Source organism: Protomyctophum parallelum, assembly GCF_964188405.1.
Source record: "Protomyctophum parallelum genome assembly, chromosome: 5".
Lineage (NCBI taxonomy): Eukaryota > Metazoa > Chordata > Actinopteri > Myctophiformes > Myctophidae > Protomyctophum > Protomyctophum parallelum.
In genome coordinates this window covers 27792637-27864725 of record NC_139702.1, presented here as the reverse complement: position 1 = coordinate 27864725, position 72089 = coordinate 27792637, and the positions used below count along the sequence as shown (strand labels likewise).

The window sequence follows — 72089 nt, the reverse complement described above, 5'->3', positions numbered from 1 at the left end:
TCTCACACACCCCCATGAAACACATCAGGTCTATAGTTCTTCCAATACACTAGTCATTTTGGTTCGTGACCCGGTTTGAATCAATGATCAATGATGATGGATATTTTAAAATAGGATCCATCTTTTATAATGAAAGCAAGGACTGTATAATTTGTAAAGACATACTGTAAATTCTATAACTTCAAATAACCCAGCAGGGAGCAATTAAATACCGTGCTGTATTTACCTTGAAAATGAGTGAATAGCCCTTTAAATGACCATCACTGTACCAAAAATTAGAAACATACCTTAAAAAATGATTTGGAGGCAGGATGAAATAAAGTTCGGAAAGAGCTTAAGGTTTAACAATTATTTTAGTCGGTATAAAGTCAATTTACATAGAGAATGTGCTACAGGTTCAGAATAATAGTATTTACAATCATAATTTAGAATAATCAATTGTTGATTCCAAATGAATCACCGAAGCTGAACTCCGGAACTGAACTGAACTGAACTTCACAGTATTGTTCCAGGCTAAATACTGCAGATCACGTCAGATTTGTTGATATCAAGTTCATTGGCTGGAGATGTTTCATGTCCGCAATGTCAGATGACAAAACCAGTGTTGGCAATCTCTCATTAGTCCAACGCCTAGATGAGGATGGCGCTCATGTCCTCTGTCCCGCACAGCGATGCCCATTGAAGCCTGGAGAGCGGCAGCGCCTAGGCAAGCGTTGCGAGGCAACCTGTAGATAACTTCTTTCCCTGCACCAAGTTACTAGGCCAAGGTCAAACTAGACTGATAACACAGCAGCTGCATATCAAATTAAAAACAGCGCCTACAGTATTGAAAGTTTGTGGCTGAAGGCAGACCCCATGGAGACTGAATAAGGAGTCAACACAATCTTAAATGGGACAGATGAAAACGTATTTTGACCATAAACATATGAATGACATGACATTATAGATGATAAGTAGAACAACAGGCAGTAGGTTAAGAGTAAAATGATGATCTGGAGCATAAGGTGACAATTATGAATCCGGCCTGGGTCAAAGTTCAGGAGAATATGAGACCTTGACCACTGGACATTAGTTTGTAAACAGACAAGACCCTTTTTATCTATCAAATGACTCATCAACTCTCTTTGTCTTCGGCCCCGCAGCTGAAGACAATAATGATGACGACTAGTACGTTTTTGCTGCGGTGAGGCTAACATGTTAATGATGGATTGAGCAGCTGAATGGTGAACATATATACAGACGGTGCTGTAACAACAGCACACGTGTGCGTCTGTAATTGTACAGCAATGGATTAATGTGTCGTTCAAGGCTCTCTCTGCAATGTTGACACTGACCTATAGCTTGTCCGTGGCTGATTTAATACCCTGAGACAACTATAGAGGACTTATACTGTATAGTTGGCAGGGTTCGATTTGCTTGGAGGCATAAGGGGGGAAATGCTTCTGATTTTGATATCACCCCCTCTGGTCGTTCATTCTTGTGTTTTATCGTTCTATACGGCTCTGCCACCAAAATATGGAATGCCCTGACAACGTCCATGAATAAATATGTGCAACAGTGGTTTCTTTTCAAATTGGTCTGAAAAAATAAATATATATATAATTGTTCATGTACATTGCACTTTGTGATGTGTTGTGACTGTGAGCTTGTAGATCTGCTATTTTTGGTAAATAGGGATGATGGGGTTCAAGTGAATGTCAATTATGAAGTTAATATTCAAAGATTTGTGCCGCATTTTCACAATTTTTCAGAAATAGCAGACCTACAAGCTCGTAGCGCGCCACTCGGTGGCACGCTATATGAGCTTGTACATCTGCTATTTTTCGATAGCTAAATTATAACATAATGCTTTGTTAAAACACCAAAACGGGTTCCCGTCCAGAATGGGTTAATTTCAATTTGTCGTAATGGCTATACTACAAGTTTTCCTCGTGACAAATACTGCATCTTCAGGGGAAAAGATGTACATATTTACGTACCGTAATATGACATAAATGTATACGGTTCTATAATGTAACGATGTAATTCAGGGCTGCCTTGTATTATGGAAACGTTATTGACAGGGGTGACCTGAGACAAAACATTTTGAAAACCACTGTTCTATAGAGTATAAAATCCAGTGTTTCCCCACGCAGCCTGTCAGACTAATTGACAGCTATATTGTCTGACACGCCTGGCTGGTTGTGTTGTCTCAGTTCAACTACCCTATACCACCTACAAAAAAACCTAATAATAGAGGAAGTCAGAGGCCTTACTAAACCCTCAATATCCCGTTAAAGCTCCTCGCCACTTCCCCTTTTCGTCCTTGTGTGTAACTGCAGTGTGTAGCAAGAAATACATCCTGAGCTGTGTCGTTTCGCCATGGACGTCACTGCGTTGTCTGCATGAAGGGATGTGATGAAAACTTGGCCCGTGTGGCTGTTGAACACCTTTGTCAAGGCTCAGATATAGATGTCAAGAAGGCAAGAATATGAGATACAGGCAACGGCGATCCATCTTCCCGTATTTGGTAGCCTACCTGTCAATTGTACCAAGTCCCAACACACACACACACACACACCCTCTCTCTTTCTCTCTCTATTCCAACCTCATTGACCTCTCTCTCTCTTTCTCTCTCTATTCCAACCTCTATCAGACCACAGGGGCAGGTGGGGGGGGCAGGGGGCCCCACTGCCCCTGTGGTCTGATAGAGACAGATTAAGTCGGTCATATATTCAGGGCCGGATCTACCATATGGGCACTTTGGGCACGTGCCCAGGGGCCCTTGGGCACCAGGGGCCCCTCAAAAAAAGCTCCACAGAATTTTTTCCCTGCTAATCCGAATGAAATAAATGGTGTCTAAAAAGATTAGTGTTTTATTGTTGGTGAGAAGGGCAGCTGAAAAGTGCAATTGTGTGTAAAGCAGCGACAATGCGCTAGATTGGCTGTCACTCTGGGGGGGGGGGGGTAGGCGACCGGAAATAGGCCAATATAACGGCATAAAACCGGCCCTGGTCATATTGCTCATTAGGCTTTGACCTACTGTCAGTCAGCATGGTCCTGGCCTGGCCAGCACATCACAGAATGCAGAAAGGGACATTATGAGTGGTTATAAAACTGTGTGTCCACCACAAACAACTTAACAGCTTCTGCTCTTTATTTTTCAACTGAAGAGAAAACCTAATTTCTGTGAGCTTTATACCATATTTTATGCTAAAGTCCAGTCCACACCAATGATTTGCAACCCAACTTGTTGCAACTGCAACCACTTGCAAGTTGCAACAGAATAGCAAAACTGACCTATAGATGCAACTCGATACATTGCGAATCTTTAGTGTGAACTGGAAGAGCTATACAGTAGCCCCGGGCTAAAGATTGTGGCATCGGTCAGTCAGTCGGTTGGACAGTCATCCGTCTGAGGATGAGGACGCAAATTGTGATTGGCCGGAATGAGATGAAGTATGATGATAAGAGCGGCCCTCACTTCACACGGGTGTGATATATTTTGTGTGGATGGCAAATGCCAGTTGGTTGAAACTATAGTAAAATATGCACGTGACTTCGTGGAGGTGCTGGGTTATACATGTGCGCGTTCCCTTCCTTTTTTCAAATGCCAGTTTATTCCGGTTGGGTCTCATTAGGATAAAGGGTGTATCCAGAAGCAAGGATTTAATACTGTAGCAAATAGCATACAACACACATGGGAAACCAAACATATGCTGGCCAAGGGAGATATTCTGTGGTAATAGAAGGAGTATTGGTTGATGTCTGGCAACAAAAAATGTCGTTTATAAGTCCTGTGCTCACAGGATTTGCAGGGGGGGGGGAAAGGATTTCATACTAAACATGTGGAAAATACAGTATGGCTTTACTGAGCTGCTGAAAACTGTAGTATATCATACAGTATATTAACTCAACTGTTTGAATGTGGTTTTGTTGTGTATGTGTATCCTTCTGTCTACTGTAGATACATCAATATTTTTTTCTGAGCATTATGCATGGTTAAGTGATTCTTTGAAATGGTGCGTGTGTGCGTGCGTGCCGTACCGTGCATGTCCTTTACGTCTAAGCTCAATAGAGGCCATTTCATCAACTTGATTAATTATATCACTGTAATTGTGCCATGCATCTTTCCATACATTTTTGCTCTCCAAGCATGTAAGAAGTAATCAATATCTCCATAACAGCATGTACTGGCTTCCGCCCATGGGCAGTATACTAACCCAGCCTGGTTCATTGTACTTTCATACAGCCACATACAGCCAGTATAGGTCAATATCTGACACTCTAGTCTAGTTGCATACAGTACTGTACGACTACCTACAGTATAGCCTGAGGGAGTACAATATGCAGTAAATGGATTTGATGTGGCCCACAGACACAACGTGGCACGTTGCACAAGCTGTTGTGTGCAAAACATTCAAATGAGCCACATTAACCCTGCTGGGGCGCCTGCACTGTGATGAGCTTGTGATTGGCTATTTACGCTATATTCATCGTGTGGTGAAATATATAGGGAATAAGTATAGGCTAGTTAAATCACTCCTCAAAGGAGAAAAGGCTCATTGACGAGGCGAGGCCAATGACAGAAGTGGATGACATAAACAGAAATATCACATTATCTTCTTTATGGTTTGCAATTTTTACCTTTCGCTGGTCTTGAAACTTTCTCCTTGCTTCGCAGTCACGTTTCAATTCACACTCTTTGATTTATTTATTCCCTCTCTCTACCCAGACACACCCAGAGATGTTATAGGAAGGACAGTGTTCTTTGCTTTTAGCTAGTCTCATTTCACCCCATATCTCCATTTCTCTGCCTGTATTTGTCTCTCTTTTCTTTGTCTGCCCCCCCCCTCTCTCTCAGAACCATCTGTCTAACAGTAGAATATCTGTACAATGAAGCTATAAGTATACTGTATACACTATAGAATGTCTACATAATATCAAAATTACATAATTTTAGCCTTGTATACAGGGACAAATTAGCCATTGGGGCCGTGGCCCAGGGGCCCTTGGCTCTCAGGGGCCCTTCATGGAAATTGGACTGCACGGTACTGGGTTTGACGCCCTGAAAAGGGCTCCTGGGGCCCTTCATTGGCCATTGATTTTGTTAAATTTAGTTCAAAAAGATGATAAAAACACGGAAAAACACAAAAATGACGCGCGCACATGCCCTATGGGTGCCCTGAAAAGATTACCGGCCCAGGGGCCCTCGTGGGGGTTAATCCGTCCCTGCTTGTATACGCCTGCTATAAGGTCATTGAGGCTAAGGCAAGTTCTATGGCAAGTGCTACGGGCTACGGTGGAGTGTGGGTTTTCAGACTACGGCGGAAGATTGGGAGCGAGTCTGCAGTTCTGATCACAATGGGAAGTTCATTCCATAGTATTGGAAGCCAGGGAAAAGAGTCTGGGACGTGTGGAGCGTTGTCCCGGCTCTTTTAGTGAAGGTTCTGACAGCCTCCTCCACCTCACAAGGGCTGTATGCCGGCACTGATGGTACATGCATTGACATTAAATAATACACAATACACAAAAGAACAAGGAATGTTGCTCACAAGTGTAGGGGGGTCGAGGACCGACCGGGGCATTGTATTACATTGTATTATTTACTGCAAAGGTCAATACATAGCAGTAAGCAAATAATGGCAATCCCCATGACAAACTCCACATTTCCATTGTTCTGTAAGTGAACCAGAAATAACCAGAAACAATTAGACCAGACAAATTGCATGAATGTGTCTTTGAAAACTACTGCGTACAAGTATCTGAATCATGTGACCCAACATTAACATTACACATACAGCAATTCAATTTAACTCTGAGAGTGTACAAATATACACTCACTTGTACCCTAGCATCCTTGTTCTGGACATGTCGAAAATTCGAAATAGGCAAACATGTAATGAAAACAGGAGATTGCAAGCTCACAGTGCTGTGCTGAACATGGTCATTATCATTATGCACATTCAATCCTAAAGTTGATCAATTAAATGAAGTTACACGATCAGTTTATAGGCTTGGCAGCTCTAATATGAATTAAAGCTTAAAGCACACATCTTCTGGCTCCACAGATGCCAGTGTAAAAGTGTGTCAACGAAGTACAGAATAACAAATGTCCATGGTGGTTTAGGTTGAGAAGTGTCAGCCACACATGTGCTCGTACACACACTGTTTCTAAGAGAATATTCTTGTGATCAAGAATGGCATCCCTATAGGCTGCCTCATACATACGAAACCTTTTGGTTTTGCTACTCCATCACTTTCACTATATACTTTATCTCTCTGCGTAAATGAACTTCACAGGAATCAAATAATAAAATAGGTGAAAGTCACAGCTCAGTGATCTGATCAATGTGTGCAATCATCTTGACTAGATCAGTCAGTGACTTTACCCATGGCTCTGACTGGTAAACAGCAATTAAAGCACATTGGACATTGAAGTCTTGAAAGCATGCACTTGCAATACTGTTGCTCTTATCTTCACTGCAATGCACTGGTTCAAGAATGTTTTTGAAGTATAAGGCACAGTAAAATAATTGACTGTATAAGTGTGTACATGAATTTGTGTGAATTGTGCATGCATTTGTGTCTCACACTCTTTATTACTTATTACAGTACCTTCATCTAACAGTTCCAAATAGTTTTTTCCTGAACATCTCTGAGCCCATATGAACTACAGTATATCCCTGCTTTATATGTTTCTTGTAAGCTTCTGCTCTCCTTTCCGTCTCTCCCTCTCTATTCTACACACCTCCACCACACACCTCCACCCCCACACACTTTCTCATTTATCTTTGCTGTGTGTATACTGTATGTTTCCTGCATCCATTGCTGTTCCTCTGTCACCAATGACCCGAGACTGACAGTGTTTCAAAACGAAAACTGGTTCTCCCTTTGAAGCACGGCTAAAATAAAGACTACTTTAGGAACACACATGTACGCACACGTACTACACGCTCTAAAACCTGCTCTCAGTGCATTTATTGACATTGATTCACCTACCTGAGCGTACTCGTTGATATCGCACCTGTGGGGAAAGAGATCCTAAAGCTATAAGGGTCTAATCTAAACCTGTACCTACCGTATATACTCACCTCTGGAATCCATTGCAGGAGAACCTACCCGAACACACTCATGCTTTCTAAGGTGTGATTTGAGGACCTAAGGATGAATACAAAATGAATATCAACATCCTAATACTGTCCAATATTATTTAGATAGGGAGGGGGGTGAAATTATGACAGGCAGTTGCTGCTGTCAAAATATGACCCCCCAGTCAAAAAACACTTTGTGTTTGAAATAGACACTCATGCTTTCTAAGGTGTGATTTGGGGCACTAAGCATGAATACAAAGTATGACCTCCCAGTCAAAAGACCTCTGTGTTTTAAATAGACGCACTAGTGCTTTCTAGGGTATAATTTGGGGCCCAAAAGATGAATACAAAATCAATATCAACATCTTTACTGTCCAATACTTAGATAGGGAGGGGATGAAATTATGACAGGCAGTTGCTGCTGTCAAAATATGACCCACCAGTCAAAAAACACTTTGTGTTTGAAATAGACACTCATAGACTGTGATTTGGGGCCCTAAGGATGAATACAAAATGAATGTCAACATCTTAATACTGTCCAATACTTAGCGGGGGGGGGGGGGGGGGGTCAAAATATGCCCCCTCCAGTCTTTGCTTTCTAAGGTGTGATTTGGGGAGCTAATAAGGATGACTACAGTTAAATAGAAACTCGTGCTTATGCATCCCAAATTAGCTTCTTCTTACTTTAAAGGTAAGATTTGCTCCGTATTATTTTGACTATACAAAGACTGTTCCAGAGGTTTGAAATCCCTAAAATTCTGTAATTTGTACTGTAACTGGGTTAACCTTTAAAAAGAGCCAATAAAAGGCTCTTTAAAAAGAGCCAATAAAAGGCCTCTAATAAAGCAACTCTTCACTCACCAACCGTATTGCATTCTTGTCCACCCCTAGACCACCTTGGAATGTAATATATTGGGGGCTCGTAAATTGGTTGAGTGTTATTTACTGTTTTTTTTAATTAAGGTTTGTATTTTTGTCTGATTTGGCTTGGTTAGCAGATTGTTAAGGAATTTTGACCATTGGCCAATTTCTAAAGTGTAAAATGTTCATGTTTGCTGGTGCCAGGAGAGGTAAATATTGGCTGCTGTGTTGATGAATCATGGAGAGGGGTATCCTGGAACTGTCACTTGGAGTAGTAGCGGTGAGTGCATCTGAGGGTTTGAATAAGGAGGGGGAGGCGGAGGCTGATGCTTCCTTGTCTGGCCTTCAGGGCCGTGGGGTACATGGGTATTCCCCATGGCTTATAAGTACCGAACCACCTACAGCAACCGGATAATGTGACTGGGGGGGGGGGGGGGAGGGGGGGGATGCCCTCCATCTCTGAGGGGTGGAATGCTATAGAGCCCTATACCAGGGCCCAGGAAATGACTCTCCGTTCATTTTCCTCATAGACATTTCAAAAAGTATTTATTTAAAGACGTTTACGCCACGGACAAAGCCAACTCTTGTCGTGACAAATCATGACAACGAACACAATTTTTTGGGCCGAACAAATAATTAGAAAGAAGAAAAGAACGGCAGGTTACAACACTTTTTGTTGTTGTTATTCTTCTTTGTAATTATTTGTTTGGTCCAAAATATTGTGTGTGTTGTCATGAGTTGTCACAACTCGAGTTGGCTTTGTCCGCGGCGTAACTGTCTTTAAATAAATACGGTACCTTTTGAAATGTCTATTGGAAAAATGCATTGGGAATCATTTCCTGGGCCTGGCGTCGTCATGAAAGGGGGTGGGACTGCGACGCTCTATAAATGTATATATAAATGTAAATTCCAACAAGTTAACCTGAAGATGCGTCAGTAAGGTCTACTACCCCTGGGCATGTCACTGGTATACTCCTGTGCCGGTCATTTGTTGAGAGATCTGGCATGGAACCTGGACTGGGTGTTTCCCACTCTCCGTCTGTATATCGTCATCACTAGTGAAGCCATCAGATTTTATCGAGTGTCATCGTCAGGAGAGACCCGGCCGATCATCATGTCTACGTGGGCTTGGAGATCCTCGTTTGATTTGGACGCGTTTGTGGCAGATCCCTCTATAGGCTCACTTGATATTTTGCAGAAAGGAAGATTTGATTCTAATTGCAAACCATTATGAAATCACGGTAAAGACTGGTGACGTCAAAAGAGTGATTAAGGATATTGTGTTCACACGACTGGTGAGTATATGGGTGTTCTGGTGGTGCCTGCAGATATTGTTCCAGCAGTCAGCCGTGTCGGCCGCAGATGGGCCTACAGCAGGGTTTGGAGGTGGGACTGCCGGGGCCTTAGATGTTGGTGAGATGGATGGGTCCGGAAAGGGAGCTGTCGAGGCTAAACCTCCGGGTGCGGGGCCTCCGGTGGCGAGAGCCAAGACTTCTCCCGACCCCTCACTGCCGCGCCTGGGTGTGGGATCTTCCTCAGATTCAGCTGGGTCCGCCAAATGAAATCCACGTTGTCTCAGCCCAAAGTCAAAGTGCGTATAGCACGCATGAAAAGGGAGGAGAGGGAAAAATGGACATGAAATGGAACTAAAGAAAATGGAGGCAGAGCAAGAGTGCAGAAAATGGGCTGCAGACAGGGATCTGAGACAAATTGATGTTGACAAAGGGGTTTGCATACGCAAAATGGAGTTGGAGATGGAGAGAGAGAGAGACCTTCTGTGGTCTCCAGTCAGCAGGCACCCTTGCGCAACCTCAGTCCCGCGAACACCGGTACGTCCACCTTTGATATCACAAAACACATTGGCTTGGTCCCCACTTTCCGTGAGGCTGAAGTAGATTCCTACTTTTGCGCATTTGAGCGAGTGGCTACTGCCCTCGCTTGGCCTACGTTTGGTCTATTTTGCTGCCCTGTAAACTGCTTGGTAAAGCACAAGAGGTGGTTGCCACACTCTCGGTTCAAGAAAGCATGAATTATGATGTAAAGGCTACCATCTTAAGAGGATTCGAATGGCAACTCTGGTAAAGGGTTTTGGTTGTGAAGTGCTTAATGTATCGTAACTCATCGTAAATCTGGGAAGTCCTTAAATCCTCGTGAATCCTCGTAAATCATGGTGAATCTCACAAGTTCTTAAAGCATCGTAAAGCCACGTAAATCATCGTAAATCTTGTAAAGTCCTTAATTCTTGTGTAACCCCAGCAATTTGTGTTTGGAATGTGTGAGCCCAGGACGTAGATGCTCAAACTTTGTTTGATTTTGGGGGTGGGGGTGTTACATAAGTGTATGTTAAGAGAAGTATAATATAGTATGAATATAACCATATTTTGTATTATGTGTATTGTGTATATATATGTATCTATAATATATGTATGTATATATAATATATAATATATATATATATATATATAAAATACTTGGCCTATGCATGTCCATGATTGGAGAGTGGAATACTGACTTTATTTCAGTCTAGGTCCTGTTGCCATGGGAGGAGACCTACCTGTTCCTCAGTTGGTGTGTCTGAACGAAACACATGTGATGCTTAAGCTGTAAAAGTAAAGTAACAAGAGTCAGCACTGTTAGGTAAAGTACGAGAGCCTGCTTATTGTAACCGACCCCTGTTTGGATAGGTGAGTCAGTGCAGCCAGAGTGGGCTAGCCATGGTATTTGTAACCCTTTTATTTTCTGAAGTTGCTAGGCATTTGGCAAGCCGGATTTTTCTTACTTTAAAGGTGAGGTCAAGATTATTTTTGATTCGTTTTTTTTATTTGCTCCGTATTATTTTGACTATACAAAGACTGTTCCAGAGGTTTGAAATCCCTAAAATTCTGTAATTTGTACTGAGTTAACTTTTAAAAAGAGCCAATAAAAGGCCTCTAATAAAGCAACTCTTCACTCGCCAACAGTATTGCATTCTTGTCCACCCCTAGACCACCTTGGAATGTAATATAAGGGTATAATATAATGTGTTATGATTAAGGTTATGATTATTTATGAGTGCTTATAAATATAATTATACATGGTTATAAAAAGATTATAATGTCTTAGTGTGTTCATAATGCGTTATAAACATGGGATGCATCGCAAGTGTTACCGAAGGCTCTTGTCTTAGGAATGCAACAAAAAGAAAAACAAATATCCATGACTTCAATGGGGTGGGTAATCGATAGGGGGAAAAAAAACATTTTGGGAATGAACTATTCCTTTTAATGCTGTCTAAAAGCCTGTTGAGAAAACTGTAGCCCTGGGCCCATATAACTCTGTGTTGCTGCTTGAATGAGGCAGGTAGACATGAATAGAATTGCAAATGCCTTCTTTGAAAAAGGAGGGGGAGAGGGCCAGCCCTCTAACAAATTACACATAAACAAATTGCCACGGGCCATTGGTTGACCCACTGCCAGTGTCTTTGAGAAGCGAGTGTGTGTTTGTGTGTGTGTGTGCGCGCGCGCGTGCGCACGCACGTACATGCACGTGCATGTGTGCACGCATGTGAGAGCGCGAGATGGGGAAATAAGACTAGGAGCGGTGCATTCCTTTCTACATAATTAGTTTTCATTTGGGTCCCTTAGCAAGCAAGGATCACTTATGTAGACCCCCTCACTCCCGTTCTCTTCCTATTTCCTCGTCATTCCTTCTCCCTCATTTCTTCCTTGTTCCTTCTGATGCACAGCCACTAACGCATCAAATGTCAATTCTTTATGAGTCCATCACATAACCTAGGAAAGACTGAATATGCATGGTCCCAGGAGAGAAAATCACGAAGTTGTCAATAGAAAAAGAAGAAAAAGCTCTCTGCATGGGTACCAATGAACGTGGGAAGATGGAGAGAGAACACAACAACATAACATAAGCTCGGGGGCAAAAGAAAAACGAGAAAGCCACTGACATTTCGCTGTAATTTTAGGAGGATTAGGTTGGACCGTTGGCGTGATGATAAACCTGAGGGAAATGGATTAGCCAGCTCGTATTGTGGCAGAAACATCTAGAAATGTTATTATTGTGTGAAATGGAATGACTTTAGTTACTACTATTTGTAAAGGCCTGTTCATAGTCCAGTTGTCGGTGAAGACGTGACCACCAAAACGGTGGTTAGTAAAAACAGAGATGTGCTGTGTGAGCGGTGAGCACCGTGGTGTGATGTCATGTTGTAGTTTTCGGTGGTCACCTCTTCACCGAAAACTGCACTATGAATAGACCTTTAGTGGCATGTCACCTACTGCAGTGGTTCTCAAACCAGGAGGGTCCTCGCATGATATTGGTGGGGTCCCCAGGTGACAGTGAAGTGACTATTTTAAACCTAAATAAAATCACACCCGAGTGAAGTGAGGGGTGCTCTTCATCATCATGACGTAACATGTCGATTTGCACACACATATGACGTAAATTCTCCATTCATTGTCAATGGGAAGTTAATCTTTGTGTAGGCCAACAATACCGATCTGCTTGTCCACATAAATTATCAATTAATTGTCAATGGGAATTGTGTGAGACGAAAATCTACACTAGCCTGTAGATAACTCTACTATTAACTTTGGGGCGATATATGGTGGCGTGACGTGTCACGAGGTGTGATGTCACGTGGCGTGACCATATATGGAGGCGTGACACGAGACATGACATAACGCGTGACACGACTGACTGACGGGATATGCAGGTTTTCATAGTGAACCGCAAACTATTGTCGTAATAAAACCTGTCAAACATTGGCTAAATTGTCAAATAATAATTAGAAACAGGCCAACATTGTGAAAATAGCAGATCTACAAGCCTCGCGCCTTGTGAGCTTGTAGATCTGCTATTTTCACAATGTTTATCTGTGGAACTGAAAATAATGCCTCAACTCAGACAATCCAAGTGCTTGTCAGGGTGGGGGGGGGGTCCACAGGTTCAAATATGATTATTTTGGGAGGGTCACTGCCTGAAAAGGTTGAGAACCATTGACTATACTGTACCTAAAGTTGGCTAGGATGACTGTGGTAGACGCACAAGGAGGGGCAGCTAAAGAATGACAGAATGGAGAAAGATATAGATGGAAACATATACATGGAAAGCAAGGAAACTTCTATTCAGTCTTTATTTCCAACGGCCTCATGGCTATTGAGTGTGCTGGCAGCAGTGCTGCGTGCAGTGTTTCTATAGGGAGTCAAATCCTATAGTATAGAGTTTAGTAGGTCAGCAGCAATATAAATCTATCTGTGGCAAAGTCGATAGTGACAGCATATCCAAGCCATTGATAAAACCACTCGGAGCCATGCAGGAAAATTACTATTTCCATTTAGAAGCTGCCTTCAATCACACCCCCTAGAGAAGGTATGGTTGAGATTAGACTGCCCTTTAAATGTCCATAGCAATATCGGAGCAGGAGAGAAGTTGAATTGACTTAGTTTCTACTTCAAGAATTTGATGGCAACTTGCAAGACATAAAACACAGTACACATGCTATACAGTTAGATCACCTATAATGGTGCATTTATATGGCGCCTTTATTCAAGGCACTTTACATAGATCATGCATTACAATCACCCTTCACACACACACACTCATACACTGGCGGAGGAAACCATGAAGGCACCAAATTGCTCATCGGGAGCAATTAGGGGTTCAGCATCTTGCGCAAGGACACTTCGACACTAACTCTAGAGAAGCCCAGGATTGAACTGGGAACCAGAAGGTTCCCAAGCGGCCACTCTACCACATGAGCCACTGCCACCTACTGTAGTAGAAAGGTGGCAGAAGCTCTCCAGGATTGGTGTGAACAAGGTTATAGGTCTGGACAACACTAACCAATTAAGGTGTTCAAGGCTGGACTGCTAGCAGCTGGAAGCACCGAGGAAAGTGTGCCAACTCTGGAAGACATTGCATTGTCCCGGTACCCAAGAAAGGTCACCCAGCCCAGTGCATGCTCTCAGTGACTACGGACCAGTTATTCTGACATCGCACTGCACGAACATTGAGAGACTGACTCTCTTGACTCCCTGCATGTTTGCGTATCAGCCAAAAATGATACGTATCATCCACCTGCTCCACAGAGTGAACACTCACCTGGAGAGGCCACACAACACTGTGAGAGTCTTGTTCTTTGAATTTCTCAGCGCCTTCATCAGCATCCAACAACGCCGGCTAGCTGAGAAGCTCTCAGTCGATGCAGGCTATACTCTTGTGCCCTCAGTACGTCACCACAGGGCTACCTGTCAGATGTGCTGGTGAGCAATACTCTTCCTGTTCACCCTGCCTCTAATACCTCTAACTTATATGCTTTAACTCTGGAATGTGGTAGCGGTAAGAAGTTCTCTATAGTGGTTTTTTAGCTCAAGAGTAGACCCAAAACAGACATTTTGCCCGGGACCTAAACTAGTGAAAATAGCAGATCTAAAGTTTCCAACGCATCACTTAATTTGCGCCACATTGTTGCGTCATTTTGTCACTCAACCTGGGATGTTTCTGGTAATTTATACATGGCCCCATTTGCCATTTGAACTGCCATGCTTTGCATGTCGCCATTACACAGAAAGTATATCTCTGTTGACTGAATTTTACTGAAATGTCCTAATAACATCTGACCCAGGGCGCCTCGAGACGTCTCCAATGTGATAAGATGACCAGTGGGACAATCGGACACGTGTGTGATAACAAATGGTTTGTATAATAATTCTGTCTTTGTTTATGATTCATGGCGTCTGTACAATATCATCTAACTACAGTATATGATAAACATTTCCCAATTTTCCCCATAAAACAGCCTGCTCAGAGAACACTTCATAGTACTCAGAGAGTATCTTGTTGGAATAAACCATCCTTAACCTGAAAGACCAATCCTGGTCAACGTCGTCTCCATTTTTGGCTGTGCGGTAACTTCAGTTCTTATTCGTAATATTTAAAATGTGATCTTGTATTATTTCACACCTTACATAGATTCTGTGGCCTATATTGTTCATTATATTCACTGCACGTTGACTGCACATCTGTCCATATTCTCACTGTGGAGACGGCAGACATTGTACAGCAATACATCCAGTGTTAATAGTACCATATGTACATATCCATTTATGGATGCTAGATGTACAATTTGCCCAGGTTAAATATACAAAAAACCTTAGCCTACCTATTCCATTTCTCCCCCTCTATTTCGAATTCAAAGTGCACCCCCTCCGGTATTATAAACTAGTTTCAGCAATGTTATGGTACAGTATAGGCCTAATCGGTGGGTAGATCTTGTTGAGCTGGTGATTTTGAAAGTAGCTCTCAAGTCTAAAAAGTGTGGGTGTATATTAATAGTTATTATGCTAAACTGTTACCTGGTCAATGCAAATGCTACTTATTAGGTCTTATATATATTTATTTTTTTCTTTCTTACTATTTCATCTTTTTATTCTCTTTTTAGCCTGTCTATCCCATCTCCTGCCTACAGACAGACAGACAGACAGACAGACAGACAGACAGACAGACAGACAGACAGACAGACAGACAGACAGACAGACAGACAGGTAGGCAGGGCCTTCAACATGCAAATGTGGCCTGAGTGGGCGGCGGCCAAGCATAGCGGCCAAGGGGAAGAGTCTGCAGCCCCCGAAAACCCGCCCCTTGAAGCCAGTTGCTAAGCAACCACCCAAGAGGGAGGAGGGAAGGGGGGGAGAAGGAGGGGCGATGAATTCAACAACTGTTGCCTCTGTGATCACTCAGTGCATGCATAGACTGTAGTGTGCGAGCACTGTGTGTGAATGTGAGTCAACCGGCGAACCAGGGAGAGAGAGAGAGAGAGAGAGAGGGAGGGAGCGAGTGAGTGAGTGAGTAAGTAAGCAAGCGTGTGTGAGTGCGTGCGTGCCAGAGCTTGTTCTAGTGTACGTGTGTGTGAGTGTGTGTGTGTTTGTGTGTGTGCCGCCAGGCGGCTGCAGTCTCTCCCCGGTTGCAGTTGGGAAAACCCATCCCAGCCAGTGCAGCTGGTTACAGCGATACAAGCGGCTCTCCTCCGGCTACTGGCTAGGCATTCTGTGTTGTTTGTGGTTCGGGACTACAATACCAAGCCTCGGGAGTCAGGACTTTACCCTTTGGACTATCTATCCCTGACAGACACCACCTCCTCCTCCTCCAGTGAACTGAACACCTGTATGTGGTGTAGTGCGAGCAGCGTGTGTTGTTCGCAGTGGACTTAGCCCTGGCGGACGGGGCAAGTGGATGACTTCAGCGAATGAGGGCTTGTCTGGCGGAGAGTGGAGGCAGGGGCACCATGGACCCCCCTCACTAGCACACAGGGTAAGAGAGACCACTGGCCGCCTGCTGCAGCCCGGGCCGGCTAAAAGGGGTCGGGGGAAGGGGGCGTCGGTGTCACATTGGGGGATTATAACGTGGAAAGAGATGGATAAGTGAAAGAAGTAAAGAGAGAGAGAGAGAGAGAGGGGGGGGGGGGGGGGGAGGATTGTGTGTGTGTGTGTGTGTGTGTGTGTGTGTGTGTGTGTGTGTGTGTGTGTGTGTGTGTGAGACCACCAGAAACACCACACCGTGGTGGGCTGATGTTTTCTACTTTTTAGTGTTTCTGTTGCTGTAATATTGTCCCTTTTCAATGTCTGTCTGTTGTCTCCTCTTCCTCGTCTCCTTGTCTAGCTGCGATTCTATCTTATGTAGATATAGTTGTGTGTTTCTCTGTGTGGCTGTGCTGCTGCTGCTGCTGGTGATGGTGGCTAGTGGCTACAGAGGGTTTCCATCTGACTTTGGCTTTCCATCTCTATTAGTGGGATTAATTGAGAGCTACCCCCTTGCATGAGGCCCGGGAGCGGATGGGATAGACTAGACTAGAGTATAGTAGTGGGGAGAGAACAGGAGACCGAAGGAGAAACAGATGGAGGAGGTATATAGGGATAAAACCCCAGGAAAGTGAGAAAGACAGACATGTAAGCCATGGCAAATCTCTGCTTCTTGGACCATGTGATGTCTGTAACTTTGGTTCTGTGTCCAATGGCATTCTGCCTGGATGTTATGATCACAGCTAAACACTGGTAGGTTTCACATGCAAGGAATACTGTTGGCGTGTTTGTAAAAGCAGTAAAGCACTGTGATAAAACCCTGAGAATAAACATGTTTCAGGAAGACCTTAACCCAAAAACAGCGTGACCATTATATACCCAGTAAGATGCCCTAAGTAAGGGCGAGAAGACCTAAAGGGCGAGGTCGCGTGCAACACATCCGCCTGGGTGACGGCATACTGCTGGAAGAGCGCTGGAACTTTGGCATGGGGGGCTCAGATCAACATAATGGTCAGGTCAGCTCCATACAGTATATGGAGATGATCCAGACTTCTTCATGTGTCCAGAGTTTGATGAGGTCAGTGTCGTGATGGAGACGGCCATATACCCATACGGTGGCGTGACGTGTCACCAGGCGTGACCAACTGACCAAATATGGACTGGTGTAATGTCACGAGGCGTGACCATATTATGGAGATGATGGGAGATGCAGGTTTTCATAGTACAAATGATATTGGCATTTTAAATGTTTTTAGCATAGCAATGCATTAATGCCATTGGCATAAATATTGAAGGAGTGATGTTTTTAGTTTATTGACAGTATTTTGCACCATATTTTAAAGAACAACAATATGCACTTAAAATGATTTGGTTATTTCGTGTCTGCTGTGCTGTCTAAGAAGTGACGTTTTGAGTCGTGTCCATCAGTATCACAGTCCAGACTCTGAGTTAACCGAGGACAGTGGCCTCTGACCAGATCATGATACTTAATCCATTTTACTCATTGGCTTGTTATTGGGTCATTAATACTACTTGTGGTAAGCCCTCTGGGTTATTTACTTACTGTAGTACAGATTTCAATGTATCCAAAACAGCATTTCATTCATCTAAAACAGTGAAAACTGTGTGCTGAAATGCTGCCCTTTTGTCTACCAGACAGCATACTGTATTTGTACCAGGACTAGAATAACTAGATTATCAGCGCTGAGCCCTGGATAAATGGCAGCTAATCTGCATCAGTCAGAGATGGGAACCTCTCTTGTATACTGTGTGGGTTGGTTCTTTGACAGAGAGAGAAACCGGAAGACAGAGGGAGTGATAATAAGAAATCTAACATAAAATAATATACATTATGCCTATCGTCCTTGCATATCTGTTCTCTTTGAATTACTTGACCGTTGCTGTGTACACACACAGCCAGGTTAAGTAATTCAAAGAGAACAGAACAGTTTGTTTGTTTCTGTGTGTGTGCGCACGCACAGAATTACAGAAAATAGTTACCACCTTGAAATTAAGAGATGTAGTATTTTGAAGGACCCTAAACAATAAACGTGTTCATGTTTTACACAGTCAAACATCATGTAGGCTTTAATTTAGAGTATAAAAAGGTGACAAGGCGTTGGAGCTTTTGTCCAAGCCTTTCACGATAATGTCTGAAACACACAGCTGACGACCACCTGCGGAGGGTCTGCCCCTCTAATCCTCATTCAGTGGATGGCAGCTAGAGGCCTGACAAAGTTAAGAAAAAGACAATGGACTTTCTGTAAAGAAAGACAGACGGATTCTTTTCAGTGGACAATTGTTTTCATTTTTCCTCACTGGCGTCATGGAGGACAGAACAGAACACACTGCAGCTCACACTTGGCTGTGTGACGATGGCCTTTTTAATTCAGCCATATTACCGGCTAGCGCCTGCCGTCTGCTCATCTTATTTTCTCCTTGTTCTATTGTAATTTACCTAATGACAAGGGCAACAGTCACCGTGGGCAATGTGTGTTAAAATGTAACGTGTCTTCTCATTTTGAATTCTTACAAAACATTCCATATCAGATATCACAGTGGTTCCTTCCCAGACCCAAAACTAGTGAAAATATGCATTTATTTGAGGGGGGATTGGGGTATGAAAATCTTTGGAAAAATTATAATTAAAAACAAAACAAAATGTAGGAAACCAAAAATAAAGGAGTATTTACGATTTACCCATAATATTTGGTCTGTGACCCACACTGGGAAACAGTGCTTTATCAAATACAAGACTGCAGATTTGCGTGACCAACACTGCGCACACACACACATGTACCGGTATGTGTTTTAATGAACAGAACTGTACAATTTGACCCAGCTGACGACTTTGGTTTGACTCTGTCATGCTAACATTGACTTTGTTCCTTGACTTGTTTTGATATGAGGGAGGAGTCTGTTGGCTGTTGTTTGAACAGGACTAGTTGTTGCTCAGCACTTGTTGCTCTGTGTGGGAACAGGGGGTTGACACCTTGAGGACAAACGGATGGATAATAAACACAAACACACACCAGGGTGTGTGACATTGGTGTTGGGTGTGACATGTTCCCGCAATATGACACTTGGTTGATTCTGTAGCTTAAGCTTGGGATTTAGTGAAATGTGAATGCACACATATGCTCGAGATGAGAGCACTTGAGTGAAGAAGTAGCTCCCACAAACATTTTTGTCTGTGTTTTACAAAACAAATTCTAGTCTCACACGTGGGGCGGTGTTTATGAAAACTAAAATAACACACCGCCAGATGGATGGATGGATGGATAGATCAATCTGGTGTCATCGCAGCATGATTCTATTCTGTGTATGATGGAAAAACAGAATAGCTGCAAATCCAGCAAGTTAAAGAAAGTTAACTTTTATTAAGCAATGAACAGTCGGATCTGCATTTGCATTTATCACAGCCCCTGTAACAATGAACAATTGAACGTGCAGCATCATAGCACTGTTTTTGTTGTTCAATCTGAGAAAAGGATTTAACATTTGTCTAAAAAGAATCACACAACATAATATCATGACACTGGTATTGATGTTTTCTCGCACACAACATTCGCGCACACACGCAGTCGCGCACACACCACACACACACACGGCTGTATTGACGGATTGTTCTTGGACACCATACACTGTTGCCACTGTCCTCGAGTTTCCCTGTGTGTGCACCCTTGTACACCATTATTAATTATGCTCCATTCATCTGTCACATTGTGAGAGACCATGTCTGGGTGAATAAACATTTACTCTCAAACACACCCTGCGCACACGCACACACACACACACACACACACACACACATACACACACGCAAATCTGCAATATGACCTTTTAAACAAGGCGTGCATTTCAAGCTCTCCACACATGCACGCACGCATGCATGTCGCACACACACATATCTGCAATATGACCTTTTTAAACAAGGCGTGCATTTCAAGCTCCACACACACACACACACACACACACACACACACACACACACACACACACACACACACACACACACACAGTTCAGTTATTATTTCACCCTAGGGATAGGCTATGCTACATGTGCTTCCACTCTCTACAGGTTTCATAGAGAATCCCTGTAGTTGGTCCCCAGGGTTCCTCTGCTGTCCTACATTGTCCATTGTTCAGGACAACATTCCTGGTAATCCAAGCAGTATAACTACCTGTTCCCCACAGGACTCAGGTGGAAATGTCCATTTACCACTTCAACCCTCTATACTTGAGTTAGTAAACTGGACATGGGTTGCCTCTGTTCTTGGCCTTACAGTAATTGCGTATTTTTATGACAAATAGCGAAAATAGACTACATATACAATCTCAGCAATTTTAGCTATTTTGTCCCCCCAAAATACTTTGGAAGATTTCCCAAAAATAGAGCTCAAATCAGAAAGCACCAATAGTGAATTCATGTTGTCATCAGCTGACTGAGATATTACATGCAAATGTAATTTTATATGAATGTAGGAGGTCTGACTGAACATTTGTACTGTACAGTAACTGTACCCCAACGATACCCCAGGGTATGGAGCAGATGCAAGATTTGATACCTGGTGATTGAATCACACCTTGACGTGCAGCTGTATATTCTTGTAAATATTGACTTTAACTGTCCATTGTGTCCAAGATCGTTGATTGAAATCGCACAATGAAAATTCTGTTTCAAGGAATCCCTTCAAGGAAGTATAGGAAAACATCAAAACAGTATTGATTGATATCAACTATCAAGCTGAAGCACCTAACAGTGGCCATGTGCCGAAAGAAAACGAAAATTACATTCAATCTTTGTGACATTCGGCCCACATCTAATGAAGACACAGAGCTTGTGTGAAAATGTAACTTCTGTACAGTAAGAGAGAGTGGATATGTAGAGTCGGTTGAGAGGTGTCGCTTAGATTGGAAGTATCTATCTGCCAGTGGAGTGGCGAGGGTGTACGCGTATCAGCTCAGCTGTCAAAAACCAATGTGCTGACAGTATTTATACTGTGTGAAATTGTGGCCGGATTATGAGTCATTAGTTCCTCCTATGCGTGTCTGTCTGTGTGATTGTGTCGGGGTCAACTATTGCTACAGGAGGTGAATCATACACATACAAGCAGACAAGAGTGTATATATACCGTACATAAAATATAAATGCATGCACTTGAAAAGCGAGCGATTTGAGGAGAAAAATACAGTGCTGAATCGATCAGTCTGTGAGGCTAATGTTTTTTGTTCAGTGGCTAAAGTATTTATGTATTTATTTTATAGTGAAACACCACACCTCTGTCTGTACAGTAATTCGGTAAAACTATGGGAAGCCCTATAGTGCCAACTAATTACCATTCACTGACCAGCTCAGTGGCCTTGTGGTTAGAGTGTCCACCCTGAAACTGGGAGGTCGGGGTTCGATCCCCGGCCGGGTCATACCAAAGACTGTAAAAATGGGACCCAATGCCTCCCTGCTTGACACTCAGCATTGAAGGGTTGGATTGGGGGGTCAAATCAACTAATCAAATGATTCCCGAGCGCGGCACGGCTGCAGCTCACCGCTCCTTGGCTGCGGCTCACCGCTCCAAGAGATGGGTCAAATGTGGAGAACAAATTTCACTGCAGTAACGTGTGTGACAAATCGTACGACTTTGACTTTGATGTTGATGTATTGACAAACCCACTTATTGAACACATACGTTGTATTTACTGATATCTCTCTTTTCATTTAGTAAATCCTCTGATGGCCCCACGAGATCTTGTGAGGAACCAACTATGGCCCAAACCGCACCAATGCAACTCCTTGCAACTCATTGGTATGGTTTGGGCCTAAGGCCCTAACGTAACTACACCAATAATTGGAGACGCAACGAAACCGATTTAGCGTTCGTCGCAGCGGTCTGATACGTCCCATAGAACGTCGGCGCATGTAGCTACATTGCGTCGCAAGTGATTCAATTCAAAGGAGCTTTATTGGCATGAGAAAACACTAGTTTCCGTCCAAGGTGTGTGTGTGTGTGTGTGTGTGTGTGTGTGTGTGTGTGTGTGTGTGTGTGTGTGTGTGTGTGTGTGTGTGTGTGTGTGTGTGTGTGTGTGTGTGTGTGTGTGTGTGTGTGTGTGTGTGTGTGTGTGTGTGTGTGTGTGTGTGTGTGTGTGTGTGTGTGTGTGTGTGTGTGTGTGTGTGTGTGTGTGTGTGTGTGTGTGTGTGTGTGTGTGTGTGTGTGTCTGCGGCTTTACGTCAAGTCGCAAAAACACTTGCCACGGAAACCCAGCGGTTTACATTATGTCGCAAAAATCATTGCTGTGGAAACAGATGTTTGTTGCAGCTCGGTGCACGTCAGTACTTGTGTGTGATATTGATATGTCCAGTTATAGCATTCTGTCGCACGCAGAGTTGCATGTTGCAAGGAGTTGCATGGCGAGTCATTGGTGCGGTTTGGGCCTTATTGTGTTTACTACTCAATACAAAGAGATAAACCCACCACTGAGAGCACAGAGCAAAGCTCTATAGAATATAGATGGTGCATTAAAGCTGACTGGTCATTTTGTAGTTGAACTTACAGTAGTTGTGGAGAGAGCACTTAAGCTCTCGAAGAAGAAATGAGACAGTGTGGGAGAGATCGAGAGAGCTGTTTTGACAAATGGTTGGAGAATGCTACCGCAGAGAAGCATTTCTTATCTGTGGAGTCCAGGCTGACATAAAATTATCTCACCCTTTTCTCTCTTTATCTCACATTCAATTCAATTCAAAGGAGCCCTCTCTCTCTCTCTCTCTCTCTCTCTCTCTGTCTCACTTTTCTCCATCATCCTCTTTAAGTAAACATTGTTTGTCTGTCTGTCTAGGTCTCTTTCTCCCTCTGTCTATGTGTCTCACTCACTCACTCGCTATCCCAACCCAGAGTTCCCCGCTAGCAGCCCCTACACCGAGGCTGGACATTTTGGCAGAAGAACCGTACTATAAGGAATTTAACCCATTTAGTCTTCTAAGTCTTCTAAATCCTGACAGTTTTCTGAAATAGGCCTATATCACTCAATATTTCATGTCAAGGACCCCAAAAATGATCTGTAATTGGCCTCCGACCCCCATCTGAAAATATGTTGTTCCAGGGACCCCCCAGAAGCAAAGATTTGAGTTTAAAAACGTTCCTTCTGAAAAAATATATTCCAAATTTGAGGCACATTTTCACCATTCTTCAAAAATAGCTAAATTATAACATAATGTTTAAAACACCAAAAGGAGTTCCCGCCCAAAATGGGTTAAGGAAAAGCTGTGGGCTCTCCAAAATCACTAGCTCATTTTACAATCCAGCCAATCGTTTTTGGAGAAATCTTGTTTGAGAGTAAAATGTGATCCGGTGGAAATTCTGGCTTAAGGGTGATGTTAGAGGAAAGGGGCATTGGGTCACCAACATCAGTAGCAGTCGTCCTCTGGAGGCTATGGAGCTCCATAGTCATTAAAACTGTCTCAGTGCGGCCTGGGCCGTGGCTCAGCGGTCCAGGCACCTTGGCTGGTAATCCAGCAGTGTGCCGCGGGTTCGACTCCCGATCTCGACGGCCTTTACTGCATGTCTTCCCCCCCACATCTCTCTCCCCATTTCCTGTCAGCCTACTGTCTTTTCCTCCATAAAATATATAAAATAAAGGCGAAAGCCACAACAAAAAAAATCATAAAAAAACAAAAAACTGTCTCAGTGCCACATGACGCCTTTGGACGCCTCCCCCTGGTGGCCAAGAGTGCCAATAGCGCCTTTGGACGCTTCATCCATATTTTGAAAATTCCTCTAATCTGGTGTGCAGGTGATGATATGCACATTACATGCACAATAGAATTACAATTTATTTATTTTATTTATAATGGGCTTCGATGGCAACGAGGGCCAAAACTGGTGTCCACCAGGTGGCACTGAATGAGTTTTAACATCCAGCTAACAATTTGTGCGATATGAGGCGATACAAGTGTTGTAGTTTTCACAAACCCAAATTATGCAGCAAATTGTTACACCACACACACTGTACAGTACATAGATTAACATTATAGGACATGCCATATTGTTTCACTTGAGGTGGTTTTCTCTCTTGTTTTCTGTGCTTTTGCCATGGCTGCAGGGCAAGTTCAAAAAGCCTCTTCTCTTGGATTGATGATGATGGCTTGAAATGCATGGTCATCCACACATCATTCTCCACGCCGGGGCCAAAGGGGGCAAATTTAATGATTCGTTCAGCACAAAAATTGTATTGACCCACAGCACTCAGTCTGCACTGAGATGAAGAGAGAGAGGTGGAGTTCATCGTTTTAATGTTGGCCGTAAGAATCTAGCTCAACTGGATGAAAGGAGTTTAACACTTGAAAAACTGTGTGTGTGTGTGTGTGTGTGTGTGTGTGTGTGTGTGTGTGTGTGTGTGTGTGTGTGTGTGTGTGTGTGTGTGTGTGTGTGTGTGTGTGTGTGTGTGTGTGTGTGTGTGTGTGCGTGTGTGCGCTTTACCATTTGCAGCAGCAGTGTAGGGTCATCACGGTAAGAAAGAAAGGTGAACACACCACTGAGAATAGTTTTAGTTTGCCCTTCCAGACTGCTTGAATCTAGTTTGCGTCCGAGCATAGGCATGGTAACGCCCCGCCTGCCTCTGATTGGCCTATACCGACACTGCCCGTCTTGACTGTCCTCCGAGGTGGATATACCTATGCTGGATAGTCTGATCATGCGAGGTTACTCCGTGGTGGGAAATAATAAAAATAAGTAATAATAAAAAAGTACGGTATGATACAAGAGAACTGTCTGTAACTTATTTTTGTAGAAGAGGCAAACTAATATTGTTTATGCCGTTTGCTTTGATGGAATAATTGATTGAACGTTGTACTATTTGGGTGTGTACTTTTTGTTTTTCACAATTTTGCAACCCATTTTTTCCACCCAGTGTCAATTATCTAATGTAATTCTGGGCGCCAACCTGGGGAGGGCAGCGGGCTGACCTCATGCTTCCTTCTATGCATGAGGAGTCCAAGCTGCTTGTTTTCACCTGACAGGGGGGAGTTTCCCCAGCCGGACGTAGCGCGTGGAAGGAAGGAAGGAACACATACAAATAAATTACACAATCAACACAAAACACTTCATTTAGAAGTAGAACACACCCAAATTAAATCATATTACGGCATACCGGTACATGTTAAATCAATTATTCCATCAAAGCAAACTGCATAAACAACATTAGTTTGCCTCTTTTACAAAAATAAAACTTACAAGTTAGTAACAAGGCTGCATTCTGTCGCGCGTGCCAAGCTGTCATTCTCTTGTATTATGCTCGGACGCAAACTAGATTCACATTTTCAGACTGCCTGAGTCTTCAACACAACCTCTTATAATCTGCCACATGGGTCTCAAGAATATACTCTGAGCAGATGGCCGTTTAAAATTGAAATGGCTCCATCGTTGCTAACTTCAGGCTGTTAGAATTGTCCAGCATCATTAAAAGGTTTCCCTGATAGAATAGTTTATTGCGACCGAAGGTCTTCGATATCTCCCTTTTGACTGATACCTGTCCATTTAAACTCTAGACTGGGCCTGCCCCAAAGTTATTTGTTATCTATTATCTATTCTTTCAGAGCGAACGTTTTCTTTTTCTTTTTTCGACGTCAGTTAAGACACTGCCACCGCTGACTGAAGACATGAAGGGCTGTATTTTGCGTGTCTTAAGCACCAGGTCTTATTCCCTAACTTGAGTAAACTAAAGACCTGGAGGCGTGATCAATGCTCTTTGGACACTCAGAATAGCCAAATGGCATTGATCACGCCTCCAGGTCTTTAGTTTACTCAAGTTAGGGAATAAGATCTGGTACTTAAGACACGCAAAATACAGCCCGAAGACTCTTCTTCATAGTTATGATTTGCTTTGGCAATTGGTCAAGTTAGTGATATCATAATGTCATCTGAGTGTACGTACAACAACGTACAGACGGTATTGATTGAGTAATTGAGTTTCACCAGGTACATTTCAGCAACTTCCTTCTGCATTACTCACTATTTGCGTTTCGGTTGGTTACACAACGTTCATCATTAACATAATAATCATGGTTCATATCCTCACAGAACTTGTCTGTCACACTGTTGAAAGACAAAAGACAGTACCATAGCGGCCAGTTGAAGGTGAGATTAGTGTTTCATTACCGTAAAAAATATATTATTTTTAAAGATGCACTGCGAGGTTGTAGCTGCTGTCGCTTTGTGTGTGTGTGTGTGTGTGACTGTGTGTGTGTGTGTGTGTGTGTGTGTGTGTGTGCGTGCACGTGCATGCCAAGCGTTTGTGTATTTTAGATTATTTGATGCATTTTAATCTTTTTAAAGGTTTCCTCCACCTTCCATGCAATCCATTTGTTTTATATTTTCCTAGAGTGAAGGTCCCCCATGCTCACGCACGCACACTATTTCCCTCTTCTCTTGTTTTGTCTCCCCTCCTCTGTTCCTCTCTCAGCTGCGGTGGCTGAATTATAGATGTTTCACTCATCCTTCCACCCCGTTTGGTTGGCTCAATTTATTTTTTGCTGTCTTCCCGTTCTGTTCCGTCTCTCTACCACACCTGATACACACACACACACACACACACACACACACACACACACACACACACGTGTGTGCGCGTGTGTTTGACATCCAGAGACAGAGTTTGCTGAGCACACATGCTCTCTTTCAGCTGCTAATGAGCTTCATGAAGCTGTAAAGAAGAAAGACGGGCTTCTCTTCAAAACAATAAGTTTAATAAACGGGGTCGGATGCAGAGGCTGCAATCGAATTGATCGAAATGATTGTGTAATAATTGCGAAGCCACTGCGACACTTATCTTGGTATTCTCCACTGATCGCTAATTTAAAATGATAAACTTTTTAGATTTTTAATTTTAACGAGCACACTTTGCAATCTTGTTTTTATAATAATAATACTAATTATTATTAATCAATGATCAGCTAACCTGTGTTCAACAGTCGTCTGGCTTGTCTCTAAGCAACATTTGAGCATTTGGAGAGTAGTAATTTAATTTACACACACACACGCACACACACACACACACACACACACACACACACACACACACACACACACACACACACACACACACACATACACACTTAAAATCTTGGAGTGTTCATTTAACTCCCAAGTGTCAAACTGCGTTAAACTAACAATAAAGAGAGTTGGAAAGACACAGAATGGTTTTCCCTGACTATACTCATCCATTCCGTCTCTCCTCCTCTCCATGCCCTGCCCTTGGTATCACCTGGGAGGGAGCGTAAGGGAGGCAGAGGAGAGCAAGATAAGGAGGTTAGAATCGGGGTCTTTTAACTAGGCCAGACCCTGTGGGGGACCTCTGTTGGGGCTTCGTATATAAACCGCTGATGGGTTTTTTAATTCTATTTAATCTATTAAAGATATGAATAAGGGATGTGTTTTCACACCCTTAATAATGATGTTGAAGCAGAAGAAACGGCTTTATAAAGGTTTTCAGATAAGGGAGGTTGTACCCTTCATTATCAACAAAGCATAATTTTCATCTTTTCATCACATCTTATGGGTGTAAGTAAGACTTGAAGTGGATTTTGTTGCCCACTAAACACGGGCTCTAAAGACGAAGAGATGTCTCTCTCTTCAAACTGTGACTGTGTGTGTGTGTGTGTGTGTGTGTGTGTGTGTGTGTGTGTGTGTGTGCTGTGTGCGCGTGCCTGCTTGTGCGTGCGTGCGTCGGGGCTGCGGGTGGGCGAGAACGGGAACTTCCTGTCTGTATCTGTTCGTTGATCACTTTACTCCCTAACAACATATCTTGAAATCTAGACGCTAGATTTCCTTGGAATTGACTGCCGCTCACTTAATGTGCTCCCTGGAGGATGATCCCTATTAAACCATAATATTATTTGTCTTATTGTATAGCCTTTCCTCTAGCACTAGCTCTGGTTCATAGTGTTAAGGATGAGATGTTAGGCCTGGCGTCAAAAGAAAAAGAAAAAGGTTCACTCTGAAAAAATATGTATTCAAAGATTTGTGCCGCATTACGATTTTTCAAAAATGGCAGACCTACAATCTCGTAGCACGCCACTCGGTGGTGCGCTATGAGCTTGTTGTAGATCTGCTATTTTTCAATAGCTAAAGTATAACACAATGCATTGCTTAGTTAAAACACCAAAAGGGGGACTCCCAAAAATAATATTTTAACTGGCATTACATTTTGTTTGACTTGATTGATCCCACACATCCACAGGTAAATATTGCGATGGCCTATCTAGTCTACAAGCTCACAGCGACTCGCAACGTGAGGCGTTGTAAGCTTGCAGATTGGCTATGTTTTCCCTCTTTCTTATATTATTTGACGATGTGGCCCATATTTTACCAGTTTTTAAAACATACTTTTTGATTACGTTTGATGCAGTTATGGCCTTATTTATTTTCTCATTTTTTGTAGGTATTGAAATGGTCCGGTCCTTTCTTAAAACTCCTTAAATTTGGCACTTCACTGTCATCTGGGGACCCCCGCAAAATCATGTGGGGGACCACCCTGGGGATCGTGAGTGACCTTCAGGTTGAGACCCACTAGTGCCACCTTTCTGCCTTTTGGCATTGTGTGTGTGGGGGGCGTTGGTAAGCCAGGTTTTTTGTCTCATTTAGTTTAGTGGCAGCTTTTGGGAAGTTGAGCTTTATACAAAACAAAAATGCCGTTTATGTTGTGCCTTTATCCAAAGCGTGTGTTACAGTATGTGTCACATTCTCCCAATTACTCACCAATGGTGGAGGCAAATGTGTATGGCTCTAACCTACTTATACAGTATCTGGAGCCGGGTTATAGGCCGGGTTCAGTGTCTTGCTCAAAGACGCTATACGACACGCAGCCAAAAAGTGCCAGTGATCAAACCTTGGCATTCCATGACCATGACAGCCTCCTGAGCTTCTGCCGCCCTTCTAGCTTTCTGTTGAGCCATCTTGTGTTTTGGTCTAGCCCACAAGTTATCAACACAACACAATGTTGTGGCAGTTGTAGCTCCCAGTCATCCAGGACCCATGGTGGTTAGATCAAGTACACACACACACACACACACACACACACACACACACAACACATACTCACATTACGCGTATGCAAGCATGGCGCACACACACGTACGTACATGCACGCACTCAATCATCACTCTGTTCCCTCTCTTGTTAGAGCGGCTCAGGAGTCACTGGCAGGGATCCAAATGAACTAATTCCTAATCCACACACACCCTCACGCGTCGCGCACACACCCTCAAGCAGGCGCGTGCACACACACACACACACACACACACACACACACACACACACACACACACACACAGAGAGAGAGCTGGGGGAAGCCACCAAATTCCTGCCAACTGTCACTTTGCCGTTAACAGACTTCTTAGCAAAGCTTTATTATTAATGCAGGGCCTTAATGACAGTGTATGTACATCATGTGTCCTACAGTGTGACATTGTAGCATTCATACAGTATGGGGCAAACATAGCAGAGGCATGTATGCACGGGCGCACAACCTCACGCACACAGCAACAACTGTTCTAGCATATCAAGCGAGGGGAAAATCCCTGGATTTCTCCTTGCCATGAGATATTTTATGCACCATGCAAATGTTATGTCTAGCTAGCTCATTTCTCATGTACATAGAGCTGGAGCAGAGGTTACCGATGAAGGTGAACCCGAATTCGGAGAGCCCTACTGTACCTAGCCCACCGGTTATCGTTTATGACTGATGTTTTGTCAAAAAATGGTTTGTCGAAAACCTTTTCTAATCAATTAGCGAAACTATGTTATTTCATCACTAAAGCCCTATTACACGCTGCGTTGTGAGCTAACCATTTCAATATATATTTTTTTTAACAAGAATGATATGCACCGGGGTGGCAGGTTGAATGTAGAGTAGACACATCGGCTGTCTTATTGTAGATAACAATGTTGTCCAAAAAGGCAAATACCGGCCAATGTATACTGTAGGCCAGTTGCAGTTGGTTTGGAAACCTAACTGTAAAATACAAATCTGAGATCCTTAGATTAGCCAAAATGGCAGGGTAGATCATGGGTATGTCTACACCTCCCCCCCCCCTCCCCCCCGGTCATCTTTGAGCAGGCCACCATTGGACAGGTTAAGAAAATTGTGTCTGACCCCTCCCATGTACTATACCCTGAGTATCGGCTAATGCCATCAGGTACGAGGTACGAGGTCCATGCGTGCAAATATAATAGGTATACAAGCATTCCTTTGTCCCTCTGTCAATCACACTCCTTAACAGAGTACCTTGCAGAGGGCAGACAGGGTAGGGGTCGAAGGTTATGAGGTGATGTGCTTCCTCTTTTGCACTAGGTATGGTGGTGTGTGGTTTTGTAATGTTGTACGGGTCACTGTGTGCCTTTTGTTGTATTGTATTGTATTGTATTGTATTGTATTGTGTATTGTATTGTATCTGTATTCTGCAGGGCGGGTCCTTGGGGTCCAAGACAAATTTCTCCGTCGGGAGACAAAATAAAGAAACCTTGAACCTTGTACACTGACTGTACAGTATGTTCAAGGTTCAAGGTTGTACTTTATTGTTGCCTACCGGGACATAAGAGTAAAACTGTTTGGCTTCCTTCAGACAATGCAGCAGCAAAGATAACAACGGCAAGAACAACGATAGGATAAAGAGTGCAAAAAAGAGCACACTAAGAAGAATTAAAGTATCTTAGTATCATCATGTATCATCGTATGTAGCTTAAAGTGCAAATAACATGCATTTTAAAACTGCTTTTAATATTTAATATCATATTGTCTGTGTCCCTCAAAGTTATTTCTAATGGTTTGAGCCTCAATCACCACTCTGATATAACCAGTCCTTGTCATTTCTTTCTGGACTTTGAAAGCTGTGCTGATATGCAGATTATTTAATATTTGAGTCATTATAATACTGATGCTAGATAAAACCAGGCTTGTTTCCATTCCATGCCAGCTTGGAAAATCAACAATGGCGGACATTGTAAACAAAGTGGAAATGCAAATTTGGAACTGAAAGACTGAAGAAGAGGAGGAATTATACAAAGTAGGGTGACATTGATGACATCATGATGAGGCCAAAATCAGTTGAGCCTGTCCCGAGAGCAATTTCCATTAAAACACCCATATGATATGAAAGCCTAAATGTTCAAAATTTGTGGGGATAGAAAACACATTATATGGGAGCCCCAAAAACACAAAATAAATTGAAAAAGTATAATTTTGATCAATAACAGGCCATCTTAGAGGTTTTCGCTTCTCTTTCTGTATATCAATATATCAGTCAGGCTCTCGTCGAGAGGGGAAACGGCTGCTTTTGTTCTTCATACTGACTGTCATTTAATTTGTAGGCCAGGGAACACAGAGGTACGAGGCAGGAGACCCCCTGGCTGTCCTTGGCCTGTAGAATGCTAAACAGACCTTTCTGCTCGGATTTGTTCTCTTTGGCGCTCTGCCCCCCAGACCCCATGTTGGCTTGTTTTTAGTAACACTGGGCCTCAGTGTGTTGAAAGGGTAATTATCTCGTGTGTGTGTGTGTGTGTGTGTGTGTGTGTGTGTGTGTGTGTGTGTGTGTGTGTGTGTGTGTGTGTGTGTGTGTGTGTGTGTGTGTGTGTGTGTGTGTGTGTGTGTGTGTGTGTGTGTGTGTGTGTGTGTGTGTGTGTGTGTGTGTGTGTGTGTGTGTGTGTGTGTGTGTGTGTGTGTGTGTGTGTTCAGTGGGAGATATAACAGTAGTTGTTTATCCAGTATAGAAATTGAGATAGGCATATGATGAATTGAGGACCGAGTTTGAACCCCATTTGTTTGTGTATATTTGTACACAATACAGTTTATTGCTCAAACTTTTATTGTTGGAATACTGTCTCGAATACCTTCTTATATAATTTACTTATACTTTGATCCCCGGCCCGGGTGAAAATTGTTCTCTGCTTATTAGTTTTGACCCTTCCTTCCTACACCTTGTACAACCTGGAGTCCTGGAGCCCTTTTAACGGGTCCGTTTCTAACTTTCTATCATGGTGTGGCTCTATAGGAGCCACACCCTCTTCTACGAGCCGCGTAGAAGAGGGTCTGTCTCAAGAATGAAGCAAAGAATATCACTGTCACTCATACAGATGCAAGGATGTCTCTGTGTCTCTGTAGTCTGACTCTGGAGTGGAGTCCTACGGGTCAATACTTACAGCGTGGCTCTTATCTGTTGGCTGTCTAGAAGAGGGTCTAGTCTATAGTGTCTAGGCACCTATAGGGCCCTATTTTCGCAGGTGCCTTCCTTAACCCCTATCCCTAACGTTCTATGCCTTTTTTACTATTAAAAAAAAAAAAAAAAAAAAAAAAACATTTTAAAATGCTTCAAATAGCAAGTTTACATCGACACGTTGTGAGCTTGTAGATCGGCTATTTGAACTACCGTATTTAAAAATGTTTTTCAAATGGTAAAAGTAAAAAAAGTTTAGGGATAAGGGGTAAGGCACCGGCAAAAATAGGGCCCCAATAGATAGCCTCCAATGTAGAGAGAACAGAGTTCGAGTCCCGATCCCGACTGCCTTTGCTGCGTGTAACTCCCCCTTTCCCCCTCTCTCCCTCCCTTTCCCCCATCCCCTCCTTCCCTCTCACACGTCGTGCTGTTTGTCGGTCACGTTCTCTTTAGATTAGACCAGATTAGAGCCGTCCAAGAGTCAAAATGAATGGAGAGTGACGTATGACCTTTTTTTGACTACGTGACCTTTCACCTCTTTGCCTTCCCCCCCCCCCTCCCCCTTTCAGACACCCTTAAGAACATTCCCACACAAAGGTTTTACTTGGAGGGAAAATACCCCCTTCAATACAATTCACATCTTTACATTGATGTTGGATGTAAAAGCATACACAACTTTTATGCAATATTTGTTGTTTGCTATGTTTTTAACCCCTGCTATGTATTTAACCCCCAACAAAAGAGTTTTGAGAGAGTCGACGGTTGTCTTGAAAGGGTGTCATTGTGTTACATAACCTGCTAAGCCCATGAAATTCTGTGAAAACGGGGGAAAGAAATGTAAACTTCAGAATTTGAGTCACAAGGTTTTCACTAATGTAACAGTGAGTGAAAGGCAAAGAGGCAGTTGATTCACACAGAATGTAAGATCTCAGTAATTGCTACATTCTCAAAGGCAAAAGCATGTACTGTACAACTTCAAATCAGGGGTTTGTGGTGGACGTTTTTGATTGAAATTCAATGGCCAAAATGAGTGGGCAATAATATTACCAGAAACACAAATAGCTATAGCTCTGAATGAACATAACAGGTCTGTAAATGTGAGAGTATTATGGAGGAGTTATGGAGGTAATAAATAAAACGTTTGAGAACCACTAGTACTACTGGAATCATAATGTGCCATAGTGTTGTAGTAAATCAGTGTCATACTGTACATATTCTGAAGAAAACCTGGAGACAGACATTCAGTAATTGTGTCTTCTGATCAAATTATAAACATTTAAATTCTGTGTGTGAGAAAAAAAAAATAATCTCAAATTTGCGACAGACAAGGTCAAGTCCTCAGTCAGGGCTATTTAAATCCAAAGAGTGTACACACCCTTCTGAGTTAAATGAACACGAGAGCCCGGGGGTTCGATCCCCGGCCGGGTCATCATACCAAAGAAATGGGACCCAATGAGACTCCCTTGCTAATCAACTAATCAAATGATTCCCGAGCGCGGCACGGCTGCAGCTCACCGCTCCTTGGCTGCGGCTCGCCGCTCCAAGAGAGATGGGTCAAATGCAGAGAACAATTTTCACTGCGGTAGTAACGTGTGTGACAAATCGTATGACTTTGACTTTGACTCTCTCTGTCTCTCTCTTTCCATAGCGTGATAAGGAGGCGCAGGCTTGTTCGGTCATCATGTGCACGCGGGCCGTTCCCGACGCCGGCGTTCCCGGGTGCCGGCTGTTCCCGGGAGAAGAGGAGGGGGTGGCAGAGGACGGGAGGGAGAGGGAGAGGGAGTCGGACCGGGACAGCGCGGTGGAGAGCACCCACGGGTCAGACTCCTCTGGGGAGGGGCTGGCCAGACCCGGGGACAAGGTGGACGACGTGCTGGGGGAGCTTTTCTTCTCTGGAGACAAGTATGTTCTTCTCAGTTTGTGTGTGTGTGTGCGCGCGTGCGTGTGCATGCGTGCGTGTGTGTGTGTGTGTGTGTGTGTGTGTGTGTGTGTGATTTTACACACTGTAATCCAGTCATCCTGACCAATATGTTGCCGAAGGACGGGTTACAAAACGCATACCGTACATCCACCTACAAACCGAAGACAATGAGCACCAGTGGGACGGCATCAGTTAAAAGATTATCTGTATTTAGACTATCTTAGTACACTCATATCATATATATAATTCAATATAATATATGAATTAGAATACCACTGGTTGCTTAAGTGATTTTACAGACCTGTTTTGCCTTGAAGAAAAACAGGTGTGTAAGCTTATGATATCCCCTATAGCCAGAACCTGATTGTGTGGGGCCCGGCCGGGAGGAGGTTTCACGTGCGCGCGGACCGCACATGGGCACGGACTTTGTGGTTATAGATACAGTATACTGACATTTAATGGGTGACTACTTAGCGCTGCCGGTGGGGACCTACCTTGCTCCTATAGTGCTCGGATCCAGTGTACAGTATTGCCCCGCCTAGTGTTTCCTGCACTCAGCGTTTCTGCTGCCCTTTTAATTTCACTCATTTTAGCGAACTAAAAGCTAACGAGTCTACTGGATAATGCAACGTCCATGCTCTTCAAATGCTCCCGCAATTACATTGTGGAATTTATCCAAAGCCTAGCTAATTTGTACAGATATTACAGGTAATCATTTCTTAACCCATTTTGGGCGGGAACCCCTTTTGGTGTTTTAAGCATTGTTATAATTTAGCTATTGAAAAATAGAAGATCTACAAGCTCTACAATAGCAGATATACAAGCTCATATGAGCTTGTAGGTATGCTATTTTAGAAAAGTCATAGGATTTAGAAGAATTTAAAAAAAAGATGGAGCCACAGCCTAACAGGGCGCCGCCATCTTTGTTTACCTAACCTCACTGTAAGGGAAGCAAAAGGGTTCACACACACACTAAGCTAGCTTAAGCCCAACACACACCAGGTGCGCAGCGCAGGCGTACAGGCGTTGCCGCACGGTAACGCCTGGAAAATAGAACTGGTTTCTATTGGAGCGTCAGGCGAGGCGTCGGGACGCCGCCGGTGTGGGATAGGTTCATTGAAAATAACGGAGGCGGCTGTTTTGACGTGCAGCGTTCGCAGACGGTGTGTGAAGCCCTTTAGCCACTTCTAGGGCTGTAATACTGTAAAAACACCTGCGATTAGTTAGCCTGGGTTCCAGCCTGATTCGCTGCGTTCTGCGGATCTGAAAAAGTGACATTTTCAGATCCGCGGAACTATAATCTTTAAAGTTTTCAGAATGATTTAGAAGGCATTTGTAGTCTGCCTCTGGTCTTAATTGGTTAATAAAGTTATTGATTGATTACATCCCTAGAGTGGACGATGTTGAAGAATGACCTCACTCTGCTTCCCTGCAGGTGTGGACACACCAACATCTCGGTGACCTCTGACCTATCGACACGTTCCTCTGCCTCCCTGAGTGAGGAGCAGTTTGAGGACTACGGAGCCGGAGAGGAACCCGACTATATCATTCCCAGCAGCCCCTTCCCCGACGACGAGACTCGCAACAACGGACATTCCGATCTGGGCTCCTCCGTCCCCTCCAGGTGAGAGAGAGAGAGTCTGGGGGGGGGGGTGAAAGAGAGAGAGAGAGACGGGGGAAGAATATCTGTCTGTCTACAGTTGCGTGCGTGCGTGCGTCGTGCTCCCCATTGTCTCCACCACAGATATAGCATACGGGTCAAATCAAACCCATTGTCTCCACCACAGATATAGCATACGGGTCAAATCAAACCCATTGTCTCCACCACAGATATAGCATACGGGTCAAATCAAACCCATAGATGACGGTTGTGTCTTGACAACATAACCGCTACGTCCACCAAGTCAAAACTGGTTTTCCTTTTTTTTCCTTTTTTTTCTTGATCCTAGAAGCACATACCAACCTAGGTTTTTAACCCAACTTTTATCTCCATTGAGCACATGGTTGATCTCTCGTTCTCTTTGCAGTGTAAAATACACTGCAGTGTATTACAGTAATGGTAGATCACATTAAAGGCATTTTGACCAGAGAAGCGTGCGTGTGCACCAAAAATAGCTGATCACACGTTGTGAGCTTGTTGATTGGCAATATTTGGTGCACCCACACACTTAATAACCTGAAACTCGATGAACCTAACCCTAAACTGTGTCGTATAGTCACTGGCCATCAAGGAACACATTCATATTCAGCATCAAGCCTATGTTGTGGGTTAACTATTAACTCTGCTATCCTAATAGACTGCCGTCACTGTTGCATACAAAATGCTAATTGAGGACATCTGACTCCTTATAAAATACGTTTTGAATAGGTTAAATTATTCCAATAATAACTAGAGGGACTTTCCAAAGAGAGAAGAAGAGTTATTACCAAAGATTCAAGATAGGTTTGAAAAAAAAAAAAAGTAAAGGTATTTCAATTCAATTCAAATAAGCTTTATTGGCATGAGATGTTTACATTGCTAAAGCAAGTATAATAAAAACTGTTTTAAGTAAATGGAGAAAGTATGTACGTACAGGTTGTACAGCATTGTGTTAAACATAGCATTACAAATTAACATTACGTTGTTAATTTGTTATACTAGACCTGTACGTGCCCGTCGGCCACCGGCCTACTTTGGAACGATGCAACTTTGGGAACCTAATAATATCCGTTGTCATAGCACCCGTTTTGACTGTCTGTTGGTGTCCCACATGGAGATCTGTGTCAAACGAAAATCCACAATTTGTGTGTTGCTGTGTCGTCTATGTAACGATGGCTTGTTGTCAGCCTGCATGCATTTGACCCAGCAAAGGTGTTCTGTAACTGAGTTAGAGTGAGGGCAAACTGCCTGAAAATTGGACTTGGCAATCAATTAGGCCAGGGGGTTCCCACTGAGGGGATTCCCAGAGCAGCCTCAAAATTGCCTGAGCCTCAATTGGCTGAGGTAGAGTCTGGCAATTGCACAGGTGAGGGGATTCCCACTGGCAGAGCCTGGCCAGAGCCTTTTGTGGTGGTTCTGGAGAACCGTTGGTCCGACCAACTCGATACCGGGCACGGCACACCCTGTGACTGTGGACCGTGTGTATCGAATTTGACGTCGGTGGGGCACGCAGACAGACAGAGACATGGCGCATTTATAGTAGGATACATGTTTATATATTGAGGGTACTGGACCTGTACGTGCCCGTCGCAGTCGGCCACAGGGCCTGCTTGGGAACGATGCAACTTGAGCACCTAATGATATACGTTGTCATAGCACCCGTTTTAACTGTCAGCCGGTGTCCCACATGGAGATCTGTATTATGCCTGTGTGCCTGTGTGTGAAGAGTAGACTGCAAAGTGAAAAGTGTATGGCCCACTGGCAGAGCCTGATTCGTTGAGCCTCAATTGGCTGAGGCAGAGTCTGGAAATTGCACAGGTGAAAGGAGTTGGCCTCATTAGGCCCACTGGCAGAGCCTGGCCCAGGTGAAAGGAGTTGGCCTCATTAGGCCCACTGGCAGAGCCTGGCCCAGGTGAAAGGAGTTGGCCTCATTAGGCCCACTGGCAGAGCCTGGCCCAGGTGAAAGGAGTTGGCCTCATTAGGCTCACTGGCAGAGCCTGGCCAGAGCCTTTTGTGGTGGTTCTGGAGAACCGTAGGTCCGATCGACTCGATACCTGGCACTGCACTCCCTGTGGGGTGGTGTGGAACGTGTGTGTCGAATGTGAAGTTGGTGGGTCAAACGGTTCTCGAGTTACGTGCATTACAACCAATTTATAGTTGAAACAAATAGCAGCAATCATTTGCACTTACTTTGGGACGATTATCAGCATTCTTTTCTCAAAACTATTTAAATGCTATATAAAAAATCACACATCATCTCATTCTGGCCAATCATCCTCCAGCAAGGGCAGAATCCATTTGTACCGGCCGGCCCGTCGGCCGGTGCGATGGGTCGGCCGGTCCGTGGGTGGGTCGGCCGGTCGTTTGATAGGTCGGCTGGTCCGTGGATAGGTCGGCCGGTCCGTGGATAGTTCGGCCGGTCCGTGGGTGGGTCGGCCGGTCCGTGGGTGTGTCGGCCGGCCGGAAATGTTTTTATTTATTTTTTTGTACCGGCCGATGAGCCGGCCGGTGCGATAGGTCGGCCGCTCTACCGTTTTGGACGGGGGTGGGCTCATTTGAATCGTGTCGCCCCCCTGGGAACGTCATTGGGGGTCTCAAGGTTCGGGGACCTCCAGGAACCCCCAAATGGTAACTCTGTCATTCATCTACCGTTTTGGACGGGGGTGGGCTCATTTGAATCGTGTCGCCCCCCTGGGGGCGTCTTTGGGGGTCTCAAGGTTCGGGGACCCCCAGGGACCCCCAGGAACCCCCAAATGGTAACTATCAATTCTCAACCGTTTTGGAGAGGGGTTGGTTGGAATCGTGTTGCCTCTCTGGGCGCATTATCGGGGTTTAGGAGGTTCGGGGACTCCCACATGGTAACTCTTGACATTTTCATGATAGATCTTTATTGATGGGAGGGAGACAGAACCATTTATATTGATCTGCATATTCTTCTTACTATAGCTCTCTCACACACACACTTTTCAGATATCACTTGATATGGACATTTAACCAAGCTATTTCCCGATTCACCCGATTCAAATGAGCTCACCCCCGTCCAAAACGGTAGAGGAATGACAGAGTTACCATTTGGGGGTCCCTGGGGGTCCCTGAACCTTGAGACCCCCAAAGACGGTAGAGGAATGACAGAGTTACCATTTTGGTAAAAAAAAAAAATATATATATATATATATATATATATATATAATCTTTTTTTTCCGGCCGACCCACCCACGGACCGGCCGACCTATCCACGGACCGGCCGACCTATCGCACCGGCCGGCCGACCCACCCACGGACCGGCCGACCCATCGCACCGCCCGACGGGCAGGCCGGTACAAATGGATTCTGCCCTCCCTCTCATAATTTGCGTCCTCACTTTTGTCTTCAATGTTTGGGCTTACACACTTTTGTCTTCAATATTTGTGTTTACACACTTCTGTCTTCAATGTTTGTGTTTACACAGACCCTCAAAGCTGGACATAGGAGGGGCTAGTGGCTAGCGCCTCTCAAAATAGCCTCAGATTTAAAAGGTTTAAAGGTAGCATAGCGGTTCTGTTTGAAATGGGACTACTAGAAGTTACACATGGATAATCCAATGCACTGTAAACTAAATATTTTAATACACCAAGGCGTGTCAGCTTGTGCCTGCTTCAGGGTGTAGTGACACAGAGAAATAAACAGAGTAAGTATAGTTATACAATCACAACAGGTTTGCACAGGTGAGTGCATGCAACATTTTTTTCTGGCCCTCAAGGGACATCACACAATGAATTATGAAGTACAATAACAAGGCCAACATCATTTGTAGCTATGTTTTTAATAAATCTCTTTATATTTAGTCCAAAGTCATAAAAATCTTATAAATTGTATTTAATGCATTTCTTAATGGCTTAATACCCAATAACAAAAATAACTATGAAACATTTACGGTATATTTCACATGGTTGATTCAAGTTTTCATCCGGTACTATAATTAATGGAATGCAGTAGAATCCTAATACCTCAAAAATCTTACACGTGCCAGACAAGCAGTAGTGTCCCTTAATGCAGAGGTTCCCAACCACTGGTACGTGTACCTGTGCTGTACTGGTACGCAAGAAGGGAATCCCAAGTTTTCCCGACCGTGAATCTATAACCGTGCGGCGTGCCTAACCAGGATCAATGATATGGTTCATGCCAAGATATATAACATTATGTTGTGATACAATATTACAGCAGCAGGTAGGCTACTTAATAATAATAATAATAATAAACTTTATTTATATAGCACCTTTCATACATAAATGTAGCTCAAAGTGCTTTACAGAGCAGAAAAAATAATAAAAACAAAAGCAAAACAAAACGGCATTAAAACAGGCATGCAGTTAAAACAATAGGACAATAACGCAGTGTAAAATCAGGAGAAGGCAGTGGTACAAAGATAAGAACAGATAAAATAAGGCAACGACATTAAAAAACAAGCAGTAATACAATACAGTGAATAACGTATTGTACGTATTATACGTGAATAACAAAAAATAAAAGATCACTTAAAAGCAATGTTGTAGAGGTGGGTCTTGAGCTGAGCTTTAAAAATGTCTACAGAGGCTGCCTGACGAAGGTACAGTTGGAGCTTGTTCCATGCCGACGGCCCGTAGAAGCAAAAAGCTGCTTCCCCGTATTTTTTAGTTGCCATTTTTTTAGGCAAAGCGAGCAGGCCAGCAGTGGAAGACCTTAGGGGCCGGTTTGGGACATATTTAGGCAGGCAGTCATGTAGGTAGGAAGGTGCGAGACCATTGAGAGCTTTATAGACAAGTAAAATAATTTTAAAATCAATCCTAAAAACAACAGGAAGCCAGTTCAGTGATGCCAAAACTGGAGTAATATGTTCTTTCATTGAGGCCAGCCAACTGTCTTCTGTGTTTTGGTATGATGATTCTCTACCACTCCATGACAGGTTTTCTTATTCAAGGTTCAAGGTTTCTTTATTTTGTCTCCCAATGGAGAAATTTGTCTTGGACCCCAAGGACCCGCCCTGCAGCATACAGATACAATACAATACAATACAATACACAATACAAGACAACAAAGGCACACAGTGACCCGTACAACATTACAAAACCACACACCAACATACCTATTGCAAAAGAGGAAGAACATCACCTCATAACCTTCGACCCCTACCCTGTCTGCCCTCTGCAAGGACTCTGTTAAGGAGTGTGATTGACAGAGGCTGTACTGGGGCACGTAGCCAGATCATTATACCGCAAGTCGGCACCAGTTATATGATTTTATAACCGTTTTTCAGTCACAATCTGCATTCTAAACTAATGGAGCTGTTAATAGCATGCTCACAATTATGTAAACACTACTATACAAAAGGTACAGGCACTGATTGGCAGCACTGAAATGACTTCTTCTGCATGAGTGCATAGGGTTTTATTAATTCTCTCTCTTTCACGTGGATGTGTGGTTCTAAAGTGTTTTATGCATCCTAGTGCAATTGTATAATTTCCTTTGCTTGATGTTCTGTGTAACAGTGTTGCAACATTTTGACTTGTATTTAGTCATAGTCTTTTGAATAAAATGCAATTTAGTTTTAGTCATATTTTAGTCATCTGAAATGTTTTAGTTTTAGTCTAGTTTTAGTCGACTAAAATTGTGTTGACAAAAATGTAGTAATGGCCGATTTTACACCTGGTTGCATGCTGAAAATAGCCAATCTACAAGCTACTGCACATACCATTCGATCCACAAGCTTGTAGATCTGCTATCTTCAGAGTGCAGCACCCGAGCGCAACCAATCTTCTCCACTAGTCCCTCCTGAACATTTTCTTTAGTCATATTTTAGTCACCATAGCTTAGTTGTTACTTTGTTTGCGTCGGTGATAAAAGGTAGTCGGCGAAGATTTTTCGTATTGGTTTTGGTCAACATAATATACATGGGCTCTATGCACACAGAATAACTCTTCCTACTTCCAGGCCGCGTCCCTACTTCCTTCACAGGTTTTACCGATGATACTAATTAAGGCTCTGTTTCATTTAGTGTGCAGTCATCCTCAAACATTTTAATTTCAAGGACCCCCCATCACTCTGAGTGTACAAATGGAACCCACTCAAGGTCACTTTGAGACACACTGGTGTAGCAGAGTGTTTCCAGTGAGCTAACACACTAGCACTAGCAGTACCCTGACTCTGTTTGACCAGAATGGAACAGAGCCTTCATTAGTATCAGCGCTAACACATGTGAAGGAAATTGGGAAGGGGCCAAAAGTTCTTTCCAAAATGGCGTGTGTGCATAGAGCCTTGTTGTTGAAATGTGCCACACAATAAAACTGCCTTGCCGTGCCTTGCCTTGCAGTGCGGGCCAGACCCCTCGTAAGGTGCGTCAGCTGTGCAGCGGTGAGCAGATGGATGTCTACTGTTCACAGTGCTGCAAAAAGGTCAACCTTTTAAATGACCTTGAGGCCCGTCTCAAAAACCTCAAAGCCAACAGGTAGAGACTCACACACACACACACACACACACACACACACACACACACACACACACACACACACACAGTACATACAATATTTGTGCACGTACACATGCACACACACATGCAGACTGATGGTTATATAAGTGACTTTTACAATAGCTTTCCTCATCAACCTTTTATAAGAAGGAGTAGAGGGAGTCTATTTTTAGATTTTACATCATCCTGACCCTGTGTAACTGAACATTCATAGCTGTTCTACACGCGCGTGCACTGCACACCCACACGCACACACAATCAATACCTGTATGTGAGGGCTCTTAAGAGGTCATGACATCTCTGCGTGTCATTGATCCATTGTGATTTATATTAGGTTTATTCACCCACTGGATCGGGCCACCAGGGTCGCTAATGTGTTTTTATTGGAGATGTAGCGAGACCAGTTCTTCCTTCGGGATACCGATTCCGACATGCAAGACTGTACCTAGATGAACTTCAAGGTGCAAAGACATTTCGTCATGTCTATTTGATCCATCCTTAGTCTAACCGCTATGTCTCCTGTATTTATATGTTCAATGCCATCCCATTAATAAATGCAGCTACAAGTTAGTAAAAATAATAATGCAAATAGTACAGTAATAGCATAAAACAGTCATGCAACGTCAACTGAAGCATTAAAAGTCTCACTGTGAATTAAATGATGTGGTATCAGACTGGCATACTCAAGGATACCGATCATTTTAGGCAGTATTGGCAGCGAGTTTAGATCGAATTTGGACTTGAACGTTGAGTCTGACAACATGTCTTTGCACCTTTTGAAGTTCATCTAGTTCTAGTCCTTCATGTCCAGCCCTCCAATCTCACTCTGAATAGAGGTCTTGGGAAACTCGCTCGCTCATTGGAAATGACAGTGTGAGTGAGCATCTCAATCACTTGGGTGTGGTTAAACTGTGATTATACCACAGGCCGTTTCGAGGAAGCAATCTGATTGGTTAAAACGGCCTTCTAGCCGTGGATCAAACCGGCACCATTCACCACCTAATCAAAACAAAGAATTCAGCTGCTCTGTTTTCCCAGAGCGCTAGCAAACTCGGTGGCTAGGCTAGCTAGTTTCTTGGGACATTTGTGGTCGTAGTGACTACATCTGTCCATTAAAAAAAATCTAAACAAATCTACCATTTTCTTAGTTTTAAGGGTAACTGTTGTATATACTTCAGTGATGCTTGCGGAACTCGACTTCGTCTCGTTCCTTACCAAATCACTGTCGTGGCAATAATCACGTTAAACCACACCCTCTCGTGTAATATTGCTTAATTGAACTTGTGGTAATATAGAAGAGCGTTAAGGCCAAATTATACTTACCATGTCCGTCCGGCTATCCGCGTAGCCTCGTGACGTGCATTTCATCACGTCATATGATATCTATTTTATGAAATATGTTATTAATTAATTTAGTAATGTTAAATATATAATATATAAATGATATGTTAGCAATGTGGCTGTGATAAAGACTTTTGTTTTTGTTTTTCAGCCCCAATAGGAAAATCTCCAGCACAGCCTTTGGAAGGTACGTCACTTTCGTGTGTGTGTGTGTGTGTGTGTGTGTGTGTGTGTGTGTGTGTGTGTGTGTGTGTGTGTGTGTGTGTGTGTGTGTGTGTGTGTGTGTGTGTGTGTGTGTGTGTGTGTGTGTGTGTGTGTGTGTGTGTGTGTGTGTGTGTGCTTAAATGAAGGTTATCCATATATGCTGATGCTTCACTTTTCCAAAATGTAGGCTGTTTTTAATAACATCTTTGCCACAGGCTATGCTATGGGATGAATAGGCTGTTTTAATAGCATCTTTGCCACTTTTGGAGCTCGCCCCTTATGGAGGCTATGGGACCCGTAGTCATGGCTGCAGTCCCATAACCTGGATGGACATTGTGGCGTTATTGGTTGTAGGTTGCTTTTGTCAGGGTGACATCATTATGACCAGTCATTGACCGGCATCCCCGGGTATGGAATGGTATAGTTAATTAGTAACAATACTAACAAAGCTAATTAGAAGAACTGGAGAACTATTTGTCTTGACAGCGAGGTCAGTAAGTACTTTATGACTGTGTCGTATAGAGAGGTCCTTTGGTATTCTTTGCAGTGATGCTTCTCAGCTGGCAACCATATAAGCGCCACAGCCACTGTATCTGCAAATTAGCCACGTGAGCTCTCCTTAAATTAAATCTGAAATGCCAGTGTGAGTGCATTGCAGATTGGTGGTGCAGTACACGGTAAAACCCATGGCGTTAATGTATCCATTTGTAACTCAGAGAGTGTACACACACACATGCAACCAAATCTATTTGGTTATATCTGTACGCTCCGTGTTAAAGTAACACTGAGGAGTTTACGGCGTAGTCACAGTAACGGTGTAGGTCTTTGTCCTATTTTCCCCCTTCCCTTCCTGGTGAGTTATTGTGGTCTGCCAGACAGTCCTGATCTATGAATGCTATATGAGGGTTTGTTAAACTGTGCCCAACCCTCTTCTGTCCTTTCTCTTCCCCACAGCCAGCCCTTTATTGTTTTCTGTTTTAAAACAATCCTCCTCCTCCTCCTTTTGACTTTTCTTTTCTTCTCGTCACATCATGTTCCCCTTTCTTTGTCTCCTTTCTTCTTCTCACCTCTCCTGTCTTTATCAGCAATCTTGGTAATTGAATGGACGCTTGCTGCTGTGAAGTCATTCCATTAGGTAGAGAAGGGTAGCTATAGTGACACTGTGTGTGTGTGTGTGTGTGTGTGTGTGTGTGTGTGTGTGTGTGTGTGTGTGTGTGTGTACGTTTTCCAATCATGCTAGTAAGTTTGTCTATAATGCAGGATGTATGGGATCAAAACCAATTTGGGTGTGTCCTGGCCTGGGTGAATGTGTGTGTGTGTGTGTGTGTGCGTGTGTGCGTCTGCAAAATGCACACACATTTACTGTAATAGCTGCCTCCAACTCCTCTGCTAGGCACAGCTCATGGACATACAGTCCTATACTTCCCTGCTATGCTGCGGCAGTCTGTGCAGGATGCCCTCTATCTCTCTGTCTTTATACACAGGCACGCACGCGCGCACAGACACACACACACACACACACACACACACACACGCAGCACCAGCTGCATCTCACCTGGCCTTGTTCCTCTCTCTAAGGTTGTGTGTGTGTGTGTGTATGTGTGTACGTTTGTTCGAGCAGGCAGCTGCTCCAGAATAGCAACTTAAGCAGTAGCAACGGCAGCACAGAGGACCTGTTCAGAGACAGCATCGACTCCTGTGACATCGACATCAACGAGAAGGTATGCATTTTTTGTGTGTGTACGTGTGTGTGTCCTAGTGTGACTGTGTTTTTATGCACGTGTTTGTGGTGTGCTTGTCATTGAACATTATGTTCTGTACCTCATCTTTTGGCTAGTAGCACTAGGGCTAGACGCTCATGGGAAGTGCGACTGCATGGCTGCAGCTTTTGCTCTAAAGTTCTGTGTCATTTCGATCACTTGAATAGGTAATTGATCGTCCACCGTACGATGTGTTCAGAATGATACAGCAGGTGTTTCTCAACCTTTTCGAGTAAAATATTGAAAGCAGCCCACCCATCTGACCACTTGTAGTCAGGTGGGTGTGTCACGTAGCCTGACACGTTTCAGCCCTCTCCGTCATATGTTTACTTTAACTCATTTTACGCCAGAGTAAATAAATAAATAATTCTGCCCCTGCCAGCGAATTATTCCGTATAACCTTACCTTTCAAGTAGTCACAGAATATTTATCTCCAGGACGATAACCAGAGACCCTCGTTTCTCTATTTATCGTCTGGCCAAAAATGGAGAGGAAAACACGGAGGCCGAGAGAACTGCATTTGTCCAAATCAATAATATGAAAGTGGACGTGGCTGTTTTTTTGTTTTTTGAGTGGTGCAACCACTCCTACAACCAGCAATGTCCGTGTACCTGTTTACCTGTGTACCTGGAACTATGAGCACGAGTATGTGACTTATTTATACCAGTAGGGGGCGCCAGAAACAGAGAGAGGGGTAGTGCTGTGTCTCTAATGAGAGAGAGAGAGAGAGATAGAGAGGGGGGGGGGGGGAATTGCACCACTCAGTTCACACGTGTGTGATTTTTTTCATCACGTGATTTCCTGCTAGACTGTTTCACTGTGAGTCAAATGGTGACTCGTATGTTAGCAAAGAGCGCCATCCAGCATGAACGCCGAACACACCAAAACCCGTCAAAACACGCCCTTGGTGGTATGGGCCTTGGATGGACGGTCGTCTAAACACGTCCTTGGCAGTCAATATGATCAATAATTGCTTGTGTTCCACCTTGCCTCGGATCAATGGAATCAAAGTAGTATCACTTTTTAATATTATTGTCATAATATTATCGTTAAAATTTGTAGTGTTTTGTGCCAATTATTTGGGCGCCCACTTGCAGCACCCTCACGGCCTGGAGCCCCTGACCACAGGTTGAGTATTAGCCCTTCATGCCAAATTCAAGTGTTGAGGTTTCTGATCAGTGTGAAAGGTACACTCACACTCTACTAGTCTAAACACTGACTGTACTCTCTATCTCTCTCTCTCTCAATATCTCTCTCTCTCTGTCTTCGTGTCTCTGTCTCTCTTTCTCTCTCTCTCTCTCTCTCTCTCTCTCTCTCTCTCTCTCTCTCTCTGTCTCTATGTCTCTCTCTGTATTCGTGTCTCCGTCTCTCTCTCTCTCTCCCTCCCTGCTCTCTTTGTCTCTCTCTGTCTTCATGTCTCCATCTCTCTCTCTGTCTTCGTGTCTCCATCTCTCTCTCTCCCTCCCTGCTGTCTCTTTGTCTCTCTGTCTTCGTGTCTCCGTCTCTCTCTCTCTCCCTCCCTGCTGTCTCTTTGTCTCTCTGTCTTCGTGTCTCCGTCTCTCTCTCTCTCTCTCTCTCTCTCTCTCTTCCTCCCTGCTGTCTCTTTGTCTCTCTGTCTTCGTGTCTCCGTCTCTCTCTCTCTCTCTCTCCCCTGCTGTCTCTTTGCCAGGTGAGCTTCTTGGAGAGGAAAGTAGCGGAGTTGGAGAGTGACAATTTAGTGAACGGTGAACTGAAGTCCAGGCTAAAGCAGGAGAACACACACCTCGTGCACAGGTACTGTCCAACAAGAGAACACGCACACGTGTGACAAGTTTTTTGTCTTGTAGTCTCTCTTTTCTTTTTCTTTTCTTTTTTATGATTAAAATAAATTAAAATACACTACACTACCAAACCACAACAAAAAAACATAAAGGGAAAGAAAGAGAAAAATAAATTAAGACAATGCCATTGAACCTGGGTAACCCATTTTCCCCATTATTATCTAGCATTAGTATTATAATCTAGATTTCTTTCTTGTAATTATAACATGATATCTCAGTTCTTCTTTCTTGTAAATCCGACTTCATATCGCATGTCATAATGGTTCTAATTTCTACCTAGAGTGTTTGAATGAAACCGTCTATGTTACAGCAGCACTTGTGGAAGTCCCCCGTTATGAATCTATATATCTGTCTGCAGTGTGTTAACAATGTAGCGACTGCGGAAGCTTGTGGTTTCTCAACTGTTCCATACACATTATGGAATACATACTGTAGATAGCTAAACAATGCATCACCTGCTGTCTGACTCATTTTCCTAACGGTTCCTTTTGTACATTCGAGGTAAATAGGCATTACTGCCGCAGTACGTCTCATTGAGAGCAAAACATTTTAACCCATTTTGGGGGCGGGAACCCCTTTTGGTGTTAGCATTATGCTATGCTTTAGCTATTGAAAAAATAGCAGATCTACAAGCTCATAGCGCGCCACCGAGTGGCGCGCTACGACCTTGTAGGTCTGCTATTTTTGAAAAATCGAAGAACGACTGACATAGAAACATAGCGTTTTCAGAAAACTGTCAGGATGTAAAAGACATTCATAGAATCCGATCTCGGGTCAGAATCTGTATATTTGTTTGGGAAACAGTTCTCTGTGGTACTGTATGTAACGTGTCCTCCGCGTCGTTCTCCTCAGAGTGCACGAGCTGGAGGAGCTGCTCAAAGACCAGGAGTCCCGTTCGGAGCAGAGCATGGGAGAGGAGCTGAGACGTCACCGAGAGGCGTACAGCAAGATGGAGAGGGACAAGAACACACAGATAGAGCTGCTCACCAACCGGTGAGGCACACACGCATGCACGCACGAGCGCACGCACGCACACACACACACACACACATCAAAAATACTCATTATGCAGAATCTCACGAGTTTTCAAATATATAAATCAATTGTATAACAATCTTTTGAAAATAGCTGTTCGGCTATTTTCAAGTGGCTGAAATATATATAGGGTTGAAGTGGTTAATGCTAGTCTATGTTTTGTAATAATATAATAATTAGGGCTGTCAATCGATGATTGATTAATCGCATGATTGTCCATAGTTAACTGTGATTAATCGCAAATTAATCGCATATTTTGTATACGTTCTAAATATACCTTAAATCAGTGGTTTTCAAGATTTTTCATATCAAGGCCCATTATTTATTCTGCATTTGAGCCACGGACCACCATTTGATGACATTTAGCCTTCCAGACCCAAACTAAAGAACTGTATTGATGTTGGCCAATCAAAATAACATTTTTTTTAAGTTTTCTAATTGTGTAGACTCACTGGGAGAGAGAGAGGGGGAGAGAGGCGGGGCTCACTGACTGCCTGCATTCACATGCATGCGTCTCTCAACCATTCTGTCAAACTTCACAGTGCGTTAATCGCGCATTAAAAAAATGAGTGCCATTAAAAGGATTGTGAGTTAACTAGTTAATAGTGCGTTAACTTTGACAGCCCTAATAATAATCTAAATCTACAAAGTAACTAATAAATAATAGTAGTGGAGTAAATGTATAATATTTGCCTCTGAGATTGTATAGTGGAGTAGAAAAGTGCTGAAAACTGAAAAATTCCTGTGTCTCTAGTCTATTCTCCCTGCCTACACTGAAACATGGCTTCCTGTGTCTCTATTCTCGCTGCCTACACTGAAAAATGGCTTCCTGTGTCTCTAGTCTATTCTCCCTGCCTACACTGAAACATGGCTTCCTGTGTCTCTAGTCTATTCTCCCTGCCTACACTGAAACATGGCTTCCTGTGTCTCTAGTCTATTCTCCCTGCCTACACTGAAACATGGCTTCCTGTGTCTCTAGTCTATTCTCCCTGCCTACACTGAAACATGGCTTCCTGTGTCTCTATTCTCCCTGCCTACACTGAAACATGGCTTCCTGTGTCTCTATTCTCGCTGCCTACACTGAAACATGGCTTCCTGTGTCTCTAGTCTATTCTCCCTGCCTACACTGAAACATGGCTTCCTGTGTCTCTATTCTCGCTGCCTACACTGAAACATGGCTTCCTGTGTCTCTAGTCTATTCTCCCTGCCTACACTGAAACATGGCTTCCTGTGTCTCTAGTCTATTCTCCCTGCCTACACTGAAACATGGCTTCCTGTGTCTCTATTCTCCCTGCCTACACTGAAACATGGCTTCCTGTGTCTCTATTCTCCCTGCCTACACTGAAACATGGCTTCCTGTGTCTCTAGTCTATTCTCCCTGCCTACACTAAAACATGGCTTCCTGTGTCTCTAGTCTATTCTCCCTGCCTACACTGAAACATGGCTTCCTGTGTCTCTATTCTCCCTGCCTACACTGAAACATGGCTTCCTGTGTCTCTATTCTCCCTGCCTACACTGAAACATGGCTTCCTGTGTCTCTAGTCTATTCTCCCTGCCTACACTAAAACATGGCTTCCTGTGTCTCTAGTCTATTCTCCCTGCCTACACTGAAACATGGCTTCCTGTGTCTCTATTCTCCCTGCCTACACTGAAACATGGCTTCCTGTGTCTGTGTAGACTTCAGCAGGTGGAGGACGACAACAGTGACATGTCCATGAACATGTGCCGGCTCAAGCAACAGACGGAAAAACTGGACGAGGTAAATCCCCGATTATATAAGTCCGCTTTGGTTGCACTATTCCTGCGTTACTGCCACTACCGTCGTACCCTACCACTCACCTGCCAGTGAGTGAGGACCCCCCATCGGGAAGATGACGGGCGCTACCCAGCCTGTAGGGTATAGGAGACGGAGTACATGCAGCAACAAAGATCAATCTCCACCCGATCATGAGCCAATTATGTTCGTATAGATCAGGGGTTTTCAACTTATTATGAACCAGGGACTACCACCCTGACTGAGATTCAACCCGGGGACCACTGTTGTGTTAGGAGGGGGTTATGGGCATGGTGTGGGGGGGGGAAATTAACCTTCCAGATTAAACTCATGATGCAGTTCATTGCAATTTATGTATGAGCGAGCGAGCAGACATGACATGGGGAAGTTTCCTTATAATGGTGACTCAACCAGGCAATCCGGTACAGTTTCCCATGAGATTCTAGACTCTTTTCTGTGTAAGTTCTTGACGTCCGACTGTTCCAGTAACTGACAACATTTATGCAATATCATATGCCTACATAATGCTTTCCTACAGTACGTATTACAGTATATGCATGGTCAGGGACCACATGCAACCACCAGTTGAAAACCCATGGTATAGAGTAGTAGACCAGTGGGGTCCTAAGATGACGGTGAAGTGACCATTACTGCATCAAAGGTAATCTACAATACTATCGAACAAACAGAAAGGTAGGAGCGCACACCAGTAGTGGGGAGGTGCTGACCGCAGGAGATAAAACTATGACTGAGAAAGGAAAGAGGCCGCGCAGCTCGTAGTCACGATGCCATAAAAAAAGTTTTTCCAACGTTTCGGCAACAAGTTGCCTTCTTCAGAGTATATGAATATACCCTGAAGAATTATTTTCACAACGTTTCGGCAACAAGTTGCCTTCTTCAGAGTATATGAATATACCCTGAAGAATTATTTTCCCAAAGTTTCGGCAACAAGTTGCCTTCTTCAGAGTATATGAATATACCCTGAAGAAGGGAAAAAGGGTTGAAAACCACTACGACAGAAGCGTGAAGCGTTTTAAATGCGGACGTCTTGCAATACCAGGTTTGACGACCGAGCCACGACGGCTTCAATAATCCTCTGCGGTGCTGCCCGGGGGGCCTCGGTGTAGTCACTCGAATACAACTCACCCCGGTGCTTGCCCGTTTTACTCCCGGAATTTTCCCCAGTGCTTTGTAATATGCTATTGGCTGTTTGTATTATTTTTGGAAAAATATAAAAAGATACTCCTGTGGAAAGGCTATATTATTTTACTTATATTGACCCTATGAACAATTTAGTATTATTTAGTATATGTAAGGTTTTGCCCACTCAAATGGTACCTCGTCAGATAATCTCCACATAGCCAACTTCAATGTAGTAGCTTTTCAAAAATTATATTTGTACTTAGACTGTCAGCTGTCGTGAAAGTTTTTTAGTTGGAGAAATTCAAAGTCCAGCCGTCTGCTGTCCAGCCTCTCCCACCCCTCACTGGGGAAAATTCCGGGAGGAAAACGGAAAAGGGGCGAGTTGTCTTGTTACCGCGGCTCACTATTCTCACCATGTCTTATCGTGTCGACTTTCTCTAACACAGACGGTGTCTGTCTTGTTTTCCATATTAACACACTGTCAACAGAGTCTTGTTAGTCCAGGGATGTTGTCCCTGATAGTCAAAATAATTCTCAGGAATAAATTAGTGTCTACTGAACAAGCATACAGTGTACACACACACACACGCACGCGCGCACACACACACACACACACACACACACACACACACACACACACACACACACACACACACACACACACACACACACACACACACACGGAGGAGGAAAGCGAGATGGAGAAGCCAAGAGTGAGAAAGCAAATTAACTAATGAGTTTTGTGAAAGGGAGAGGGAGGGAGGGAGGGTGGAGAAGTGGTGCTTTAGAGCAGGTGTGAGATCTGGGTTGAGTTGTGAACAACACTTCTATTCTCAGACTGTACAGTATATACAGTATGTAGGGCGGCAGCTATCACTTTCAGCCCCTACACTGTACAGTATGACATTTAGTTTTATGGCACGAAATGGAAATGTGTTCAGTAACATGACTGTATATATGTGTGCATGTGTACATTTGTGTCTGTGTGTGTGAGCATGTACAGTATACATTTGTATGTGTGCATGAATTTTAGCACAAGATGTACTGTATAGATTAGGTTATGCATATTGAAGCATAAAGGATTTATTGTCACATGCATGACACTAGAGCAGCATGATGGCAAGCAGTGAAATTCTTGTGTTTAACCCCTTTTGGTGTTAGCATTATGTTATGCTTTAGCTATTGAAAAATAGCAGATCTACAAGCTCATAGTGCGCCACCGAGTGGCACGCTATGAGCTTGTAGGTCTGCTATTTTTGAAAAATCGAAGAACGACTGACATAGAAACGTAGCTATTTCAGAAAACTGTCAGGATGTAGAAGATCTTTTTTTAAATCTGATCTCAGGTCAAAATGGGTTAACAGTGTGGATAAAATGCATGATGGAGGAAAACAAGCATGTCATATCTGTGATAAGATACTTCCAGCTCTCACTTGAAAGTTTTAAACGGATAAACCGACCAACAGTATACCGTAATTTCCGGACTATAAGCCGCACCTGAATATAAGCCGCACCAGCCAAATGTAGGTAAAATCCCGTATACAAGCCACACCGGACTATAAGCCGCACCGGAATATAAACCGCATCTACGTTAGCTCAGAGCCTGAGATGGTTCTGCGTTAGCTGTAAAAATCCACAGATTAGCCGCACCGATGTATAAGCCGCAGGGTTCAAATCATGGGTAAAAAGCCGCGGCTTATAGTCCGGAAATTACGGTACTTGCTGTGTCCACAAAATGGTCACAGCAGAATCAAATTAGGAATAAAAAATAATAAAAAGTATTAAGTATATTCAATATATATTGCAGGTAAATGTGGACATTTTTTGACACAAACATTAAACCTCTCTTTGAGGCAGCATACTGCAAAGTAACAAGCAGTGACACCAGTGTCGAGTGCAAAAATACCTTAAAAGAAGAAAGGGGCCACACTGCTCTTAGCCACAAGGCAAACGGGATTTTACAACGTTTGGACAGACAAAGGTCTTTATCTGTTGTTGTTTATCATTAAAATACTGTTTGCATTGTGTCAAAGTGCAGTGTGTCCTCTTTCTTCTTTTGAATCATACGTTTAGCCATCTGTTCTCTTGTTATTTTGCCGACAGCCAAACAAACAGAATGGGGGGGAAAAGTTACACAACCCTGTCTAACTTCACTCGTGGAGGCAAGCGTGTGAAAATAAACAGCAGTGAAATGAGTGTTATTTGTCTGTTGTCAGGAGAAACAGAGGATGACGGACAAGCTGGAGGACACAAGTCTGCGTCTGAAGGACGAGATGGACCTATACAGGAAGATGATGGACAAACTGAGGCAAAACAGGCAGCAGTTCCAGAAGGAGAAGGAGGCAATGCAGGAGGTGAGGCAAAATGACCGACACACTACACCCCCCCCCCCACACACACACACACACACACACGCACGCACGCGCGCGCGCGCGCATACACACTAATGCATGTATGTGTACACCACGTACACACACTCAACTTCTTTCTCACAAGCACTCCTTCCATCTTATCTCTTTCTCACTCTGTGTCTCTCTCTCTATTTCTATCGCCTTCAGACTACCCTCACTGCAGAGTGCAGACTCATGGACTGAGTCCAGATACTGTACAAGCACACACACACACACACACACACGCACACACGCACTATTACGTCTGCCGAACGGTTTGCGGAGCGGTCTTGATATCGGAAGGTCGCTAGTTCGTATCCCCGGACCGGCACGTTAAAATTACCACCGCTGAAGTGCCCTTGGACAAGGCATTGAACCCCTACCATGAAATGTTCTATGAGCAGGGCCTGGCTGTAAACAAGTTCTTGAGCTTAGTCCAGTTACCCTGGGTAAACATAGTACCTTTCCTTTCCTTTTGACCTTAGATAACTACTCTTCCTTTCCCTGTGTGTGTGTGTGTGTGTGTGTGTGTGTGTGTGTGTGTGTGTGTGTGTGTGTGTGTGTGTGTGTGTGTGTGTGTGTGTGTGTGTGTGTGCGTGCAGGTGATCGAGGATCTGCGTCGGGAGCTGGAGCACCTCCAGCTGTTCAAGCTGGAGACGGAGAAGCCCGGGCGCGGTCGCAGCTCCTCCTCCAGCCTGTCCGACATCACCTACAGGACCAGGGAGATGGAACTGGAGCACGAGGTGAAGAGACTCAAACAGGTACGGCTCGAGACACACACACACACACACACACACCCATTTAGGCCTGACGTCGAAATAAAATCACACCCGTGTGAACCGAGTGGTGCAACTCCCCTCCCCCCCCCCCCCCCCCTCCCCCTCATCTCTCTCTCTCTCTCTCTCTCTCTCTCTCTCTCTCTCTCTATCTCATTAGCAGGCAACAGTGCAGCACTGTCTCTCTCTCTCTGTTTCTGCATCAATCAATCAATCAATCAATCAATCTTTATTTATATAGCACGTATAAAACAACCAAAGTTGACCAAAGTGCTTCACAACAAAAGACAACAATAAACAAATTCAAATACTATACAGTGCCTAAAAAGGTTAATATCAGTTCACATTAAAAGCAAGGGAAAAAAGGTGCGTTTTGAAAAGGGATTTGAAGATGTTAATTGATTGAGCACTTCTAATATGGGGGGTGGAGGTTGTTCCAGAGCTTAGGGGCTGCCACCGCAAAAGCGCGGTCACCTCTTGTTCTGAGGGTTTGTGATGTTGGCACGGTCAGCAATGACTGGTCCGCAGACCTCAGAGCTCTGGTGGGGTTGTATTGATGTATGAGTTCGGCCATATATGGGGGGGCCAGGCCGTTGAGGGATTTAAAGGTGAATAAAATAATCTTAAAATCGATTCTTTGTTTTATGGGGAGCCAATGGAGTGAAATTAAGACTGGTGTGATGTGGTCATATTTTTTGGTACTGGTGAGGAGGCGGGCAGCAGCATTTTGTACCAATTGGAGTCGTCTGAGAGAGGATTGGGGGATACCATGGTAAAGGGCGTTACAGTAGTCTAGTCTAGAGGAGATGCATGAGGGGGACAGCTCTCCATTCCGAAACCCCACCATTCCGAAACCCCACCATTCTGAAACCCCACCATTCCGAAACATTGCCATTCCGAAAAATATTTTTCGGAACACCACCTCCACCCACCTCCACCCAAGTGTTTCGGAATGGAGGGGTGTACTCATGAATGAGTGGATGACTGTTTCGAATTGTTTGAGGGGAAGTTAAAGTTTGATCTTGGCAAGTAGACGTAGATGGTAGAAACTAGTTTTAACAACCGAGCTGATCTGTTTGTCAAAGTTGTAGTGTGGTACGAGATGTATTTCCGTAGGATTTTTTTGCTAAAAGTGTTTTTTTTTGCTTTTTTGGCTTTCATAGGGTCCAAACTGTCAGAAAATGATGGGGTTCAAATTTTCCCGACCCCCACCCCTTATTTGGGGGGTCATATATTTTGGGACCCCCCCATAATAGTACGCCAGACAATTAATGTCCGATTTTCATAATATTAGGGTTGTTTTATAGGTTTTTAAATATTCTGAGTTGATTTCTTACACTTTGAAAGTAGCCAGAATAATCTTTTCTGACTTTTGGTTGGGGTCTTTCTTCACCCGAGGCCCCCCGGACTCATCTCAGTACTCATTACATTCCTCGCTCTGCTCCTGTTCCAGAACAATGTCAAATTAGATAATAATTTAAGCATTACAAGTTTACAAAAATGAGTAGTAGTTAATACCAGGGGTCTTCCACAGCACCCATATATGTGATTTGCAAGTATTTCGAATATTATTAGAATATCTTGCGTTTATGTACCTTTGACTTTGATAGTTTATTAGTATTCTACCATTATTGTTGACAGATGTTACTGCAGGGAATAAAGGTATTGCAACTTCTCACTTTGGGCATGCAGAACGTGTCCATTTATTTCACACACTGCACTCACACTAACAACACAACAAACACAAACACACACACACACACACACACACACACACACACACACACACACACACACACACACACACACACACACACACACACCTATCCTCTTAAAGAGCCCATGGTCAATTATGCCTACAATACATTATTTGCAGGATCAATTCATCTTCGTCATCATCATCTTGAATGTCCTCCCTGATAGTGTTGACACAGTCTCCACCATAGCATTTGCAGAGAGGAGTGCAAGGCAGGTTATTGTTTGAGCAGCTGCACACGGCATGCAAAATGCTCCAATGACTCCAATGGTGATGGAAGCTTGCCGTTAACAAGCTCAGGAGGAATGGAACCCATTCCAAGGTCCTTGAAGCAGTTAATGGCAGGATCATCATCAAGCCTCAAGTAGGCATTGACCCATGTCTTCTTGGAGATTCCAACAAATTTTCCTACCCAGTCATTACATTGCTTGAGAGCATTTTCTCTTGACCTCAATGCAATCTCTCCTGAGAGCTGATAATGTTCTTTCCTTGAAGACCTGGAAGCTTTTGGGAAGCTGTTGAGGTACTGATTCACTAGACCAGAAAGATGAGGTGTGGTAGTGACTAGTCGTAGTAGTCGGTCCAGAGCTGCTTCATCTCTACTGAGTCCAACCATCCCACCATGTCCCTTTACTGTAGCTTCTTGATTTCCTGCTCAAGGGCTTGATCTGTGAAGAGATGAGTGAACGGTATCTCTGACTTTGCCACCACAAATTCACCTGACTTCAGTGCGTTCCATGTTTCTGGGTCATCCTGTTCAAGAGCGTTCATTTGGGCAAGATAGACTGGCATCAGTCGAGCATATTTAAGGAGATCACGAGCAAAGAAATACTTGATGAGTTTCTCTAAGGATGACAAGTAGCCCTCCCAGTCACCTGACCGACGGCGACAACAGAAAGACAAAGAGAAAAGAGAAAGACAGCAGCAGCCTGGCTGATCTTGACTGATCTTTATTTAGCAGCAATATTTGCTACACTTGGGTCTGAGGCACCTTACTTTGAAAATAGCTGATCTACAAGCTCAAACTACAACCTTGTAGATCAGCTATTGTTGGCTAAAGTTCTCCTTGGAAAAGGGATGCTATGGTTCAAGTGGTTTAATGTAAAAAAAGAAAAAAGTTCCTACCCCACAATGATTTGGTGGGCCCCTGTATAGTAACTCTGAGGACCCCCTAGGGGTCATGGGCCCCCTGTGGAAGACCCCTGGTATTGGCTACTACTATTTTTTTATATCAGAGCCCAGCTACAAATACTTTTATGCTTAATTTATTATCTAATTTGACAATATTCTGGAGCAGGAGCAGAGCAAGGAATGTAATGAGAACTGGGATAGGCCCAGGGGTCAGTCCGGGAGGTCCCAGGTGAGGAAACACCCCTACCAAAAGTCAAAAAAGATTATTTTGACCACTTTAAAAGTTTAAGAAATCAACTCAGAATGTTTTAAAACATACTAAACAATTCTAATATTATGAAGATCGGACATTAACTGGCTGGCATACTGTTCTGGGAGGTCCCAAATAGATGACCCCCCCAGAAACGGGGTGGGGGTCGGGAAAATTTGAACCCCATCATTTTCTCATAGTTTGGACCCTATAGAACCAAGATCTGCAAAGAAATCTATTTTAGCACAAAAACCTACGGGAGCTGTTTTTTTGACGCCTCGTACCACACTATTGAAGTGGTTGTCGAATATAACGGCAAGATTTTTTGCACTGCATGGCACAACAGTGCCCCTGCTGGTACTCATACTGGTGCTCATTAACCGACCCATGAACCAACAGGACATTGCTGTTCCTTGGAGTGGTTGCACCACTCAACAAAAAAAAGTCAAAAACAAATTGTGCCGCATTTGCATGATTTTCCAAAAAATAGCAGACCTACAAGCTCATAGCGCGCCACCGAGTGGCGCGCTATGAGCTTGTAGATCTGCTATTTTTCAGTAGCTAAAGTATAACATAATGCTTAGTTAAAACACCCGTCCAGAATGGGTTAAATGAAACACACCGTCTGAGACGTATACATAGTCATGTCGAAGAAGAGGGGCCATGCGTGGTGCTCGGTGTCCACCACCACCACAGAATCTAGGAGTGTCTACGCAAACACAACTGGCCCTTGTTCAGGACAAGGAGGGATGATCTTTGTAGCCATATTAGACATAGAAAGGTTAGACGCCTCCCTCGGGCTCTGGGGCGTCTCTATATCTCACAGGGAGGGCGAGCTTTCCGCATTGCGTCACAGAGTGGACGTTCGGTAGGCCAATCAGAGGCAGGTGGGGGGCGTGAATGGACATAAATGCGTTAGAAGGCTCGGCTGTATGATGTTTTAATACAGCTAGATTCCAATAAGTCTTGAGTGGCCTTCTGCACTTGAGGCACACTTCCGCCCTCCTGTGCGATACAGGTCGCTCCAATGAACTGTAGCGGCATCTAGATTTTTATATCTAATCTATGTTTGTCGCTGCGCTAGCGGTTCCTACGGGCTGGCGCGATAGCTCCTTCCTTATGGGCATGTAAGTAAGTAAGTACATTTTATTTATAGAGCACTTTTCAAAACAAAGTTACAAAGTGCTGTACAGTAAAAATAACAATGTAAACAATCAAGTTAAAACAAGGCACAAAGGAGCAAACGCAACAAAGAGTAAGAGCAGAAACATAAATTGACAACAATGATGGTCAAACTAAAAGTAAAAGTTTACAAGATAAAATGTAACCTAAATAAGTGAGTTTTTAACTTGGACTTGAAACCTTCAACAGACTCTGCATTTTTAATTGATAAGGGTAGGGCGTTCCACAGTGTGGGAGCAACCACACTGCAAAGGTTGGTTTTCAGTTTTGTCACAGGAATATTCAGGAGGCCTTTGTGAGCCAATAGGGTAAAAATTATTAGCTACTCTTAATGAAAAATAATAAAAGAGGTGCCAAGTCTGCCAACAGGATGGAATCTAAAGTTATAATATTGACTTTCATAAAGCCATGGTTTCAAATGAATATATCCTGGAGAATAAAAATATAAAAATAAATAAATAAAACATTTTTGGTTTAAATGTCTGAATGTCATACTTGTTCATTTGGAATAGAATAGCTTAACAACGGCCATATTTAAACATGTTAGACTAGTCGCACTCGCACGTGCATTTATTTTTTTAGTGTAATGATTATCAAGTGATTTGAATTATGGTGAAATTAAACTGCTCCTCATTTGGATGGGAGTCAACCTCAATAACCCCTAAGGTTCCCCAGACTGCTTTCGAACCTTATAAACGAATAGTACTGAAAGACATAGGGATGTTTGTGTTAGTTATAAATTATAATTGTGCTGTACATTGTACGTTATTGAGGTGAGTGTATTGATATGCTCCATCAAATAGCATGAGGCTTATTTGCTGAGCCGTTATCAACATACAAGGTCATTTAAATCGCAAAATAGCATTTCTACGTCACACTACCATTACTGTATCTGTACCATTTAAGCCTACACTGAAAAGCTTTACAAAAACGCATACGTAGGGTCACCAGGGTGACATTGTCTCAAGATAAATGGCTGCCAAGAGTCAAGATCCCAAAGGCACTTAAATGTGTTGCTGTTGTTTCCAGTTCCCACTAAGTGAACAGACCTTGTAAAGTAAACATTAGAGATAAGAGATCAGAAGAGCATGGTTTTAAGATGTCTTATAAAAAGTAAACCATGATGTTTTACATTGAACAGACTGAAGCCATCGTTGACTGGGAACTAAGTAGTCGCAGGTCTCTCTCTTCTCTTAATAGAATATCCACCTGTCTCTTGCATTCTCTGTCTGTCTGTCTTTCCTTTTTCTTCCAATGTTCTATTATCTTTTACTAATTTAATTTCTACAGGTTCCACATTTAGAACTGTCCTTATTTGAAATGACACGCATAACACGTTTCAGACAAACGTGTTATGCTGCGTACAGTACATATCGAGTGCCATGTGACATCAAGCAAGTGAAGGCTGAACTCATGACCTTAAACACATAATCTTTGTATTTATGTGTGTGTCCAGCGATTTGCATCCCAGGACTTTCTCCCTCCCGAATTCCAGCATCTGGTGCTGGCTGGGGCACGGTTCCGTCCTGGTCCAATGGTAAAATCTGTTGCTTCGTGTGAACTTTGACTTCCTGATTTAATAACCACTAACCATAACACAGTAGAGAGTGAACTTGCCCCCAGAGGTTGATTTGGGAGTCCGTTTTGTTCAGGCTGGGTAAAGTGGGCAGGAGAGCTGATCCCTTGTCAGTGCCCATGGGCAACTTCATTGTGGAGCAATCATAACACCCGTGGGGAAACGCACATAGAGAGCCACATCCAATAATACAGGTGACCGTGTTTGTGACATAACACCACATAACCCCCTGTTCTGTCCTGTGGGTTGTTGCCCAAATAGTTGTGTGTGTCGGTGTGTTTGCTTGTGGTACCAAGAGCAGTGTGTTGTTGTTGTTGACTTGCTGTGTGCGGCTTGATAGTTTTCAGACGCTACAGTACTAACCGAGCGTGGATGCAGAGGAGTTTGGCAGGAGCAAAGGGAGTAACCATTCTAAAACATCATCGCTTTGGGCAGCCTCTAGATGGCACTGTAGAGGTGATGCTAACTGCTCCCCCCCCCCCCCCCCCCTCCTTTTTTCTCCATCTCTTCTTCTCACTCTAGGAGAATCAGAAGTTGAGGGAACAGAACGATGAGCTGAACGGTCAGATCCTCAGCCTGAGTCTTTTTGAAGCCAAGAACCTGTTTGCCACACAGACTAAGGCCCAGTCTCTGGCTGCTGAGATAGACAACGCCTCCAGAGACCAGGTAAAACCCTAGGCTATATATACTGCCTAAAGGTGGTAAATATATCGCTATCATTAAATAAATAAACGTATTCTGTATTTTGCACGTCGGCACCAGACAAAATCTTAGAAATGGCCACTGAATAGTATGATGGAAATAATAGGTCTAAGCATTTATTCTGATATTGAATCAGCAACAATGTAAACATAATGGGGGGTGGGGGAGAGATTGAATGGGAGTGGCAAGCAGTAAAGGTCGTCGGGTTCAGGAAGCGAACCCGCAACTCTCTATAAGCCTGCCTTAGAGCCTGTATGTGGTATGCGCCTTAACCCTCTATCACCCGCATTAATTTCTACTTGCAAAAAATAGATTTCAACCTTACTACTACTTTGAACTACTAGGACTAAGACTAAAAAATAAATAAACATAAAGTTTGATGAAAAATTTATAATAATTATATAATAATTATATAATAATATAATAAATTAATAATTTACATTTTGGGGATATCTTTCACAATAATGAATAAAACATATTCTAGACATTCTAATGATCACAAAAAAACATATATTACAATTATTTGACCTACTTTTATTAGGGTAAAGGTCAAAAGTCTTAGGTTAAAAAAAAATCAATCAGACATTTTTAATTTGTGTGAATTTCAGCCTCTGTGGGGGGTATTTATATGCAAATATCATGACCAATGGCATTGAAATGGCATTGCAATGAACATCACTGATGACGTTTAGGTGAAAAAAGAACAGAAAAAAAAAAAGAAATTAGTAATTAAATAAAATACAATTGTTGCTAAAAAGCAACGCTGGGTCTTAGAGGGTTAACAACTAGGCCCAATAAAATGTATGTATTTGCCACTCACTCATAAAAGTATGCATTGAAATGTTGGTGTGATATGCTCTGCAGACTTCAAACAACATAGATGGAAGTACGTCATACGAGAAGGCGAACCATGTAAAATCGGATCAATCTGATGCATTACACTCTCTCTCCCTAGTTAATGGATGCCCTGAAGGAGCAGGAAGAAATCAATTTCCGTCTGCGGCAGTACATGGACAAGATCATCCTGAACATCCTGGACCACAACCCCTCCATCCTGGAGATCAAGAACTGACAGTCGCACAACTAGCATGGAAATCATTCTATGGTGCTTAGAATGAGGCTCATGTCTAGTTGTCTGAGCAGAAACTGAAAACCCCATTTTGAAGGGGAAAGGGAGTGTGAATGCAGCACTGGACCAGATACAGACAATTAGTGGACAGACATCGCCCTCTCCTGTTAAGGGGTGAAAATGCGCTTTTTTTGCAGTATTCATTTTTACTGGAATTTCTGTACTAAACTAAAGAGAGTTTCTCAGTTACTGTCATGCTACTGTGACTCTTCGACATTATTGGTCGGTCATGTTAGTGCTTGCTTTCTCTTCTGCCATCATGGTTTCTTGCGGTCACTGGAGTCATTTTTATTTCATCTCACGACACTGGAGAACTATTCCTGGGAATATACGGTACTCATGTTGAAATGGTACAGAATAAGAATACTGCCGTATGATGTTGTTTCCTGAGGTGTTCTGATATGTCCGGAGAGATGCTGTAGGAAAACCTCACGATGCACATGCAAGCCGGCATGCTGAATATGCACAAAGCCGGACAGATGGGAATCTGAAACGGCCTGCCTTTTGTTTTTTTGTCATTTCAGTTGTGGAAAAAGGCCTAATGTGGATTGATTTAGAAATAATGCATGTCGATGAAGTATAGTAAAAAGGTACGTGTTTATCACAAATTAACTGAGACATTTGTGATAAGGAGGAGAGGGAAAATATACCTTCTCACCATAATGAATTAGAGGTTGAATAAGAGTGGTAATGATTAAGATGGTCTTCCCTGCTGATGAGGAGGGGTCAGATGCTTTGCCACAAAGGTCAAGGAGATAAGTGTCATGATGAGGGTGTTCAGAGGATGATTTGCCATGACGGCCAAGGAGAGAAGTGTCATGAAGTCAAAGAAAGTTAATTGAAGGTCAATGACGTCTTCCAGGATCTTTCAGGAGCATTTGCATTGTCAATCAATTCAACAGTGTGTTGTTTTGACACACACACGCACACGCACACACTCACTCACACACACAGAGTGGCTTGATGTTGGTGGGTCAGAGAAAAGAGGAAGTGTAAAATGTCACTTTATAGAGCGGAAGCTGCAACCAAGGAGTATGTACTGCTTCTGTGGACGCAAAATCCTGATAAAGAGTGAGCTTTTGATAGTACACTGTATGTGCAGTAGCAATAGACAATAATGATGCACAGAAATGTAATGAATGTAAAGAATGTGTTGTGGATTTCCATTGGTGTGGATTGGACAACTGAAAAACCAGTTAAATATGGTTTGCTGCATAACCCCCTTCAGTGTACTGTATACTGTATGTCTCAAAGAAATCAACAGAAATAATTATACTTTATTAACCTAAAACTCAATAATCAGTGAGGTACCACAAGTGCGTTAGTATACACGACTCACACAAGACAAGACTGGAATAGAAGCACTGAATCAATTGAAGCTTAGTTTGTGCCCCAGTGGCTCGCATAATACTGTAAATAACATGAATGTATCACTCAGCAATTCACTTTCTGTGAAGTCTCAAAGGCTGTTTCTGTGTATGAACTGCTTTGGTTTGTCATGGTATGTTCTAATACATGTGTGTGTGTGTGTGTTGGCAAGGTGGGGGAAAACATTCTGCTGTATTACACAATTGCTCTAAACTTGAGTTTTGCTTCATTGCACAAAAAGATGTTAGTTTCATTCTGCATGGTTTGGTTCATCTTTTCTCCTGTCTGTGCCTTTTTGAAGACACATTTTTTTCAAGATGATGTTGCTATAACTTGACTAAGTTCTTGATGGTGCATTAAAGTCTGTCTGAATTATTTTCATGACTTGTAAATGTTGTACATATAGTGATGATTTGTATTCATGTGCCATTCGCCACTCTTTTTCAGATACTATGACATTTTATACTGTTTTGTCAAGGAAGACGTTGTGATAGTTTAGCTGTAATAATAGTAAAACTTAAACAGGCATAGCACAATGCTTTAAAGCAGATTAGTGAAGTATTTAATCAAGTAATGATTAATCTTTGAATGCAAAGTAATATTTCTTGTTTTGTTGTTCATTTGGAGCTTAGTTTAAGTCCTTGATTTCCGGGTCGTTTGAGATGGGATTTCTTGGGTATGATTGTCTGTCTGTCTTCCTCCTAACTTACAGAAAAGAATAAATGGTGCATTATGAGCAATATTAAATGTGTTACCAATGGTCTCCTCACTGACTCATGGTCAGATTAAAACATAAACAAATGCAGATATATGCATGTCTTTGGCCATCTTTTAGTCATTCAGCCGATTCAGAGGGAACAATATTTAGCTGCATTTGCTCTGTCACAAGGTCACTGTTACAGTATGTTCAGTTTTTGGCTACTGATGTCCATACAAAACATGTCACATAACTTATGATTCATATTTTCCCATGATTGTGCTGTCAAGCCTATGAAATATATGAAAACGTTTAATATGCAACACAAGTTTCTACAATATGTAGTGTTGTGTTTCTCTTACTAGAAACATAAGATCTAAGATTACATGTTGCAGATTTGAGAATTGAAAATCCACCTCAAATGTTTTGTCTTATTCTGGGCGTTTGGCGCCCTCTGCCGTGCTTGATCCACCATTCGGCTCCCTCACACGCATGTCAGTCATTTCTGTACAGTACAAGTCAGCGTCCTGGAGGTAAGGAGGTGAGTACAGGTCAATGAGGAACGATATTTGCTTAATTCGCCTGATTTCAGATGAATATGAACCCCTCCCACCAAACTAAACCGTAAAAGTGTGTGTATAGGATCTTTGGTGTTGTGAAACGCGACAAAGTAATCATTATCAGTCATTGGTTTTCATATTGACAGGCCAATTTCACGTAATTGAGGTTAGCTTGCTCGCTACAGAAATCCACTTTTTAACACACAAGGTTACATTCGTTTGCACTTTGCCAAAATGAACCTACCTGCATTAACTGTGTGCTGGATGCTAAGTTCTGAGGCCTTAAACTTAATTTTAATGATTGCACCCAGGGGCTGTGTTGGAAAGGATAAAGCAGCCGCGGTCAGGCGGCCTACATCAAACAATAAGGCTCCAGTATTTCTTTGTAGCCACTTGTCCCAATACAACGACAAGGCGCTAGCTACCAAGAAACGCTTTACAACGAAACTAAATTAGTTTGGTTACAGTTAACTGCAAGAATGTTAAGTTAAATTAAGCAGAAATAAGTTTGAGAAACTAAGATAGTTCGTCAACAACTGTTTAATGAAACTAGATTCATTGTGTGCGTTACTTTAAAGAACGTCGACTTCCCCCATTTTCCACCTATCTTCATAAAATTGGTCCTCACATAAAAATGAATGTTCAAAAATATATCACATATCCTCCTACAACTACAAGGCAATTTAACTTCAAATGCCATGTTAATCATGTTAGACTCATTGAAAACACTATCCCTGGTTGAGATTATTGGGGGCTGTCATTGCTATTAAAAAGAAATCACACAAAAGCCTGGGTAGACCCCCAAAAGTGGTTTAAATATAAAATACCCATTTAAGACCCTCTAATGCAGGTTGTTTAAAAACCTATTTTTTATTTGGTTCATTGAGTCTTTTTTCCTTTACCCATTCAAGGTTACATCAAATTCCCCAAACCTTACTAACTCCAGGGTGCACAATATCTCACTCTGCCCACAACATCATGGGCCGGAGAAGAAAGTGGTATTGGAACCAGAATGGCCACATTAAACCAAATGGCACAGTCAATGGTGAGACATCAGCTGCAGATTTGGTTAATGGAGTCTGTGTCAATGGAGCTTCTCCAGTTGCTGCCAGTGAACATGCTGCCGGACAAGAGTGCTGGGTCAACCATGGGTATGAGATGGGTGAAAAACCAGCAACACCCCCATCGACAGTCACTGTGGTCAATGGGAATGGAACGTCACCTCTCAGCTCCGAAGGGTATAGCACCAGTTCAGACACGGCTGCTTTGTCTAACTGTTCAACTTCCTCTGATCCGGGGACACCAATGACAACTGACCCAGCTGGACCAAATAAGAGATGGCGCAACAAGTACAGGTTTAAGAAGATGTGGGTCCCTACACTATTTATTTATTAAGAAATGCACCACAGAAATCACAGAGGCAGGCATAGTCATGTTCCACAAGGGACACAGAAAATACACACAGTCACTGTCTATATAACCCATTAAGACCTGAGGCTAATTCTACAAATCGTCTCTATCAGTGTCAGGTGGAAATCTCATTATGTCCTAAACTGTTACTTTTCAGGATTCAAGTTAAAAAGTTTTGATTTTTTTTTATGTAGATCTGCTTTTGATGCTTATGTGTGATGCTGTAGTGATCAAGTATAGGGTATTAATTTATGAAAAAACACAAAAAGTCTGAATATGGAGATAAGAGGTTTCTGCCCGACACAGACAGCAACAAAATGCCTTCTAAATGAGTGTTCTGTAAAATGTAAGATGCTTTCCCGGTTGTAACGGTTTTAATGGCAAGCACCATTTTTGGCTGATTTATATTGCTTAGTAGAATAATGTTGTGAAATGTATAATTCAGTGGTAAAACATGAATTCCAACTTTTGTAGAAATAAGGTTTTGGAAAACCCAGCCGGCCATGTGGCACCACGGTCGAATGGTATTCAAGAGGTCGCAGAAACAATCTACAGCAGGCAATATGGTAAGTCAAATATAGTCAAATAGTTTATATACTTTTTTCCAAAAGATTGTAATAATTCACTGACGTCAAGTACCAAAATCTTTATGTAGATCGTAACGAGAATAAGAAGTTACAGTGTTTGAATGTCATCAACAGGGCATGGAACGTCATATTCGGACACACCTGCATGGTCTTGTTATGGTTGGGGTTCTGACCTGGTGGCACCAAGGAGAAATAAATGGAGAGACAGATTGAACAACAGGTGTAAGAAGAAGTACGTCGTGTGTGTGTGTGTGTGTGTGTGTGTGTGTGTGTGTGTGTGTGTGTGTGTGTGTGTGTGTGTGTGTGTGTGTGTGTGTGTGTGTGTATATATCGGTTTTTTAAAATAAAACTAATCCAAGTAATTGTATGAATTTTAAAACAAAATTAACAAATTCCATTCCAAATAAAAAATATATAATTAGGAAATGAAAATAGCCGATCTACAAGCTCCTGGGCAAACGTCTAATCTAAATTTTGGGAATCACTGCCCTAGAGTGTGTCCATTTATTTAAAAATAATTGTACCACTTAAATCACAGAGGAACAGTTCAATGGAACACAGAAAACAAATACAGAAAAATATTTTGATAAATATTCAAATTATATGTTTTAAATGAAATATATACTATATTTAATAAATACCCTTTTTTGCGGTTTTCAAATCAAATGTTTTATTGTCATGATTCACCATAATTAATATATAGATTTTCGGAAATCTATGGGGAAAAATGAATTGGAACCACAAAATGCTCTATAATATGGTAGACATGTGAAAAATGAATTAAAAGACTGGTTTCCTTACCTTTTAATAGGAATAAGGTTTTGGAACCGGAATACCCAGCGGCCTTCCCCGTCCCCATAGCCCCACGGTTAGAAGAGGAGGAGGACTGGTCGGATGAGATTGAAGAATTCACAAGAACCGTCTACGAGAGCCTCCCCTATGGTAAAACATATATACATTCTTACAAAAGATATGAATTCACTGATGTCAAATATGAAAATATTTAACCCATTCTGACCGGGCACCCATTTTGGTGTCAGCATCATGTTATGCTTTAGCTATTTAAAAATAGCAGATCTACAAGCTCGTATCGCGCCACCGAGTGGCGCGATACGAGCTTGTAGGTCTGCTATTTTTGAAAAATCGACTGAGCGACTGACATTTTTAGAATCTCAGAATGGGTTCATCAGACCAGTGTCTGTCCAGTGGAAACCTCGCATGAATCTGATCTCAGGTCAGAATGGGTTAAGGAAGTGATTCAATTTGTACAATCGCAAGCGACTTTCATTATAACGTGCTGCAGGATGTTCTGTAATATTTCACGTCTACCACTCGTTATTGCATATACTAGACCGGTGCCCGGCTGTAGAGCACCGAGTCATTAACGATGGAAGTCGGAGATTCATGCCTCACCCAGCTATGCAATACCATGTTGTACTCGTGTCAGAGTACCCATTCCACCCATCTGCCTGTGTCCCTTTTATGCCCATAATTATATGGATATTTCTGTCTCTCTGTGTCCCTTTATTTCTATATATGGAGTTCTGTGTCAAGCATGCCCAAATATGAAGTGTTGTGATGTCAGAACAGGCCAGCTCCATATGGTATGCCCAAATATGGAGTCTATGGAGCCTGGGCAGGGGCCCTTTCCAGAGCCCGGGCAGAGGCCTTTTGTGGCAGTTCTGGACTCGACTCGACACCGGGCCCTGCACTCCCTGCGGGGGTGTGAAATGGGTGTGTTTTGAGTGAAATGAGTGTTTGAAGTCGGTGGGGCGAACGGTTCTGGAGTTACGTGCATTACAGCCGTAATGGGACACAACTAGCCATTAGAATGATCTTTTTGAGTCGGTCATACAACTTCAGAATACTCTATGCATACAAAACAAAATGTCACTCCATGAAGGAAAATGCCTAAGTAACGGAGCTTCTGTGACTGCAGTGCAGTCTGTTGTGTTGTCAGTATATTTTGTGTTGGTAAATGGGGAAATAAATAAATACATGCATAGGCTATACTGTAAATTTAAATTTAAACATCTACCGACAATGATATTGTGTTACAAATGCTGCCGGTGGCTTTGTTTGGTTCTGTGTATAAAATAGTATATACAAATTACATACAGAAAATGGTGTGTTAAGATTGGTTTACTCTTCTACCCTGGATTTGAACCCGGCTTATGCTGACATTTTTACCATTGAGCTAATAGAGCTCAATGGTTGCTTGCTCAGGGGATAAATGTAATCTTGACCATCAGGTCAAAATCCGTGTCAGAGATCCTGTGTCTATGTGAGACATGACCTTTGACATGATTTAAATGTCTCCATAGAAGAGCAGGGAGACAAAATACAACCACGCCAATTGTAAACGTTATATTGTATTAATGATAATTGGACAAAATTAAATTTTATTCATTAAAGAAACGCTACATAGTGCCACTGTAACGGTTCTAGTAAATACTGTGTTTACTCAATACTTTCTTTTCCATTTATGCCTGCGTTGGTTTGAACCTTACTTGACCTAAAGCCTGCAGTCAGTGAGCAAAATGTCTCACTAAATCCCTTGCATCAACCACTTGGGCTCACAATGTTGGACTTCTTATGCACGACTTTCTGAGCATACCGTCTCAAATCTTCACAATGCGTGACTGTGTGTCCTCAGGTCCAGAAGACATCCTGACGTCCGAGCTACAGGGTCTGAGAGTGTACCAGAACACCTCTCCCAACCCTGGAGGACTGGACAACTATACCCCAGCCTCACACCACCGCAGGCCGGTCAGGTGGACTTGCGTCTCCATCAGCCGCGCTGCTGAACCAGAGCAGTTTGCCGATGCGTAAGACGAGTAAGGAATGGTAATCGACAGTAGGTGTGGCATTTTATCATTTTAGTCAGCATTCCTATGCATCCACCATTTAGGTCATTGTCAAGTTGCTGTGGGCATGTGCCCAAATGACACTACTGTAGATATGCCTGATTTATACTTGGACACTTCCTGTCTCGTACCAAAAAAATTATAGATATACAATCTTACATTGTGAGCTGGTAGATTGGTTGTTTTACAAAGTTTAAGGTCCTAGGTACTCTAATTTTGCGATACAAGTTTAATCAATCAAGTGATGTTCATGTTGGGTTGTAAGTGGGGCTTTCTTGCTGTGATTCCAGTCCTAATATTGTATATCATCTTTATTAGTTGCAATTTCTTTTCTGTCTCCATTCACATAGCATAGAAATGAATGAAAAAAGATTCTGTTAGTTTTTGGGAAAGTGAAATGGCACTTTAGATGTTATATTATACTGAAAAAAGATCCAGTTTGCTGTTTATGTCAGGAATTGCTAGACTTTTCCAATTTTCTACATCACTTTCAAAATTAGGGTTGTGTGGTGTAATATTGATTCTTTGAACTGTTGCACCATCCCCATATTGGCCCTGGGACAGTATTAGTTGGGTAGTAGTGAAGGTTTTGAGGTCTTCATATTACGTTTCATTTTAGATTTTATATTCAAGATTTTATATTAATTTGTTGTAACTTTGCAAGGTCTTATTAATTAGTCACTGAATTGTGAGCTCAGAGGATGATTTTATTTGGCCTCTTTTCAACATTGACTGTTGCTTATGTGATGTATTTGATGTTGTGTTTGATAACCCAAAAGTTTTCTTTATATCGTACTCAATGCAAGAACTTGAATATTATCACCTGAAGGCTGCTTGAGTAATCCCCTCTGCCTTTTCCCATGTTGTTACGTAGTTGATTGTAAATTATTTAAAAATAACAGTGTGTTCATATAACTTCATATTCATTTTTCTCCATAGATCTATGTCAACTCTTGTTTAAAAAAAAAAGCTACGATGTCACTATACGTTTAAAACAAATATGTTTGGATCCCCATGAAGGTAATGGTTCTTTCTCATCAAACCTGTTTTTGAATTGATGGTGAAAGATGAAAAAACTAAACCCATGGCCCGTTTCCATGTTACATACATTAGTTGATTGTAAATTATATAACTGTGTGTTACTGTGTTCATATAACTTCATATTAATTTTCTCCATTGATCTACAGTATGTAAAAAGAAAAGAAAAAAAAGGCTATGATGTTACTAGGTACCGTTATAAGTTTAAAAGTTAAAACCAATATTTTTGGATACCCATGAAGGTAATGGTTCTTTCTCATCAAACCTGTTCAGAATTGATGGTGAAAGATGAAAAAACTAAACCCATGGCCATTTTCCATGTTGATTGTAAATTATTTAAAAATAACTGTTTTCATAACTTAATATTAATTTTCGCCTTTTATCTACAATGTCAACTGTGTTGTTTAAAAGCTATGATGTAACTAGGTTATACATTTAGAACAGTTATGTTTGGAATATACCCATGAAGGTGTAATGATTCCCTCATCAAACGTGTTCAGAACTGAAGGGTTGGTTGTACTGCAGTTCTTTACTTTTCATTTTCTCAGCCAAAAATAAACCATAAGTTTCAACAAATGTACCACTTAGTATTTATTGAAGCTTTGTATGTACTACTGGTATTTGCATTACAACGATTTAACCAAACCCCATAACGTTTCTCAATTCCCATCACAAAATGCAATTTTAAAACACACTTTTGCAATTTTGATTCAATACTTGATTTGACAAAGGGCATGAGGTACAGTCACACATTTGGGCTCAACGGAAAACAATAGCTTCTGGGGAATTGTTTCCAGAGTTGGAAAACGGAAAGGGGGTTGGAGGGGGGCGGGGTAGAGGGAGGTTGTAGGCAGTGTATGCCATCATCTTTCTATGGGAGAGGCGACTACTTCCCCCTTTGACGTCCTGAAAGATGGATTTTCACAATATGAGGCAAGTCTTGGTAATCAAAATGGATAGTAGAATTCCATCACTCACTCACATACATGCTTGTTCATTGTACATAACTATCACTGAATCAAACTAGCAATTGATATAGTGACACTCATACCTGTGAGACTACATGAGTCTCATGTTATCATGTTATTTTTTCTCACAGTTGAAAGTAACCAGTCACATGCTGGCTGCC

At 42.8% G+C, this 72089-nt stretch overlaps 1 protein-coding gene across 2 annotated transcripts; it reads left to right on the top strand.

Moving 5' to 3' along the window:
- Positions 1 to 15793: 15793 nt before the first annotated feature.
- Positions 15794 to 64182, top strand: rab11fip4b (RAB11 family interacting protein 4 (class II) b). Of its 2 annotated transcripts, none has more exons than XM_083766027.1 (13): positions 15794 to 16238; positions 34072 to 34325; positions 35780 to 35968; positions 42309 to 42443; positions 43957 to 43992; positions 45631 to 45730; positions 47439 to 47542; positions 48442 to 48582; positions 50302 to 50383; positions 53758 to 53895; positions 54534 to 54674; positions 61125 to 61268; positions 62260 to 64182. In XM_083766027.1, exons 1-13 carry the CDS (start codon positions 16161 to 16163, stop codon positions 62374 to 62376), a joined length of 1659 nt encoding a protein of 552 aa, XP_083622153.1. In that variant the 5' UTR covers positions 15794 to 16160; the 3' UTR covers positions 62377 to 64182. The 2 variants fall into 2 exon arrangements, with proteins under 2 accessions (XP_083622153.1, XP_083622152.1); XM_083766026.1 differs by having other exon boundaries at positions 54534 to 54692.
- The last annotated feature ends 7907 nt before the right edge of the window (positions 64183 to 72089 follow it).

What these genes read in the sequence shown, in the direction of transcription:
- rab11fip4b (XM_083766026.1), top strand. Translation starts at nt 16,161, where the DNA reads ATGACTTCAGCGAATGAGGGCTTGTCTGGCGGAGAGTGGAGGCAGGGG. An exon ending in CTTTTCTTCTCTGGAGACAA is followed by an intron (nt 34,326 to 35,779) that starts GTATGTTCTTCT and finishes GCTTCCCTGCAG; the next exon opens with GTGTGGACACACCAACATCT. An exon ending in AAAAACCTCAAAGCCAACAG is followed by an intron (nt 42,444 to 43,956) that starts GTAGAGACTCAC and finishes TTTGTTTTTCAG; the next exon opens with CCCCAATAGGAAAATCTCCA.